This window comes from Hydra vulgaris, chromosome 07 (genome assembly GCF_038396675.1).
Source record: "Hydra vulgaris chromosome 07, alternate assembly HydraT2T_AEP".
NCBI classification, from domain to species: Eukaryota; Metazoa; Cnidaria; class Hydrozoa; order Anthoathecata; family Hydridae; genus Hydra; species Hydra vulgaris.
The window spans coordinates 1,707,816-1,779,904 of NC_088926.1; the positions used below are offsets into that span (position 1 = coordinate 1,707,816).

Genomic DNA, 72,089 nt, shown 5'->3' on the forward strand with positions numbered 1-72,089 from the left:
GGGAAATCAAAATCTTCTTGTTGCTTCAAAAATATGGATTTGCCAGTATATTACAAATCATCCAAAAATTATCACAAACATCTACTTCCATGTCTTGCAGCCTTAGGTGCAGAAGATGGAATAGTTTCAGCACTCAAAAATATAAATTTGAAAGATGTTGTTTATTTAGTGGTTCAGGCATGGAATGAAATTTGTGTGTCAGTTATACTTAATTTATTTAGACATCTTTTTTTGTCAAGTGATGAAATTCAATACAACAATCGTTTCAATCACTTTTCAGAAGAAGATAATATTCCCTTGGCAAGATTGTATAATTCAATATTTAATGATTGTAATTTAGCAGATACTGAAATTATGGAGCGTGCAAGTGGAACAAGCGAGGTAAATCGTCCATTTAACCTTGAAGAAAATCCTGAAGTAGAAAGTGAAACTACTCCTGTTGAAGAAAATGAAAAAATGTCAGATGACTCCAATAAAAACATTAATCATGTTATGAATTCTTTTGATTTGGTAATAGAATGGGCAAAAGAAAATAACTTACTCTGCAATTAGGTTCTTTTGTTACTAAAAATAAAAGATTTATTCTGTTTGTTTTGCTAATTAGTGCTGTACTAAACTAAAGATTAATTAAAATTTGCTTGTTTAATCAAAAAATTTATCTATTTATAAAGCTTTATAGAGCATTCATTGTATTAAGTAATACTATATTTACAAGTTTAAATGTATAAAATATTTTTTAACTTTAGATATATCAGTTATTGAAAAGGATGCCTATTGTAAAGATTTCAAAGAGGTTTGTGTTGTTGTTAAATCAAACAGCTCACCAGAGGATAAAGGTTTGATTCATTATTTTTTTTAAACGATTTCAATAATTTATGAATTAGCTTCTTTAGAGCCATTTCAATTTTTTTCAGGCTCCATCAGAATACTATTATATGCTGACAAATTTTATTCCTGAAGATGAAGCAATACGGGATGAGCTCACATTAGAGAAGTTGGTAATAAAGTTGTAAATAATTTCAGAGTCAGAGTTCAAGCATTTTTATTTTTTTACTTGAAATCTTAAATTTTATTAAAAGTTTGGAATTCTAGAGCTTGGTATATATATATATATATATTTATATATATATATATATATATATATATATATATATATACATACATACATACATACATACATACATACATACATACATACATACATACATACATACATACATACATACATACATACATACATACATACATACATACATTCATACAATACAGGTATTTCACCTAATAATTGCAACAGCATGAAACCTAAAGTTGTTAAAATCACGCAGTTTTATTTTCTACTATATATATATATCTACTATAGCATATTTATATAAGCATTTGCTCACTTTTTTTGCTTATCTAAATCTATACAGGTATATGCACCGCAAAAACTATTGCACCCCAAAAACCACACAGTTACTTATTGGAATGTAGCTAGTCCGATTTACACCTAAAAAGTATAAGGGTTTGATTTTTTTTTTCATTAAAATGTTCAAGCTAATGGAAAAATAAATCTTTTTTATTTTTATAGCTTTAAGTGATTATTTTGAGCCTTTTCTAAAAATTTCTCTGGTTTTTTGAATCAAATGTTTCAGTAAAAACACCATAAAACATGTAAATGTCAGATTAAGTTTGCAAAGTTGACTTTTTTATAAGCCCTTAAGTGCCCTTTTCAATAATAATCATAAAGTTAAATTATTTTGCACTATTATTTTTTACATTTTTGAGCCAAGTTCAACCTAATAGTGATGTGGTTTTTGGGGTGCATTTTGAAAATAAACTTAAAAGTCAAAAACCACAACAAAAGTAATGTTTAATAATAATTTGAAACCATAATAACTTAAAATCATACATTACATTTGAAAAGAATGTTTTAGTTATACATAAATTTTTTATAAAAAAACTATTCATCCCTTTCTGATGCATTACTATTTGAATTGAATGAACTTTTATTTGGATTTGTCCCTGTTTTTTGAAAAGCTGCAGCAGGAAAAATCATTGCAGGCTTGTTGCCCTCAACACGACACGCTAACTTGCTGCACTGAGATTTTAAAATATCTTGGCATTTTGGACATTCCCTAAACGTTGCTACTTTACAAATGTTTCCAGTACATACTCTTTACATTTAATAAAGATTTTCTTTCTTTTTTTTCTGTATTTTGCAATTGTGTTTGAACCTTTTGTTCTTTCTTTTCATTAATGCTTGCATCTAAACTCAAAATTTAGCTTTTATGGGTCCATAAACTTGAGTTGTTTGTGTTGAACTGGTAGATAGATTTGGTTTTACTTTTCTAATAATCATAAATCCTGGTATCTCCTTAAATTGGATGCTCTTCTCGTGCAGCCTGTTAATAAAAGATTGAGAACTTTCAAACTTTTCTTTCCAATGCAATGCTGATCCTCTTCTTCTATCAGGAGAGACAACAAATGATGAATCAGGGGAAGTCAATGTTGATTGCATGGATGAAACTGATGCCTCTTCAGGAGGCATCAGTTTCATCTCTATGCAATTATCTGCTCTATAAAACTTGTCCTGCTGCATAAATTCAATGCTCAAGGCTTCATTGATTACACCAACTTGCTTTGCAGCTTTTAGGAGAGTGGGTTTTGTTGCCCTTTTATCCACATATTTGCTAGAGTATATATGAATGCTTTTTTGTTTAGAGAATTTGCCTCAGTAAACATTTCACCTTTTTCTTTTCTACATTCATGATGAATATTTTTATTTAACTGGTCTAATAGTTGTGTAATCCCTGTTGTATCTGGTGGGGTAAGAAACATCCATATGTCTGTTGATTGAAGGAATGACATAGCATAATAATCAAATCTCGAATTATGTCCATCTGATAATAGGACCACTGATCTTTTAATATTTTTCTCTTTTAAATACTCATCAAATTCCTTAAAAGCGGCCAAAAGTGTATAGCCATCTGATAAGCTATGGTCTGAAGTGGTTACCATTAGATGTTTTATTTTAGCTGCTGCTTCATTAGGTGCCATCAGGCTTGTTATACCGACATTGCCAAATATTACTTGACACATACAGACCTCTCCTGAAATTATAAGTTGTAGTTTTTTTATTAATATGATCTCAGTTCAAGTTAGTTTAAAAAGTTACTGAACAGCACAGTTTTATTACTTTACGTTTAATGTAGTTAAATGTATAGTAAGACTAAATTAAACCAGTAAGTCTTGATAATTATAGATTTGTTAAAAAATATAGTTTAAATAAGAAAATTGGTTTTGCATTTCAAAATATTGGTCAAAATTCAATTATTTTAAGAAAATATAAGAAAAACTAAAATAAAAACAAACCTGAGAACGAAATGAAGGGATGGATGGTAACACATTCTCTATTTTCTTTCTGCAGTTTTGGATTGATCTCCTTTCACTGCATAGACCAAACCAGAAGAAGTTCCATCAACACCATAATGAATGAATTGTGGAGTTTCATTATTAATAACTCTTGTGGTGTCGATATTTCCTTTCCAAATACCTTCCTCAATGTGCTCGGCTTCTGTCATAATTCCAGCAGCAATAAGTTCCTCTGCAAGTGCATCTACAATATGATTGGTTAAATTGGCTATACTTATTTGCAATAATAAGACTTTAAAAAGAAAGGAATTAAACAGTAAACATATTTTTAACACAACTGATTAGGTAATGATTTATTCTCTAGAAACATGTCATCAATTTTCAATAACAAAAAAACCTATGTGATTGTGAGCTATTTTTTTGATACAATTTAAACCTCTGTTGATTGACACTTGTCTTTGACATTTGACAGTTAAACTGTTATGTTTTGCATGAAATCTTAGCCAAAATGAACAACCAAATCAAAATGAACAACAAAAATAAAATAAAAAAATTTTTTATAAAGTTTCTTTATAGTTTGTGAAAAATACAATTTAGCTTAACAAGTACTAAAGATTCTGAAAATAAAAGCAAATTTTAGAAATACCGTTGATTCTTTAATGCCAATTTAGCTGCAGATGGCAATGAATGATACTTTCGTCCTCCTTCTAATCTCTTGTTTGTGTAATCTCTTATTTTCACTGTATCTAACATTAGGTTAGTCAGTTGTGCTTTATTGATACCTTGCAAAGATCTTTTTTTTATTTTTCACAAATCATACAATTGAATTCTCTTCCTCTTCTAATAATATAGAGCAGTATTGATGTTCTTTTCCTGTTTCTATTTTACCATCCAAACATCGATTTATTGTCTTTCGATCTTTAATCAACGAGAAAAGTCTTGATTTCAGGGCACAATGTCCTCTTACATTGTTATCTTTGCACCATGCTACAGCTTCTGCCAACTGTTTATTTTATGCCTTTGTGTGCTTTCTTGCAACAACTGCTTCTGATTTACTACTTGGGTTTATTGACCTTGTTCCAAAACATAAAGTAAACTTTGTTGTCATTTTAAAAATATTTTAATTTTTTATTTCTGTATAGCAAACAAAATATATAAATATATAAGTTGCTTTGACAGTAATTTAAAGCAAATACAAGTAAATCTAATAAAACTGCTACATGCGGGAGAGTTATATATGTATAACAAGAATAAATAATAGTTATATGCAATTTTAAGCATAATTATTGGATAAAAAAGAAAAACTAATGTGGTTTTTGGGGTGCGTATGATGTTGGGTTTTGTAGTGAATAACATGCTAAATAAAAAAATAAGTTTGCAATCACATATATTATCAACTCAGAATTTAATATTAACCACAAAACAAGTCCTGAAGCTTAAACTTGTTTTGAAGAGTTTATTTTGCATTTTTGTTGCTTTAGTTTTTGAGGTGCGCATTGAAAAAACAATGACTTTTTGACATGGCAAAAAATTGTAACCAATTATAAGTAAATTCCAGCAGCCCTCTGGAAGGAGTTATTTACAGTAGTTGTAAATAAAAAATATTTTTAAATTTGTAAATAAATTGTCCATAAGAAAATATGAGTATGCCATCATTCGCGCGTTTTTTGCGGTGCACCTACTTGTACGGCCTTTTTAGAAAGAAAAAAAACAAAGAACAATGAATGAAAAAGTTGCATATAAAGTTTTAAACCCCCTCAATTTGAGGGGCATGTAAACTTTGCAGGGTCATAAAAACTGAACACTAAGAGATTATTGCATGAAACTTGAAATATGTTGATAAATATAAATTTAGATAAAAATAGTAAAGAAAATATTTTATAAACTCTTTGCTCCCACATTAAGAGCTGGATGGGACCAAAAATGCTGGATGGGACCAAAAAAAAAAAAGGGTTTTTCCCAAGCTCCAATCACTAATTTTTTGCAAAACATTCTTATTTGACATGAGCATGAACATACAAAAGTTTGGAGTTTGCACAATGCCTGTAAGTGTCAAAACTCAAACATCTTAAAATACAGTGTGTACCTCTGATATATATATATATTTTTTTTGTAATTCACCTCCCCAAGGCCAAGAAGGCCACTACATATGAGGAGGCTACTTGTGGTTATAACCCTCTCTCAACTCTATAACTCCGAACCACGAACCTTGACGAACAAGGCTGCTGCGCGGAGGAACAAGTTGAGCGCAGTACTACCAGTTGATGTGGTGGGAATCGAACTCAGAACCTCTCGCTTATGAAGTAAGCGCTATACCACTACACCACTACCGCATATATATATATATATATATATATATATATATATATATATATATATATATATATATACATATATACAGGGTTCCCACTCCTCTTTAAAAACTTTAAGTTCCCTTAAAAAATAAAAACCTCCTTAAATGTCCTTAAATAACCTTAAAAAAGTTAAAGTTTGACTGCTCTCCTTAATTTCTCCTTATTGTTTTTTTTTTAATCATCTAGGAAATTTTATTAAAATGAATGGATTACACAGGTCAACAACAAAAAAAATTTTCTGATGCCGAGCAAACAATTTGTTTTTTGTATAGCATTTCTCATTTTGATTTCAAATATACAACTCATTTTTCACCATCACATCAAGTTGTTAAGATATTTGGGTTCAAATCTTTAGTATTTGAACCCAAAGGGTGTAATCCCTAATATTGTCAACAAAACAAATTATTCAAAAGTATGTCAAACTGGGTCTCAAAAGAAGTATATTTTCATTGAGATTTTAGAAAACGTAAATTGTTGACCTTTGTTTTACTTATTAATAAAAAAGAAAATATATAGTTCTTCGATAGTTTGCAAACCTATATTTTATATATATATATATATATATATATATATATATATATATATATATATATATATATATATATATATATATAAAGTAATATTTTTATTTATATATAAAGTAATATATTTATTTATAATAATTTCTCTGTTTATATTTAAAATTTATTGAAAAAAATTAGATTATTTTTAGTGTAATTGTTTTCTCCTTAATTCTCCTTAATTCTCCTTACTTTTTTTTTTCAAAATGTTGTTGTTTGCGACCAAATCTTCTTAAATTTTTAGAAAAATATCTCCTTAAATCTTCTTAAATCCTTATTTTAAGTCTCAGTTTTAATTGTGGGAACCCTGATATATATATATTTTTTTTTGTTAAGTCACCTGCCCGAGGCCAAGAAGGCCACTACAGACGAGGAGGCTGCGTAATTGTGGTTATAACCCTCTCTCAACTCTATAACTCTGAAACACGAACCTTGATGAACAAGGCCGTGGCGCAGACAAACAAATTGAGCGTGGTACTACCAGGGATGTGGTGGGGATTGAACTCGGAACATCTTGCTTATGAAGCGAGCGCTCTACCACTACACCACTACCACATTGATATATATATATATATTTAGGTTTAGCCAGGAAGGCGTGCGATTTTAAGTCTTTATATGACCACACAAATAATATTTTGTTTGACGATTTAACCTCGCTCTTAACCAAATGCGCTAAAAAATTAGTTTTTAATTATGTTGAAAATAAATAACTTTTACACATTTTATATTAGCAAAACCCTTTTAAAAAAATTAGTTATTGATTTTAATTAAAAGTTTCATTGAAAGTTGTATAAATTTGAATTTATTTTATTTTAGTATTAATTGTATAAGATTTTTTTATAAGTAAAATTAAAAAAAAAAAAGCAATAAAAAAAAATTTAATTTCATAATGATGACTTTAAACAGATGACTTTAAACAGCGATGACTTTAAACAGCGATAACTTTAAAGCAACGACTTTAAACAGCGATCTTTTTAATACACTTTATATAAGAATTGTTAAAGTTCATTCGAAAAGTAGAAAAATTTTGTTGAGAAAAAAAGAAAAAAAAACTTTTTTGAAAGGTGTTTGAATTAAATAACTATGATTTTTACTTATATTTTTATATTATTGAAACACATTTAAATAAAGTAACAAATCACTGCTTATGATTTTTTATAAAATTATTAATGAATAATATAAAATATATAATATTTATATTTATATCAGCATGTATTTTTTATTTTAAATGTCTTTAAATAAATAAAAATAAACGATTTTTAAATAAACAATTTAATTATTTTTTCTTTTGTTTATGTTACTGCAAAGAACTGTTAAGAATCTTTTTTAACTTTTAAATGCATTAATTAAACAATTTTAAGCACATTTATTAAACAATTAGATGTAAGTTAGATGTAAGTTGTTACTTTATTTAAAAAGGGTTTCGCATAATATTATAAAAACATTAGTAAAGATTAATGATTCAAAGTTATTTATTCCAAATATAATTTAGATAATCTTAGAATTATAGTTTATTATTTATTTTAGTTAAGTTTTAATCTTTTTTTTTTTTTAAGTTTTAGTTATTTTTATTTTGTGTTATTTTTTTATGCGAAGATTTATGCGTTTTTAAAATGCATACAAATTTTCAAAACATTAATAGCTGTATACTAAGAGTTTTATATTTTTTAGAAAAAAGAATTTCCACTTGCATAATTAATTGCGTTCTAATAGTGATTTTTAACATGCATCTTAATAGTGTTTTTTATTTTGTTAATTTTGTTTGACAAAAGTTAAAATAAAAGTTTATTTTGCTAATGAAAAACAAAAGAGATTCAGTATTATTAATGATTCAACTGCCTGTTTATGTGATTCAAAATGCGACTATAAGGTTTAAATAATGATACAATAGCATTTGGAAATGAAAGAAAATGTAATTTTAAAACTCATTTTAAATTGAGAAGAAGCGTGCTTCAAAATGCAACTACAATGTTTAAAAAACCAGTACAGTTGCACTTCGAAATATTGAATTGCGTGTCAGTTTCTTTTTATAAGGTTTGGTAAAATTTTATAATGCACCGTAGTGTATTAATTGTTAATTAAGTGTATACTACTTTAAATGCTTAATGTTAAATGCTACTTTATAAAGTTTTTTTTAAAAATAATCGAAAAGAATAAAATCTTTATAGATCAAAATCAAATTTTCATAATAAGCACACTTTTGTAAGTAACAAACTGTCTGGTCATCCTGCCAAGCTACTGACAGGTCTTTTTTCAAAAACTTCAGTTGCCCTTGGAGAAAATGAGTTGTCTCATCCCAACAGATAACCATGAGAGTACACCCCTACATATGTGTGTGTGTGTGTGTATATATATATATATATATATATATATATATATATATATATATATATATATATATATATATATATATATATATATATATATATATATATATATATATATATATATATATATATATATATATATATATCAGGCCTTGTTATAAGATTTTGTTGCATAACAGAAAAATGTAAGGCAAGGAAATGTAACTTTACTCAATATCTATATTTACATCACTAAAAGGTAAAATAGGTCAATTACATTTTTTTTAAAGTTTTAATTTTAATTTAATTGCATTGCAATTAAAATTAAAATTAAATAAAATTTAAATATGTTGTTTAAAAAAAAAAAAAATTTAAATCTTATACTTATTTCTTTCTTTCTTAAAACACAACTTTATAAGTGTGGTAAATGCAGATTAGAGTCAGACCTTTCAACCTCAGTATTTGATATGTTACTGTTACTGGTTATAATATGTAAATATTTGTAACATTTTTATAAACTGTAAATGTGTGACTAGTCTTTTTGTAAATTTATTAAATTTGGAGGTTACCTTCCAAATTCAATAAATTTACAAAATATACAATAAAAAAGCATTTGGCTTAGTTGAGGTAAGTTGATTCCAATCAGTTAACTTTGGCTTTAATTTTTTTTTATTCGACTTATTTTCGAATTTTTTTTTTAAATAAAAAAATGCTTTTGTAATTAAAATGTAACAAGTTTATATATATTTATTTATTTTTTTCTTTAGACAATCAGGGTAATGTAACAAAGTAAAATCAAAAATTATTTATAAAAATACGGGACAGGAAAATTTATGGTAAGATTTAACAATTTTTTTTTTAGATATGAATATTTATTGATTACACACATGTTTGGTCAGCAGTAGACTCAATATATACTAAAGTTTCTATTAATAATAACAATTTAGCCACTTAATGTCTTAAAATAATGTGTTTTAGCAATTTTTTTTATCAATCATGAATATAGTTTTAAAAAATAAACAAAAAAATAGTTGTCACTTCCAAATTGTTTCACCTTTTAATGGTAGTTTTCAATGTATCTTTTATTTATTATGTATTATTTATTATGTATTATTGATTATGTATTATTTATTATGTATTATTTATTATGTATTATTTATTATGTATTATTGAGCCGCAATATCTTTATTATGCAAGATGTCACATGGGTTTGACTTATTACTTTATAAATATAATTTCAGAACATAAAGATTACAGACTTAAACATGCATTGGATAATTACATAAAATGTTTGATCTCTTATTATTTAAAAAAATAAAAAAAGTCATTTAAAAAAAAATGGCGTGGCACAAATTTTTTTTCACTAATTTATTTAGTCAATTAGCAAGAAATTTATTTTAGAAAAAAATGCTAGAAATTTTTTGACATTTCAGTTCTTTTTTTTGGTTTGAAAGCATAAAATATTTCATATAGAAGAAAAGCAAATAAAGTGTAAAAAAATAGAACTAATGTTCAACAAAATTTCATAAAAAAACGAAAATCAAAATTTGATAACAACAAAGCTCCATTTCAATTTCCTTGCAATAAACATTTCTTTAAAGAAAAAAACAAAGGAGAAATTAAACATTATAATTTGTAAATATTCGTAACATTTATTAATGTCATTAAATATACCGTTATCTTTAAGCAATGTTGATAATTAAATAGATAAATGTTTTTCACGCTCTCCACAATTTTTTTTTTTTTAATTTTTATAATAATAAACAAGGTGAAAAAAACTTTGTTTATTATTATGATAAAAACATCCATCATTATTTTTTTTTTTCAAATAACTAAAAAGTTTGTCTGAAATCAATCAAATCTGTAGTTATTGTGATTTTACCCCCAAGAAATTTATGCAACTTACCCCATCACGATCGCTTTAATTAAGTTAATTAATAGATTAATTACCTTAAATCTTTTTCTTTTTGTTTTTGATGATTTTTTACTTCCTATTTATTTTATCTCCTAGTTATTTTAATTTGTTCATATACCTCTTAGTTTAAAGTAAAACCAAAAAAAAAACTTTAAAAACAAATGTTTTATGTTTAAAAAAAAACTATAAGAATAACTTTTGCAACTTTTTATTTTTTCTACAGTATTATCATAATTTTTTTTTATAGCCAGTAGCCATTAGAAAATAATTTTATTTTTTAGTATATTGAAAAAACATTAAGTTTTGTTTGTTGTTATGATAATTATGATAACACTGTAAAAACAATAAAAATATAAAAATTTGAAGAACGGCAATGAAACACTAAAATGTTAGAGTGATTTTTAAAACTTTAATTCAGAATACGTTTTTTCTTGTTGTGTTATTTTAATCTGAGGTGTAATTGATTTTAATTGATTTTCCATTCTTGATTTTCTAATTGCAAAAATCTTTTGATGTCTAATATAATATGCCATCACATTATTGATAGTGTTCATTTGTCTTGGATGCGTCCTGATTATCTTTTATACTACTTAATACACATGTAACACATCTTATATGAGTCCACTTTTTGTCTTTCTAATGTAAATACCACCACATATACACCTCTTGAGTGTGAGTTGCTAGGCGCTAGGATTACTATTGACTATTTATTTTAAGATGGAAGGGATGGTCTTTTAAAAAGATGGGGTGGTTAAACTTGTGTTTTTTAAATTAAACTAAAAATAAATGAAATTGAAAATAAATAAAGTTTTTTGTGTTATTCTGTGATGCTCTTTAACTATTGTTTTGTTAATAAAACAACTTGTTGTTTTATTATTTTTACAGTCCACTGCAGAGTAGCATAAGGAAGTGTCCTGTTGCCACCAATGTCATTTTATAGTCAGGGCAAGCATGATTCTTTGTAGTTATATTGGAACCATAGACCACAGATCTTTGTAGTTATATTGGAACCATAGACCACAGATCTTTGTAGTTTTTAAAAAGGTAGAATCAAAATAAAAAAATAAAAAATTTTTGGTTATAATTGTTAGTGTATCAGTTAGTGTATAAAATTGAAAAGAAGAAAATTAGTATTAAAATATTCAAACAAATAAAATCCCTTCCTCTTACCTGGAAAATGTATTAATACAAATTCAATAACTTAATTTTTTTTTCTACTGATTTGCATCTAGAATATTTTTATTTTTTAAAACAGATTTACAATTCTTATGGCAGATTAGCAATCTTCCAGATACAATCAATAATTTAAAAAAAGTTGAAGTGGATCCTTATGAAATTTAGATTCAGATATTAATTCAATTCATGTTTTATTTAAGTTAAATAAAAAACTAACACTTAACTAGTTTGCGGAAGTTTATAATTTTCTGTTGGTTAATATAGAATTGTAATAAAGACCTATTGTAAGTTTTAATTCTTTTCCCTTTTTTTTTATCTTTCGTTTTTTTAAATAATTGTTTAAACCTTTAAATATTAATGTTTTAAAGTTCCAAACCATCTCAATCATATTTCCGAATGTTTCCAGACCATTACAATTTTTGTTCTCAAATGTTTTCAAACTGTCGCACTCATATTTTTAAATGCTTCCAAACCATCTCAATTATGTTCTCAAATTTTACATGTGTTAGGCTGCTCCACTGTTTTTTTTAACTTATGAGCATAAGTCAATACTTATGCATTAGTCATTTAAATATATCAATAATTATGAATGCAGTTATTATATAGCTTTTGTATACATTTGTATATATTACAGTTACAAAGGTATTTTATCCAATTGTAAATGTATATGTTATTGTAATGTAGGCATTACATGTAGATGTATATATAAATGGCTCTTAATTACTCAATATTTCAAAAAAATTGTCATAATAAAATACACTTTCTTTTTTTTATAGTGACAAAGAAACTATACAAACTTAGCAATTTCAATCATAAAGACAAAGAAATTTCGACAAGATAGATTCATACCAGGTTATATCTTGTATAAGAGTTGCATTGATAATTCATTTATATCAGGGCTCGAAGTAAAGGCCGGACATTGGACATTGTCCGGTTAAAAATGATATCTGTTGGTCATTTTGTCCAACCATTATTTTATGTGCATTTATTTTCTAATCATTTTAGTTCCAAAATTATTATTAAATTTAGTATTGTATATAAACTTTAATTTTTGAACTTTTTATTCTTTATACAAAACAAAAGTTGAAGTTGAAGACACGGCTACAATAATAAAATATGTCACATATTTAAGTTAATTCATTTTTTAAAAGACACCAAAGTATTACATTTTTTGAATTAAGTAGCCCGGTTTTTATCATTTATATTAAAACGTTGAAATTAGTTATAAATTTAAATTTATGGTTTAGTATATATTTTATTTTTTGTCTGATGGTTTTTATAAATTTCAAACAAATATTTTCGCTTTAAAAATCCCTTTTAAATTTATTTTATAGAAATTTTAACGTAATAGTTATTTAAATGCTTATAGAAATCAGTACTTTTTATTACACTATTAAATTTGAGTTGTTATGTAATGTTTGTTTTCGCGCTAAAAATTTTTGCTATTAAAAGTGTTTGTAAAATTAATCCTAGAAAAAGTTTGGAAAGATATACAAAAATATAAGATTTATAAAAAAATACATATTTATATAAATGTAATTACGTATAATATTCTTTAATAATTTAAATAAAATGGGTTTATTGTAAACATTATAATTAATTTGTTACTTTATTTAATAAAGTAATAAGTTAACTTAATAATTTATGTATTTAACATATTAACATTGTAATTTATGTATTTAATAATTTTGTATTTTTATTATCCATTTTTATTATATATTTAATTATGTATTTAATAGTTACATAATTTATGCTTTTAATACATTCACATAATAATTTATGTATTTAATAATTTACAAAGCATTTTGCATAGTATAGTAAAAACATTTACATAATAATTTATGTATTTAATAATTTACTAAGCATTTCGCATAGTATAGTAAAAAAGCATAGTATTTAAAAAAACTTTTCACATGGTATTTAAAAAACTAAATATATTTTTTTTCTTTTTCTTTAAAATTTTCTTTCTGTTTGATAACACTGATAAACAAATAAAATTTTATTGTGCATATCTTGTTAACTAGGTGGTTTTTTAAAACAAATTAAATATGCTGATTTCAAATATGCAAACCATCTTTCACCATCACGTCAATTTGTAAAGATATTTGGGTTCAAATCTTTAGTATTTAAGGTAAAGTCCCTAATATTGTCGGAAAAAAAGTTATTCAAAAGTATGTCAACCTGGGTCTCAAAAGAAGCGTATTTTCATAGAGAAAAGATAAATATTTTTACTTAAAATTTAATATTTTTAATTATTAAATTTTAATAGATAAATATTTTTACAAAAAAAATTATGTGAAAAAATGCTAAAGACTTTTAAAAAAATTTTAACAAAATGTTTCTCAGCAATAATACAAAAAGTACTTATTTTTATTACAAACAAATACTATTTTTAAAATCTCTATGAAAATACGCTTCTTTTGAGACCCAGGTTGACATACTTTTGAATAACTTTTTTTTCGGCAATATTAGGGACTTGACCTTAAATACTAAAGATTTGAACCCAAATATATTTACAACTTGACATGATGGTGAAAAATGGTTTGCATATTTGAAATCAGCATATTTAATTTGTTTTAAAAAACCACCTAGTTAACAAGATATGCACAATAAAATTTTATTTGTTTATCAGTGTAATTTATCTTATAAATTTTCTCTTTATTTTCACGGCATTTTGAAATGCCTAGAGTTGTCAAAACAAATTGCGTGGTCAAAAATGGCGTTTGATCGCACTTTTTAAATTTTTATCGTACATGTCTGTCAAACTTAAGTATTTACTGGACAAATTGTCAGGAACTAAAAAGTTCGTTATTTCGAGCCCTGATTTATATCATACAATACAGTTTGGTAATATATTTAAATATCTATTTTGATAAAGTTTTCATGTATTCTTATTCTTTTCCTGCTAAGTGTTACCAGTTAGTTACCAGTTTTTATACCAAACTTTGATGGTGCACTGATTATGTTTATTAGCTTTTTATGTATGGAGCTTTTATTTAAGTTCATTAAAAATATTTTTCTGTTCACAAATCCTAGAAAACTATAAAAAATTTTAAATTGATTTTTTATGCTCAATAGTATAAAAATACCATAAAAATAATGATTCCTGAGACTTGTTTAAGTGTTTATGTATATAAATCATACATCGATCAGTTGGTGAAATACTTTCAAACTATTAGTCTTCTCTTACATCTTTTTTGATGAACAAAACATTTGTTGCAATTTAAAAAAATACTTGTAAAAAAAATAAAAAATATTGTTTTTAACAAGCATTTAAAAAATAAAAAATATTTGCATGCAGGCGAGATAAAATAGTATCACGATTACATGACCTATGGTATCATGATTACACAAATCATGGTAATAAGTCAACCAATGGCCTGTGGCTCACCATCTCTGATTTTTACATATTGTTATGTGCATCATCAGGGCTTGTGATGAAGAAAATCGTCAAGCGTGTTAAATCGCGCTCGTAAAATTAGAAAATGTTTTCATCGAGCGTGATTATGTGCGCTCGAAATAACGTCGGCGAGCGCGATCATGAAAATTGCTGAAGGTGATGCTCATAAAAAGCTTTTTATTTTTTTATATCTTTTTTTATTTGTTACATAATTCTTTCGTCAAAAAATGTTTGAATTAGTATCACACTCATGAAACTACTTCAACGAAGTAGATTTTTATACTTCCAAACTTCTTGTATATTGTCAGATCGCGATTTTATTTTTAACTATTTATATTAATAAAAAAATAATATCAAACAAAAACGCAACTTCTTATTGATTTAGTATTGAAGTATAATTTAGTGTTTTGATTCGTTGTTTTGATATATGCATTTTAAAATGTTACGCGGTAAACTTAATTAACGGTTAGTGGTTTTTATATTTTTTGATATTTTTTATTCAAATTAATTGTTTAATTTTTTTCTAAAATTTCTTTTTTAAATTACGTTTTTTTAACTTTAAAAAAATAACACAAGAATAATTTGAAATAATAATAAATTAGAATAATAACTTTCCATTTAATAAATGTTGACGTTATTACTTTGTTTCCTTTTCGAATGCGATTGCGAGCATTCTAAACAACAGAATCGTTTTAAATTTGAGTTAAAATAAATAATAGTTAATAAAAAGACCTATACTATAAACAAAAACTAATTTTAAAAATTACTCTATTATTAATATTTATTTTTATATAAACGATGTATGGAATATTACAAACAATAAATCAAATAAATCTTACTTGATATTTTCACAAGATTAAAAATACTCTAAATAGATTAAAAATAAAGTTTTAATTTTCTTATAGTGGTTTTCTAATTTTCTATTCTTATTTTATTTGCGCATTTTTGTATTCACATTGTGTTTCCACGTGCACATTCCATAATAGAAATTAGTGAGTATTAACGACTTCAAACTGCTCATTCATTACGTTAGTGCAAAAGAGAACGACGTAGTTTTATATTTTATATTAGTGCTTTGATAATAGTATATCTTTAATAAAAAATCTTTTTTAAATATTTTATGAAAATAAAAAAATAATCCCGAACTATTGGATGAGCGTTATTTTATACACTCGTTATAAGCTGAACGAGCGTTGTTTATCGCGCCTAGAACGTTTGAAAATACCGTTTACGAGCGCGTTTTACGAGCGGAGCGCAATCGCGCTCGCTTCATCACAAGCCCTGCATCATGTAGATAGGTTAAATTTGAAATTTCAGACTTTCAAGTACAACGGTTCAGAAATTATACCCTTAGAAACATGACACAGTGGCCCCCCTTGATTTACACATGGTCAAAACAGACTACTTTAGAGCTGTATAGCTTTTTCTCACCTTCAACAAGTGTCTCATTTTTTCTAGAACTATTTTCTGGATAGTTCTCTCTTTAAAAAAGTGGTTTTTTTAACTTGTGTTAAATTAGAAATCAATCATGACCTCCTCAACTTTGGAAAAAATCATAAAATTGCTAAAGTATGCCAAATTGAAACTAACTGTAGCATTATTCTATTTATCCACATGTTTTTACAGATAGGTTTTCTGATTAGCTACTACTGTCTGTAATAAACAGGCGAAATATAGGCAGCTTGTTGCAGTTTAGAACTTAAATATATCTAAAAGCAAAATGTCCACTCGCCTATAAAATCCAATTTTCAGCCGTTTTGAGATGCTTGTAAATTTTTCTAACACTTTGTTTTGATCTAAGATTAACAGCATATAAGACCATTAGACCTAACTATCTGAAAATGCAAACATTATAAACTTGTCAAATCCACACCAAAAAGGCCAGCATTTTTAAATTACCCTATTTTTCAATCACCCTATTTTTCAATCACCCTATTTTTCAATCATCAACGGTTGTATGTGTTACTAGAAACCAGTGCCCCTCTAATCTGCCAACTGGCCTATGTAAAGGGTGCAACTTATTATAAGTCATTTCTTAATAATAGGAAAGATATGGTTGGTTGTCCTCTCCTTGATCTGGTCTTTATAAAAGATAGGGGCACAAATAAAGGGGGCAGTAACTTTTTAGAGACCTTCATTATGGTTCAAATAAAGGTCTCAAAATCAATTTAGATTTTTAGGTACTTAATATCTAAATATCTAAATTAATTTCAAAACGAAACCATTATTTCTATAAATTCTATTTTATTATAGGTAATCAGTGGTGTTTATGTGGTCTCGACCCCCCCCCCCCTCACTAACTAAGGTGAGGGGGGAGGGGTGGCACCAATCAAATTCAACGAACTTTTAGTAATTTAATTAACTTTTTTAAATTCCCTTTTAAGACCATTACATTGTATATTTGCTGGAAAATCTCGCACACATTTTTGATAGTTACTATCAAAGTTTGAATCTTATGGTAAAAGCATGAAAAAATGCAATAAAGATCTAATGGCCTTAACTGTATATTCATTAGAAAATGAATTATGTATGTTTCATGCTAGAAAATGAATGCTTATATCTTTGTAAGTTGGTTGCCCCTCTTCTGCCTTTGATTGGAGCCACCCCAAACCCCCTCCTTGTAGATGAATAGAATAATGCTACAGTTAGTTTAATTTTGGCATATTTAAGCAATTTTATGATTTTTTCCAAAGTTTAGGAGGTCATAATTTTTTTTCTAATTTAACACAAGTTAAAAAAAAAACACTTTCTTAAAGAGAGAGCTATCCAGAAAATAGTTCTAGAAAAAATGAGACACTTGAAAGTGAGAAAAAAGTTATACAGCTCTAAAGTAGTCTGTTTTGACCATTTGTAAATTGAGGGGGACCATTGTGTCATGTTTCTAAGGGTATAATTTCTGAACCGTTGTACTTGCAAATCTGAAATTTCAAATTTAACCTATCTAAATAATGCACATAACAATATGTAAAAATCAGGAAAATCAGAGATGGTGCACCACAGAGTTTTCTTTAAATTGGTTGAAATATAATGATTTGACCCAAATATATTTTCCAGATATTTCTGGAACCCCGGATATTTCTATAAAATTTCATTTTTTCTGGATATTCAAATAGTTTTCTGAAAATACAAGTTACAAATTTTTTTTTTGTCATCAAATAATTAAAACAGTAAATGCAATAATTTTTTTATATAAATTATATTAATTTAGAGACTCTATTTAAATAAGTATTGAAATACTTTTTTGTTATATGAATGAAAAGAATGCCTGCTAAAACATTTCTTTTCAAACACATGAGTTACACAAAATGCATTTTTATTACCAGATTTTTCCGGATATTTCTTAAAAATATTTTCTGGATTTTTTCCTGATAATTAAATTTTAATTAAGTTATACATTTTATATGATGCAAAAAAAAAAAAAAAAAGTTAGGTCAAAATATCCATGTAGTATTAATGTTTTTTTAGAGAGAAAAAAATATGTTGTCAAATCATGGGTATAGTTCGCCTTACAAACAAAAACAAATTGAAAAGATGAATGGAGATCAACATGTTGTATCTTCGCCTGGCATTCACAATAGAAAAAGAGAAAAAGGTGTTGTTGAGAAACTGTTAAATTCATATGGTTTTTTGGAATGTTCATCAACCAATTATCGTGTTTTTTTCCATTACAGTGAATATGATGGCGATATTAACAAACTTGTTGTAGGAGGTTTTATTTTATATTTTAAAATATTTGTTTTCAATATAAATAGTTTTTAGTTGTTACATTTTAATTTAAATTTAAATTTTACACAACGATATTTATAAGTTTCATAAATTTTAGTATTAATGTTTTTAACTATCATTGTTACTCTAAAATTATTTTATGCTGAAATAATTGTTTGTAGAGAAGAAACAAGCACTCTGGTTTTTGCTAAATTTAATTCACAATTTTAATTCTAGTGGTCTACACAGTATTTCTGTCATAGTCTTACAAAAGTGTTGTATAGAACTCTTTTCAATTCTTTCTAAACTGTTTAATAAGTGCTTGACTGAATCTTATTTTCCTGCTTGCTGGAAAATGGCATCTGTGATTTCTATTTTTTTAGCTGATTATTTTAAATTAGTAAGCTTGCTGTATCTTGGAAAATTTTTGAGATTGTCAAATCATTTCTTTCCAACTGCAATATTTGAGTTATCGTTGAACACTTTTCTTCATTTTAACTTCTGGGGTACCTACCTAAAGTTCTATCCTTGGGCCTGTTTTGTTTCTTTTCTAAATTAATCTTCCTGACAACCATATATCTAAAGTGACTCTATTTGCCTATGACTTAACTTTATACTCCTATCTAGACAAAAAGTATTCCCTTTTTGATTGCTTTGAATAGCAGCCGATCTTGATTCTGATCTCACTTCTGTAATTGCTTAGGCTTGCAATTGGTTGTTAATTTTAATTCCAGCAAAGCTTAGTATTTACTGGAAACTAATATCACAATATTGTTGATGTTCCTATATTAATAAATGGTAACACTCTCACTGAGTCTTTATGTCTTCTTGGATTATTATTCTCTATTGACCTCTAATGGAGACCATGTAACAATCAGTTGCAAAGTTTCATCTGCTAAGTTTGCTTCTCTTTATCGTACTTGCCATTATCTTACTAGACAAGATCTAAAAATAATTTGTATTCTTAGTTAGACCTGCTTTATTTTCCAAGCTTGAGCCTCTCCCCCATGGTCGTAAGGTTGCATCCCTTGTTCTTTTCTACAAATACTATCATGGTCACTGCTCAAAGCAGCTAATATCTCCATCAACCAAAGTTCTCCATTAAGTTTCATCAACCAAAACTCAATCTTGTTTTACTAGTCATTCAGCAAATTCACATCCTTTTACTGTATTTTTTTATATTTGTCAAATTTTTTTCCCCCTTCTTAATTCCTTTGGAACTCTCATCTTCATGTTTTCCTGACTCATACAACCTACAAGTTTTCTTTCAACTGTTTCCTTGCTCTTTAACTCTGTTCTTTTTTTCTAGTAACTCTCAAATTATTAGTAGTGTTGTTACGACTTTTAAATAGTTTAACTTTTGAGTAAACCGACTATGATATTTTCTAAACTTGACTAAAATCCAGTTATACATTTTTGAAATAGACTATGTTGATTTAGTCAAAATATGGGAATAAGTTTTTTTATCGAAGTAAATTGAACTAAATAATTTTTATTCACTTTTTATTTTTAACATCATATTTAAACAATAATGGAACAAGACAATATAAGAGCAGGGCTGGTCTGACAATGGGATAATTTATTTCCAAGCCTCAATGATTTAGGGTCCATCTTAAATACTTGCTAAATATCAAAATGGTTTTTACAATCATATATGCTATGGGATTGCATATATGAAATTTAGCTTTTAGAGCTTCACAATTTAATTTTGACTAGTTGACTTTTAGTTGATTTAGTTGAAGTCAATAACAACACAATTTATTTGTGATTGCTCTCAGCTTTTTTTTGAGAGTAAATTAGATTTGAAAGAAGAAAAAAAAAACAAAGCTAAAAAATTAAATAAGAATAGAAAATTAAAACTTTCTTAGAAAAGAAACTTTTATTCATAACTATTCATATTTTCTTTGGTTTTAACTTGTCTTTATATTTGCTTTAAGCAAGTTTGGTTCTTGCTAGCCAAACTTGATTTTGTGGTTCTTTTGAAGTCAAACTTGGTCTGTCTGAATTGTTTTTGGTAAATCAAAACATGTTACTTACAAATATATCCATTTTTAGAGCATTATATTAACTGGTGATATTTCATTGTTTCAAAATAAATTAGTACTGATGGAAGTAGAACAACGATACAACATGTCATTTGTTAATAATTCTTACTAGCGCTATATATTAAAATGCTAGTAGGAATGCAATAACACAAAAATACTGATTGCAGTTCTACCTATTTATATTAGTATGAAATTATAAATTATACTATTAAAATGATGAATAAAATTTAAAAACTTGTTTTATTAAAATACTAGTAATACTGTTCTAATGTTAGTAATGTTCTATTTCTAATGTTCATAATGTAAATCTACTGTTTGTTTTAATGTTCTGTTTTTAATGTTCGTAATGTAAATCTACCGTTTTAATATTCTAATGTTCTATGTTTTAATGTTCTATGTTCTAATGTTCTATGTTCTACAGTTTTAATGTTTTGATGTTCTATTTCCAATAAAATAAATATCATTAATAATAAAAAAATTTGATACGTAGATATAATGTAAGTTTAATGTTATCTTTGTAAAGATTTACGATAATAAAAATCATATGTTTATAAAATAAGTTCATCAATAAAATAATTTAATAAAAATACATAGCATTAATATTAAAATTTGTTTAACTTGATTTTTTTGTTTTCTTTTTAGATTGCATAGAATTTTCACTCACTACCGACCATCGTAATAATAAACCATTAGCAGTTAATTTATCTAAACTACCTTCAGGTTCAGTTGTTATCGAGACACTTAGTGAGGAAATGTGCACTGGTAGAGTTGAAGTTGAGCCTAAAGTTTCAAAAAATGCTGATTCTGCAGATATATCTACTTTAGGACGTGTTAGTTACGACAAAAGTGGAGTAAGTTTTTATTTTTTGCTTCTTTCAACTGCCTAATACTTTAGTGTATGTTTTAGCTTACTTTAGCTTAGTGTATGTTTGTCCAACTACTTTCACCACCACCTATCAAAGCACCTCCATGAGCCTATCAACTTTTCTATATAAATTAAAGTTTAATGCACAAAACACATTTATGGGGAGCCAGCGAAAATTTTTCAAATTTATTTGAAAAATATCTGGGTATTTGTTTTTTGAACCCCCAATTTTATATATATATATATATATATATATATATATATATATATATATATATATATATATATATATATATATATATATATATATATATATATATATATCTATATATATATGTATGTATATATATATATATATATATATATATATATATATATATATATATATATATATATATATATATATATATATATTAAGGTTGGTTTTTTTTATATGGAAAAAATTTTTTTTTAATTTTAAATCACACAACCTCTTATTTGGTGAGGTCTGATATAAAAAGTATATAGTTAAAATTTTTTTGCAAACTGAAAATGGGAAGTGGTCCCCCAAACCCAATTTCGGAACCCTAAATTGACCAAAATTTGTCTAATACCTTAATCTTGTAATTCTATTTTTATTTCATACACAATACTGCTATAAATTGATCTAAGAAAAATAATATAAAGTATTAGAATGTTACAACATCGATAGTTTACAGAAGACTGGAAAGTACAACCAAATTTAGATTTACCCCCTCAGCATTATTTACCAAAAATTGCTCCTAAATGCATGTTTTGATTTCATTATTGAAAAATGTAGGGAAAATAGGGGGGGGGGGAGTGTATCATATTTTTTTTTTTTTTTTTTTTTTTTTTTGTTATTCACCTCCTCAAGGCCAAGAAGGCCACTACAGATGAGGAGGCTACTTAATAGTTATAGCCCTCTCTCAACTCTATAACTCCGAAACACGAACCTCGTTGAACAAGGCCGCTGCGCGGAGAAACAAGTTGAGCGCGGTACTACCAGGGACGTGGTGGGGATCGAACTCGGAACCTCTCGCTTATGAAGCGAGCGCTTTACCACTACACCACTACCGCATTTAATATATATATATATTAAATTTCTATTATATTCTTTCTATTATAGTAGAAAAGTATAAAAAAATTACTTAAGAAGATGGCTACTTCAAAAAAGAAAAGCAAACACGCTCAACTACAAATGTTTGGCTAGTTGGACATATTCTCTCAACAATAGATGGGCCGAGTCAGTTGCCAACAAGTGGTGTTGCCCTATTTAGAGTTTTTTATGAAATGATAATCAAAAAGTCAACTCTTTAAATATCCTGCAACACAGTTGCAGATGAAGTTATGATTTTCTGGTTTACACTTTTTGATATTGCCCATGGTGAATGGGATTGTCTCATCAAGATAAATGAAGATAAACAATTTCTGATAGACCAGAGAGGTCCCCGAAAGATGTTAATGACATCAGAAGACTTAATGTATAAGAAAGCAGTTGTAAAATACAGAAAACGCAAGCTTGAAGAAAAAAGGCGCTTTGAACAACATAAAGAAAGTAAGATTATATCTATAGATACATTAATGGATTGCAATTCAGATTACTCTTTTAATGAAAATTCTAACTGTGATATGTCAATTCAAACACAAAAAGCTTTTAATCGTCCAAATAATTCAAAACATTCTACTATGGGCATTAGTCATCTCTTGATTACAATATCCAAACGTTGTATTCTCGACAATCAACTCATTCATGCAGCATTAGACCGAACAAAAATAACACCACGACAAGCAATGATGGTTGTCACACCAGCCCTAGCTGCAATCGGTGTTGATGTAAATAAACTAACATTTTAACGTTCCACTCTAATGAAAGCTCGAACTACATCACATGAATCTCTTGCAATAGCAGTAAGAAAAATTTTCAACCCTTGGTTCCACTAGTTGCTTATTTTGATGGTAAAATGTTGTCAAATGTTGTTAGAACCAGACGTGAATGTCTGCCAATTGTTGTATCTGGGTTGGATATTGAGAAATTATTAGGGATCCCTGAAATACCTGCTGGTACTGGCGCTCTAATGGGACAAAAGGTAGTTGAGTTCATTCATGAATGGCCTGGCGTTGAGGAGCATCTTGCAGGTCTTTGCTTTGACAGAACTGCAAGTAATACAGGAAGTCATAATGGGGCAATAACCCTCATACAGAGGTCAATGAATTGAAAAGTTTTGTTTTTAGCCTGTCAACATCATATTCTTGAAATCTGTGCAAATGCAGTGTTTGATGCGTTTTTTGTTTCAAAAGGACCAAACATTGAACTTTTTGGTAGAGTGAAGTTCCAGTGGGAGCTAATAGAAAAAGCAAAGTTTGAACCACTTGAAAGTGATAAAAGCGGAGCTGGATGCCTTACAAAGTTTGAAAAAGAGTGGCTTGCATCGCGAAAATCCAATGTGGTGGAAAATTTGAAAAAATACTTAAAGGAAACGCAACCACGTGATGATTATAAAGAATTCGGAAGACTAGCTCTTCTCCTTTTAGGATAAAATAATGATACAACAACTATTTGCATTCCTGGGGCTTACCATCGTGCAAGATGGATGGCTAAAGGTATATACTGTTGAAATACTTTTGGTTTTCGTCATCAGTTAAATATCACAGAGAAAGAAATTGAGATTTTAAGAAGAATGTCTCTTCATAACCACAATATATGCATGTTTCTGGTTTTCAGCACCTCTCACAACAGAAGCACCAATAAATGATCTCCTTCTTTTAAAAGTAATTGAGAACTATTGTCAAGTTGACAGCAAAGTTGCAAATGTTGCAAAAAATAGAATTAAACTTCAGTTATGGTATTAAAGTGAAGATCTAGCTGCTCTCCCATTATTCAATGATAAAATTTCTGTTGAAGAGAAAATGGATATTGTAAATGCCTTACAAAAAGAACCATTACCAGGTGACAATAGAAGACTTGCTTCAAACAAGATTTATACATTCTCTAAACTTTCTGTAACTAACTTTGTTACTCCTAAAACTTGGGCTAATTGTGATGACTACAAGTCTGCTTGTAAGATAATTCATGCCATGAAAGTGGTTAATGACTGTGCAGAACGGGCAGTTAAATTAGCCAATGACTTTAATGAAGTTTTGACAAAAAATGACAATCAACGTCAGCTTCTCTACCAAGTAGTTGAGTATCATAGAAAACAATTTTCAACTAAAGCTACAAAGAAACAATTAAGCCATAATCATTCCAAATAACAAAAATTTAACCCATTCAAATATGCATATATATATATATATATATATATATATATATATATATATATATATATATATATATATATATATATATATATATATATATATATATATAAAATATGAACTAAATATATAGTTAAATACATTATAATAATAATATTAATATATGGCTATTGTTTTTCTGTTATATTTTAATTTAGTTATATGTCAAAGTTTGATTAAAATATGTATGTTATTTTATCCAAATAATTTTAAAATTTGTTATTTGTAATATGTTTTCTTGAACACATAAGAAAAATTTTAATTCTTTTAAAAGTTTCTTCACAATATTTTTTGTTATTTTTAAATTTATAAATTTCAATTATGGCTGAGGTAGAAATGGCTGGTAGAGGGACACCATTTGGTGCATATGGGCCACTGGTACTCACAATTAAAAAAACTGAAGAAATGTTAAAAAAAGGACCTTTTTTTAAGTACTTATAACAGTTTTATCCCCATCTTTACCCCCTTCCCTTTGCCCTAAGTTACCCCACTATATATATTCATACACTTTTTGTCACCCTAAAAGTAAAACTGGTGCACATAACACTGGCAATAGTTCGTTTTAATACATTTCAGAAATTTATCATTTTCGAAAAAAACGGGTCTCAAAAGGGCTTAAGAAACAGGTTCGGGTCCTGGCGCCCTGAGGGTGCGATGTGGAAATAGGTCACACACTAAAAATTAAAGGTAGAAATTTTTAGTTAAGGTAGGATATGTGATATACCCTTAGTAAGGTATAATTTTCTACCTTATAAGGTAGAAAATTATACCTTTAAGTTAGAAAATTGTATGGCAAATAATTGTTTTTAATATAATTTTCTACCTTAAAAGGTAGAAAATTATACCTTACTAAGGGTATATCACATATCCTACCCTAAGATAGAAATTTCTACCTTTTTTTTTTAGTGTGCACTGCTATATACATCTGTTTTATTGTTATCACCCTAATAAGTAAAACTGATGCATGTAACAGTGGCACAAGCTGATTTTAATACATTTTAGAAATATGTCATTTTAGACAAAAACGGGGTTCTGAAGAGGTTACAAAGCAGGTGTGGGGGACCACTTCCCATCATCAGTTTGCTAAAAAAAATTATCTGTGAACTTTTTTTATTGAACTTCACCAAATAAAAGGCTGTGTGATATCAAATTCAAAAAAAAAAAAAAACTACCCTAATATATATATATATATATATATATATATATATATATATATATATATATATATATATATATATATATGTATATGTATATATATATATATATATATATATATATATATATATATTTATATATATATTTATACATATATAAATTTATATTTATATATTATATTTTATTTATATTGTTCCTTTTATTGTTTCCTTCCCTTATATATTTTCTCTCTTTTTATAAATTTTTTTCTTATAAATTTTATTACCTTTTATAGATCCCTTTTTTTCTGGAAGTTTAACATTTAAAATATTTAATAAATAACTTCATTATAGTTTTCTTTTGTCTTGCTATCAATTTCATGCTTGGTAGTTCATGCTTAACTTGTTGTTTTTTTCTCCCTGTCTTGCTTGTTTTGGGGTGATTTAGAGTTAAGAAATTAGTAAATTCCTTCATAGCTGTTACCCTCTCCCATCCTTTTGATGGTGAACTTAAATAGCATGCAATTAAATTTAAATGTTTGTTAATTATCGAGTTTTAGTTTTTAAATGAGTTTTTTTTGTTGTAACCATGAATTGTAAGAACTTTTATTTTATATTTTATATTGTTTTTGGTAGTTCATGCTTAACTTGTTTGTTTTTTCTCCCTGTCTTGCTTGTTTTGGATTGATTTAGAGTTAAGAAATTAGTAAATTCGTTCATAGCTGTTGTATATTATTTATTTTTTAGGAATTTTTTTTTCTTCCTTTTTCTATATCAGATATAGAGAAAGGAGAAAAAATCAACAAAGGAGATTATGTTTCATTTCATGTTGCAACAAACAAGCGTACAGGTTCAATGAAAGCTCGTAAATTAAGACTTAGTAGTACCCAACCACTTTTAAAAATCGGACAGGGTATTGTGAGCTCATTAAAAGAAAATTTTGGGTTTATAGAGCGAGCTGACACAGTAGCAGAGATTTTTTTCCATTACAGTGAGTTTAAAGATGACATCAATGAACTTCTAATTGGTGATGATGTTGAATATGAACTTCAAGAACGAGCAGTATTGTTTTTTATTGTTTTTTTTTGTTCAATGTAATTTTTTTGGTACACACTAAAAAGAAAGGTAGAAATTTCTACTTTATGGTAGAATATGTGAATTTTCTACTTTCTAAGATATAATTTTCTACCTTCTAAGGGTAGAAAATTTCATATTCCACGTAGAATAATTTTAACCTTAAGGGATCCTGAACCTCTGAGACATGTTGTGTTCATATTAAAGAGGATGATAATAAAAAAATCATACAAATTCCTATCTCTCTTTTTTTTTAGAGTGTACTCATTTTTGTAGTTAAGGTTTTATATCTGCCTCTCTTTTAAGAACATTATTAAAAACAAACAATAAAAACAAAATATAAGTAAAATAAATAAAATGTTAAAAAATATTCTCAATTTTGCAGCTCTCTTAGAGCTTTAAATTTTTTTTAATAAAATTTTAATTTTGTTAAATATTTGACAGGCATCTAAAGTTTAACTTGTAACAAGTAGTGCTTATGGCCATTCTCTTCCTTCCATTCCATTTAGAAAGGTTAACCCATTGTTAGATATTTAAATCATTCCAACTTCCGTTGCTAAAGTCATGTCTCAATTAAACTCTTCTACCACTTGTGGTTCAGACAACATTCCTGTCTTAGTCTTACAAAAGTGTTCTCCAGAACTGTCTTAAATTATCCCTAAACTATTTAATAAATGCTTGACTGAGTCTTGTTTTCCTGCCTGCTGGAAAATGGTATCTGTTGTTCCAATTTTCAAAAACTCAGGTGAACATTCTGACCCGTCCAATTATTGTCCGATCAGTCTTCTTTCTGTTATTAACAAGGTCTTTGAGTCTTTGATCAACAAACACATCTTCACATCCCATCTTGAGTCAAATAACTTACTGTCAGACAATCAATACGATTTTTGATCCTCTTGCTCTATGGTTGACTTGCTAACTGGTGTGACTGAAAGATTTTATTGTGCATTAGATGGAGGCAGAGAGGCTAGAGCTATCGCTCTTGACATATTAAAGGTTTTCGACAAAGTTTGGCATGCTGGTTTTCTCCATAAGCTTGTTTCATATGGTGTATCTGGGAAAATTTTTGAAATTATGAAGTTGTTTCTTTTTAACTGCTTTATTAAAGTCATCCATCAAGGCAACGCTCTTCTTTTCCAGAAACTTAGATAAGATCAGGGAAAATCAGGGAAAAAGAAAAATATAGTTAAAAGTCAAGAAAAATCAGTGAATTTTTTAATTTTTTACTATTTTATTTTAAAACATCAACACAGTAAATAATATTCCTTTTTTTTATAAAGAATGTTTAAATATATTTCTCTAAAGAATGTTTAAATATATTTCTCTAAAGAATGTTTAAATATATTTCTCTAAAGAATGTTTAAATAATTTTTCTAAAGAATGTTTAAATATATTTCTCTAAAGAATGTTTAAATATATTTCTCAAAAGAATGTTTAAATTTATTTCTCTAAAGAATGTCTGAATATATTTCTCAAAAGAATGTTTAAATTTATTTCTCTAAAGAATGTCTAAATATATTTCTCTAAAGAATGTTTAAATATATTTTTCTAAAGAATATTTAAATATATTTCTTTAAATAATGTTAAAATATATTTTTAGTTTTGATACTTGATGATTATAAAAAAAAACTTTTATTCTGGTCATTAATTTACAGTATAAACCGAACAAAAAGTTTATATAAAACATTTTGCATAGATTTGAGTAGAACCATTATTAATATTTTAAATGATTTTATTAAGTGCTTTTTTATACTGTTTTGTTTGATGAAAGCCTGAATGATTAGGTGCTTCTGATCACAGTTTGATCCCTCTAAAACTATTATCTCATCCTTCTTCATCATCTGAATCCCCCTATCATCTTACCTCTTACAACTACTTTAAAGCTGACTGGGACTCTTTCCATAATTTTCTTCGTGATGTCCCTTGGGTAGAAATAGTTTGTCTTCCTACTGGCAAATGTGCTTCTTACATAACTTTGTGGATTCAGCTGGCATGGAATCTTTTATTCCCTCTCGATGATTCCAGGTCAAGCCTCACTTTTCTCCATGGTTTTCCTTGCATTGCATGGTTTTCCTCGCATTCTTCCTGCTGCAATTACCAATCGAAACCGTTACTTCTATATCTATCAGCAAAACAATTCTCCACAACACTGTTTATTACTGTTAGGAACCATTGTAAAAAGGTTTTATCTAATGCTAAAGCCTGCTATTCTCAGGTCATGAAATCTCTTATTTCATCACAAAAATTAGGCTCTTGCAAGTTCTGGAGAATCTTTAATAGTATCAATAATAAGACCAAATCTGTTATTCCACCTCTCTTGTATGGTTCAGACTTTGTCATCTCACCTAAAGACAAAGCTGAATTGTCTGCTAAAAACTTTTCATCAATATCATCTCTTGACTCCACTAGTTGCGTTCTACCTGAGTTAGTTGTCAAACAGGTTGATCCATTGCTTTACATTTGTATCGATCCAGCTTCTGTATCTAAAGTGATTTCCTGTTTAGACTCTTCTACAGCTTGTGGTCCAGACAACATACCTGTTATAATCTTGCAGAAGTGTTCTCCGGAGCTGTCGTCTATACTTTCAAAACTATTCAACAAGTGTTTATCAGAGTCTTGTTTTCCAGCCTGCTGGAAAGCGGCATCTGTTATTCCTATTTTCAAAAATTCTGGAGAGCAATCTGGTTCATCTAACTACTGTCCCATTAGTCTTCTTCCTATAATAAGCATGGTTTTTCTTCTTGAATCTTATAACTTACTTTCTGATTATCAATATGGATTTCGATCTTTTTGTTCTACAGCTGATTTGCTAACAGTAGTAACCCATAGGTTTTATTGTGTAATAGAGAAAGGTGGAGAGGTTAAGGCCATCGCTCTTGACATTTCTAAAGCTTTTGAGAAAGTTTGGCATGCTGGTCTTCTCCATAAGTTTTCTTCTTTTTTTTTTCTTTTCTTTTTCTTTTGTTATTCACCTCCTCAAGGCCGAGAAGGCTACTACAGATGAGGAGGCTACTTAATAGTGGTTATAACCCTCTCTCAACTCTCTAACTCCGAAACACGAACCTTGACGAACAAGGCCACTGCGCGGAGAAACAAGTTGAGCGTGGTACTTCCAGGGATGTGGTGGGGATTGAACTTAGAACCTCTCGCTTATGAAGCAAGCGCTTTACCACTACCGCATCTTACAGTGTATCTGGTAACATCTTTAAGAATATTGAATCCTCCCTTTCCAATCGTAGTATAAAAGTTGTCCTCGATGGACAGCACTCTTCTTCTTATTCTGTAATTTCAGGGGTTCCTCAAGGTTCAATACTCTTGACCCTATACTCTTTTTAATTTACATTAATGATATTCCAGATATTCTGACACCTAAGGTGGCATTGTTTGCTGATGATACTACAACTTGTTCTTTTCATGATAAGAAGCCAGCACTCTCTGATTGCTTGGAGGGGACATTTGAGCTTGAAAAGGATCTCTTTTCTGCTCTTGCATGGGGCTCACAGTGGTGAACTTTAATTCAAATAAAACTCAATTTTTTTCATCCAATCGTTATTGCAATAATTTAAGTCTTCCGATATTTATGAACAGTAATGTACTCGATGAGTCATCTACCTTTCATCTTCTAGGATTAAGTCATACTTCCGATCTTTCTTGGAAACCGTAAATCAAATCCATTGCAAAATTAACATCTGCTAAGGTTGCATCTCTTTATTGTGCTCGCCATTTTCTTACTCCTGGTTCCATCTTCTGCAAATTTCTTATTTATCCCTGTATGGAATAATGTTGTCATATTTGGGCTGGTTCTTCTAATGATAATCACTCTCTGCCCCCCAAAATGCATTGTAAACATAGTTAGACCTGCTCTATCTGCTAAGCTTAAGCCTCATTCCTATTGTTGTAAAGTTGCATCTCTTTCTCTTTTCTGCAAATACTAATATGGATGCTGCTCAAAGGAGCTATAATCTCTAATTCCATTAACTAAAAGTCATTCTCGTTTGACTTATCATTCAGCAAAGTCTCATTTGTTTACTGTATCTGTCCCTGCATGCTCTAAAAACTTTCAATAGTCTAGTTTTTTTCCTCATTCTTTAACTCTTTGGAGCTCTCTCTCATTTTCAGGTTTTCCTGACTCATACAACCTTTAACTTTTCATGTCTTCTGTCAACCATTTCCTTGCTCTATAACTATATTATTTTTTTCTAGTAACTCCCAAGTTTATAGTGGTTGGTTGCAGCCTTGTTAGAAGTGAATCAGAACAAAAAGATAATAATAATAAAAAAGAACTGAAATCTTGTTGTTTTTTTTCTTATATTGTTAAATAAATCTTAAGAAAATTTTTGAATGCATTTAAATCCTTAATTGGGATCTGACAGATAACTAAGAGGCAATTATAAAAACATGAGATAATGTGTTATAATTTTGCACGTTCTACGATTCTTTAAAAAGTGTTAGATCTTTGTGTTTTTTTGTGTTTTCATACTTTTTACATATATATACATGTATATGTATATATATATGATAAATATACATTTAATATGTATATATATATGTGTGTGTATATATATGTGTGTGTATATATATATATATATATATATATATATATATATATATATATATATATATATATATATATATATATATATATATATATATATATATATATATAATATATATATATAAAATATATATATATATAATATATATATAAAAAATGTATATATATATATATATATGATATATTATATATATATATATATATATATATATATATATATATATATATATATATATATATATATATATATATATATATATATATATATATATATATATATATATACTTTTATACGTATTAATAGGGAAAAGAAACAGCTGTTAACATAAAAAAGCTACCAACTGGAACTGTTGTTTTTGAAGATATTTCTCCAACACGTTATAAAGGTCATGTAATAAAAGCAATATCTTCTTCACCAGGAACAAATGTGGATGGTCATTTAACAGGGATGATTGAGTATCAGGGGAAAAATGATACTCATGAAATCCTTTTTGGAGATAGAGATACTGAAGATGATATTATGTTGCAGAAAGGAGACATAGTAGAGTTTAATGTATCAACTGGTATTGAAATGTTTTTAAAAATGTTTTTGTAAAAATAACATTCGCTCACAAAAAGTTAGATTTATTTTTTAATTTAAGAAATCTTTTTTTATTTTTTTTTTTGAAGGAAATTATTTAGCAATTATTTAAAAATTATTGCATCTTGAGAATACTAAAATAAGAATATTATTTTTTTTTGGTACTGAAAACCTAGTGCTGGGTCTGCCAAAATCCTAGGCTCCTCTGTGCTCATGATAATGATACTATCTTTGTACGAATGACGAGTTATGCATTGAGGTTGCTTTTAATGTTGAATTAATAGTATACTCTGCACTGCTATTTCAAGATGTGGTCTAATGTAGGTCAAATAATGTGTTATCCAGAGGACAAGACTGCAGCTTTAAAATATATTTTTTAATTTCCAAGAATTCTGTTTACTGATGAAGTTGTGGTCTAGTTTTATGGTCATGCGAGACAATGGCTCCAAGATCTCGTTCGGATTTTGTTACAATAAGATGGTTTCGATTACCATCATAAACTGACATTTTATTAACTTGTGTAGATCTAGTTTGATTATTTTTGCCAACATTTATAACCTCATATTTTTCAATGTTAGAGGGCACGATTCAAAGTTGTGACTATTTGACAACGTTATCAATGATATCTAATATAGTTGCATAATCATCTGGTGATTTAATAAATGCAATGATCTTGCGATCATAAGCATAAAGTTTTATTAGATGGATAGTAATGTCAGACAGATCGTTGATGATTTATGAAATTAAAATTAAAAAAACATTGCAAAAGTAATTAAAAGTCAGAAATACAAACAAGCAGTTTTTAAAACCGCTTGTTTCAAAAATAAACATTAAAATAATATGTACACACTAAAAAAAAAAGGTAGAAATTTCTACCTTAGGGTAGGATATGTGATATACCCTTAGTAAGGTATAATTTTCTACCTTATAAGGTAGAAAATTATACCTTACTAAGGGTATATCACATATCCTACCTTAACTAAAAATTTCTACCTTTAATTTTTAGTGTGTATAATATATATAAAAATATATATAAGAGATAAAAATTTTTTATGCAAAAACATGATAAAAAAAAATTCTATCTGATTTTCTTTTTCTCACAATAAAATTAAAGATAACTTCTAATATAAAAACAGCTGATTGTTTGGCATACTATCTTCTTCATAGTTTTTTTTACTTATTTATATATTATAGTTATCATATATTTTATAAATGCTGTATAAATACTCTAATATTAATTGTTAAAAATATACAAAATATTAATCTTATTATTATTTAATGGTTACATTTATGTTTTTGCATTCTTTATTGGAAATTTAAATAAAGGCTATTAAATAATTTTTTTTGTTTAAACTATTTAATATTTATTAAGGTATACTATTTATATTTATTAAGGTATAAATTTAAGCTCTTTGTAGTTTATAATTATTATAAATATTATACAAAATATTTTATTTCTCATAACGTTTTTGCAATCGAGTTCCTTATAAAATTAATTATTATCTTTTTGAATAGATTTTTGTGATAAATTTTTTGTTATCTTCTTAAATAGATCGTCGAGATAAATTACAACGTGCTGTCAACATTAAACTAATATCTGTTTGCGTACCAAATGGACACACCCGTGATATAGGAATTATCTCAAGTCTAAAAGATGGCTTTGGATTTATAAAATGTGCTGAACAAGAGCTCAGTATTTTCTTCCATTTTAGTGAAGTTCTTGAACAGGTAGATATATACATCAAAATGGCTACCTACCAATTATAATTTTTTACATATTTTTACTTATTTAAATATTTACATGTTTAAAATTTTTTCAATATAGAAAATCGTTTTTGAAAATTGAAAAATTAATTTTTTAACACTTTTAATGATTTAAATGATAAAAAATGATTAGTGAATGAGTAAAATGATGAGTGAATGAATGATAAAAAATGATAAGTGAATGAATAAAATGATGAGCGAATGAATGATAAAAAATAATAAGTGAATGAATAAAATGATGAGCGAATGAATGATAAAAAATGATAAGTGAATGAATTTAATCTAATTAATAAACAAATTAAAACTTTTAAACTTAAAGTCAAAGTCTTATGCACACAGGGTTGAGCTTTTACCATAAGTTTACCTGTAAATCGGTAAAATTGTTTTACCGATTTACCGGTAAAATTAAGTTTGAAATTAGCTATGAAATTAATTTTCTTTTTTTTTACTTTTGTGAATATTATTTTGCTGTAAAAAGAAAAAAGATTTTCAGCCACACCTAATAAAGTATTATTTTTTTTATCTCTTAAAATTTTGTTACGATTTTTTTTATCACTGTCAGAAACGCACATATCAAAAAGTACACATGCATTTTGTTCATGTGAATTTTTTGCAATCAGGCGCATACACATAGGAATGGTATGTGCTTGATTGCAAAATGATTTCCAATTACACCGGATGAATACACTTCTTTAGATAGTTGTGGGAACATAAATAATTATATTCATCAAAAATGCACATACTAGAATTTGGCCTTGACTCAAATTTCTAGATTTCTTCCAGCTGAAAAAAGCTGCAGCAATTGTCACAGATATAGTGGCAGAATTTGGATGCAACATTGATGACAGCATTATTTGCTCAGTTACAGATGGAGCTTTCATTATAGATAAGTTTGAAAAACTTGTCCCAACCGAGCATCAAACATGTTACACCCATGAAATGCATATGGCAGTTTAAGAAGTTCTGTACAAGAAGCCTTGAAAAATCAATAACAACACATTGCAAGCAAAACAAAGGCGTAGTTAACAGTAACTGAATCTGACACCAAAGTCAGTTTTCTTGATGCTACCATTGGGGAAAATATTCTCATTTTAAGCATGAAAGTGCACTTACAACCTGTCATAACAAAATTTAGAAAATTTGTCAAGTTATTTCAAAAATCTCCAGTAAAAAGTGATGTCCTCCAAGAATAAATCAAGAAACAGCAGGGGAAAAAGGTTTCGCTTATCTTTGACTGCAGAACAAGAGAGATGAGTCTACTCTTAATAATTCAACAGCTTCTTAAAGTTAAAGATTCGATCAGAAAAGTATTAAAAAACATTTTTCCACATTTAATCTGCATTGATACAACATTTGATCTGCATTGATATGACTTGTTACTGTTCTTAAACCAGTCAAATTAGCAGCATAAGCCCTTTGCTGATAAGATGCAACTCTTATTACATCTGGGGAATTTTCAAGTTTCTTGTAAACAGACTTAAACAACAAGACTCAATACTTTGTATTGCAATTAGGAGTACAATTTTGAGACATTTGAAAGAAGCAATTTTGTAAGCTTGTAAAGATATTTTTTAAATGTATAATGTTTATCTAACATTAAAGAGCATGAAGTTTTATATAGAAGCAAAAAAATTTAATGAGTTTCTATGATTTTGAAGATTTTTTTTTTAGTCTTACCAATATATTTATGGTATGTTATGCTTTTTTTTTACCGATTTACCGGTCAATTTAAAAGTTGATAAAAGCTCAATCCTCGCTGCACAGTAAACAATTTTTACTAATATTAGGAGATTAGTTCCTAATTTAATTTTGTTTAAGTTTAAAACAGTTGTACTTTTTGATCTACAACTTTTTCTTTACCTTTTTGATCCAACTCTTTTTTTAAACTTGGGTTATCAAGATTAAACGTGACTTGTTCCACTACACCTACACCTCTAAAATTAAATAAAACTTTCCTTCTTTTAGTCCTTTGTCTTTGCAACTGCACTTAGTACAATTTTCAATGATGTCAGAAGATTATCAAGAAAGATAATTTTAACAACTTTGACTGTTTTCTATGTTCAGTTTTGTAAATTAAAATGTATTTGGTACTAAAAAGCTCTGCGCTTATATATGTGTGCTTGTATATGTGTGTGCTGCTTAATCTTGTGTTTACGTGTGTTGCATTAATCTTGTGTATATATGTGTGTGTTAATTTAACCAAGAAAAACATTTTAAAATTCTTTTCAGTTACTTAGAGTATCCGATTTTTAGAAAGATTTTTGGGGTATACAAGAGGGTGTACATGTACACACTAGAGTTATGCATTTACCTGGCAAACTGAAAAGTATTGAATATTTATTAATACTTTTCCATTTTTGGTAAAAATAGGTATTAATTTTCGAAAATGTTTCAAAATGTTGAGAAGTTTTTAATTAAATTATTTACAAATGTTTTGAATTCTTTTTTTTTTTAATATTAATAATTTCGATTTACTAAAAGTTACTTCAAATGAACATCATACACACCAGGGATGCGGAGTCCCAAAAAAGACTCCGGATTTGAAAGTTACAAAAAGATTACTTTATCCTAGTTTTTGGTATCTAGGTGCTCTAAAAATGTAAATAAGTTTATGGACTACTAATAGGAAAAAAATTAAGACGTTTAGGTTAGAGGAACAATCGTTTTTTGAGCCCGGAGTCCTTAGGTATAATGGTGGCAAGGACTCTGGGACTCCAGGACTCCGGGCTTACAAACAATAAGTTTCAAGTCATTAAATCTCATGAATTTTTATAGCACATAATAAGTCAACAAACATGTTTAGAGCTTCTGGACACTACAGACCTGGAAAAAGTAGAGACTTGAAAAAAGTATAAAGCCGGAGTCCTTTTGGGACTCTGCATCCCTGATACACACATATATTTATGTTGTTTATTTTAATTTTTCCCTAAATATAAATATTTAAACAAGCATGTCTCAACACTGAACTCCATTATCTTCATTTGTCTTTCAACTAAACTACCCATGCAAGCAAGATTAGCTTTTTTTTTTTTTTATCTGGGATTAATTTTAGGGTAAATGTCTAGGTAAATATTTTTTGAGTATTAAACACAATAAAATGATGAGTTCTCTCAAAGTTCTTTTTGAGTATTTAATATATATTTCTCCAAAATCACAAACTTCATTCTTAACAATACACAGTTGCCATCTTTGGTTCTACTTTACTTTCCTCTTACATAATTGTTAAGAGTTAAGTAAACATGTAAACTTATATTTATTCTTGAGGGTTTTAAGTCCTCATTTCTACCCCATTGTTTTCTGACCCTATTGTTTTCTTACCCCATTGTTTTCTTACCCCATTGTTTTCTCCTCATACAGCTGCTATTTGACAATGACTGAATATGAATCTTGTTTTCCTTCCTAGGAAATTGGCATTTCCTTCCTAGAAAATGGCATTTGTGGTTCCAATTTTTAAAAAAAATCTTGAGGTTGCTGTGATCTCTAACAATCATCTAATCAACTTTTTTTACTACAATTAGCAAGTTCTTTAATTAAAATCTCGAGCCTAATAATTCTTTGCTATCAAACTTTATTTATCAAACTTTAATCCACTTATTTTACTGCTGACTTGCTAGTTTGTTCCTAACCAAATCCACCATCATGTTTCGGATGAATTTTATTTACGTTTATTTTTTCCCTGATAAATTTTAGTCTTTTTTTTTTCTACCATTCAACTTAGTTATTGGTTGCTTGTAGCCTTGGTTACTTAGATCGCTTGTAGCCTTGCTAAAAGTGAATTTATGAAGATAATTAAAAGTGAATGTTAAAAAAAAAACATTTTAAATATTCATAAAGTTTTTACATTAATCAAAGTTTTTATAATTTTGTGATTCATAAGAACTGAATCTGATTTGAAAAACATTTGCAGCATTGATGACAAACATTAATGTCAGTTATGCATATTTCAGAATGGTTGCAGTGGCCTAGGTCTTAAGTGGCTTTAAATGTTGTAATCTTAATTAAAAGAATGGTTGCAGTGGTCTAAAGTGGCTTTAAATGTTGTAATCTTAATTAAAAGAAAGAAGAAAAAAACGACCAAAATACGCATAACTCGTATTATATCTAAACTGACAATCAAAAAAAAAAATTTTTTAAAGAACTTTACAAATAATAAATATACTTTTTATTCTAATTGAGTTGTTCATCACTGTCATTAGCTGCTCTTTTTACGTAACACATAAGTTAAAAGCAACATAAAAAAAAAGTTAAAAGCAACAAAAAAGTTTGAAATAACTAGTTTAAAATTAAAAATATTATACAACAATTAAAAATATTATACAACATTAAATATTTTTGATGAAAGAAACCTTTTAACGTTTTTTTACTATTTTTACCCAGCTGATTGTAATTTCTACATATAGTTGAATAAATATTTATGTAAATGGTTTCTTCACTTAAAATTTGTTTTAAATTTTATTTCAGTCTCGAGTGATGAATATTGGTGATGAAGTTGAGTTCACTATTCAAAATGTAAGTATATTTTATTCAAAGTTTTGAAAAGTTGTAAATTTGTAATTGCTGTATATATAATTTTTATATATGTTTATATATATATATATATATATATATATATATATATATATATATATATATATATATATATATATATATTAGGGTGCATCCAACGCCCCATACATTCAAAAATTGATCTGTCCCTATTCTTAAAACTTTCTATTGGTTCTCACAAGACACCCTGTTGCATTTTTTCAAAATTGAATGAGATTTAGGGGGGCCACCTCAAATCTGAAACTTGCAACAAGACCCTAAACAGAAGGAAAAAAAGTTTTTCAAAAGTATGTCATGTTGGGTCTCAAAAGAAGCGAAACTTTATAAAAATTTCAAAAATAACAAAATTTTACACAAGAATTATTATTCTAAGTTTTATTGCATAAAAATTATTATTTTTTAACAAAAAATTAAAAAAAACCTTTTTTTTCATGTTTTTGTCAAAAAAAATTTTAAAGGTATTTTTAACAAAAAAATGATAACTATTTTTGAAATTTTTATAAAGTTTCGCTTCTTTTGAGACCCAACATGACATACTTTTGAAAAACTTTTTTTCCTTCTGTTGAGGGTCTTGTTGCAAGTTTCAGACTTGAGGTGGCCCCCATAAATCTCATTCAATTTTAAAAAAATTTAACAGGGTGTCTTGTGAGAACCAATAGAAAGTTTTAAGAATAGGGACAGATCAATTTTTGAATGTATGGGGCGTTGGATGCACCCTAATATATATATATATATATATATATATATATATATATATATACACACAACCCTCGGAATTAAGAAAAATGAGGTCGGCAAAAATTATTTGATACAAAGGTCTGACCATAAAACATAGAAATGAGGTCGGTAATTTTTTGCCGACCTCAACACTTCCAGGTCGGCAGTAGGGTCGGCATTGCCGAATGCCGACGCTAATTCCGAGGGTTGTATATATATATATATATATATATATATATATATATATATATATATATATATATTTATATATATATATATATATATATTTATATATATATATATATATATATATATATATATATATATATATATATATATATATATATATATATATATATATATATATATATATATATATATATATATATATATATATATATATATATATATAGCAAAACTCTGTGATATATTCTATATATCACAGAGTTTTGCTATGCTTTGCTGTCATGGATGTTTTATTTCATAGGGTTTTCCTATGCTGTCGTGGGTGTTTTAATAAAGTTTGAATATACCAAAAATAAGATAATTATACAAAATGTGTAAAAATCTTAATTTAAAAATTAAGCAAAAGTAACTTACTTATTGCATTACCTAGGATATTATAAATGAAAATAGGAATGCTGGTCTACTGGCATTCTGCTCTACTTCATAAGATGCTTCTTATAGTGCATTTGGGCGTATTTTTTTAAATTATTTAATCACTCCTTTCTAACCTTTCTGTAGTATTAAAGTTTTGATTGATAGACTCTCTATTATTTCCTGTAATTTCTGGGATAAATAAAGTTCTATCTCTGGTACTGCGTTGTTCCTCATGATCTTTCTTATAGTCCTACTTCTAAGTTGTATTTTTGTTTATTCTATATAATTTCTATATTCTATATAATTTCTATATTCTATATAATTTCTATATTCTATATAATTTTGGTGCTAAGATAATCTTTAACTTTTTGTTTTTCAAATGTATTTAATTATAAAAGTTTAACTTTGCTTTCTTGCTGATCAGATGTATATATTAAATTTAAATTTCTATAGAGATGTCGCTATAGTTACTTAGAATAAGTAATTACAGGTTATAAAAAGCATAAATATAAAGAGGTGTAAAACTTTATATATGTTAAAGGTAGATAAAGAGAAAAAAATATATATATTCAAGTAAAAAGCAGCAATTATCATTTAATGGTCATGGTATAGTTTTTTTACCTGTATGCTGAGTAAAACTTGTATGTTGATGAAGATTTTTCAAGTTCAATATAAATACTCTATTTAATTCAAGTTCATATCTAAAAAACTCTCTGTTAAAAATAGAGAATAAGTAAATGCTTATAGAATTTTTATATTTAGGAGCTTGTGAGAGATGTTTGTTAATACATGAGGTTTTATCAAAGTTGAGATATTCCAAAATCCTTTTTGTATAGTGTCTGGTAACTTCAAGACATTATACAACAAGGATTTTTGAACATGCATATCAAATAGAAAATTGATACAGATTTCATGATTTTTTAAATAAATAACTTTTGTTAATAAAATAAAAGAATAAACTATCAGTTGTTGCTCTTCTAATTTGCTTGACACCATGCTATGTTTTTGGTTAAATGTTTTTTTCTTTTTCTTATTTTGGATATTAGGATGTGGTTTCCAAAAGACAACATGCAACTCGAGTTCATTTTTTACCTAAAGGTTCTGTTACATTTGAAACTGTTTCAAGTAAACGGTATGTTGGTATCATAGAACAAGAGGCTCCTCTTATTAGGAACATGAAAAGTCCCAACAAAGTCAAGTATGTCTACCATTTTCATAAACTTTTTAGATTTAAATTTTAAAGTATTTTTAAAATATTTTTTGAGTTTTATGATATAAAATTCTTTGACAATGACTTATTAAATATAGAGATGTTTATATCTTTTTCTTTTTTTTTTTATATATATATTCATATCTTATCTATATATGCAGTTAATTCTCAATAACACTTTAACCTCCAAAGAACCAAAGAAAATGGTTAAGTTGAACTTAGGTTGATATGAGGTATTAATTTGAGTTGAGGCAATTTTTCTTTTGATCTTTTCAAGTGGTTAAGAGTCAACGACCGTCTGAAATGATCAAGATTGCTGCTTTGACCTCCCAAATGACTTCTTGCAGGTCAAGGTTGACTGGTTAAGAAAATCTTAGTTGTAAAAAATAAGCATTAACAAACCTGGATGTATTTTAAAAATAAAGTACTCATAATTTATAAAATATTTTAGACTGAAATGTTTTGAAAAATCGTTCAAAATTTTTTTATTGTTAGTGATAAGCTATTTTTTAATTCACTTCATTGACACATTTTTTATATAATGTAAACTATATCTTCATTTTTTACTTATCTTTATTTTCATTTCATGATAAAATCAATGGTAGCCTTTTATATACTTCAGGCTTGGTAGGGAAGCGGGTGCGATTGCACTCTATTCCTGACCATGCAAATTATATTTAGTTGCGACAACTTGGTCATGGCTTTTTAGATATTTTGAGAACAATCAAGTTTATGTATGTTTCCATGTATGTCCGAAACGTTGTGACACACTAAAGCAATTAAACTTGTAAATAATCTTTTGTAATCTAATGTTTATATATTAGCAAATCGCTTTTAAATTAAGCGACAATTTACTTTTATCGACTGTTATTAATAAGAAGTTTAATTAAAAATAATATAAATAGTTATATATATAAAAGTATAGATTAATTTTTTAATCTTTAAATATAAATCTTTTTAAAATATTTGTACAATTGATTTTATAAAAACTAGACTTCCAAGAAGAACTGCGTTTTCAATAAAATTTAAAAAATAATAATAATCAAAGTTAATAATTAACTATCAAATAAACATACAGGAACTTACCTAAACTTAACTAAACATACTTACCTAAACTTAACTAAACATACATTTATGCATAGTGAATTACAAGTAGATGAACACCGCGCCAAAGGGTCCACATACGTAACGGGTTAAGCAGCAGTGCGCCAAAGGTCCAGACAGAACACAAACATACAAGTATATTAAAAATCTCACTCACTAAACATCAGTGGTATTGTGAAATAGTTCTGCTTCCTCTTCATAAATATTTTTTACCTTTTTAGTTTAACCATGAAAGTTTGCTTTTTAATAATTTGATGCAATAAAAACGTGCTTTTAGTTTGCAAAAGACAAAGTAATATCATATTTTACTTAAAATGTAATATGCCCTTTTTATATTAATTTATAGTATATATTATAGTATAATAAACCAATGGACTTAAGTAAAATATAAAGTTATTAAATGTTTAGCCTGTAGTTTGGATACTGATCATTATAGACTGTTTTAGGGGTCTGGCGCATTGCGGAATTTTTTTAAACATTTCAAAGACAGAAAGTAAGATGTTTTTATAGCAACTCAACGATTTTTATTTCGATATTTCTTTTACTTACTTACTTTGTATATTTTCGTTCATATTAGTGTTTATAAAACACTATTAGTGTTAAAAAAAAACTATTAGTGTTTATAAAACAATTTATTGTTGATTATTGTAGTTAGTACTGTGTAGGTGCATTGTCTGTCTTATTCATTTTTAAATATTCCTCTACTAATCTTTAATTTTGTCTTGACAACTGTCAAAATATGCTTTGTTCGAAAAATAATTCTCCTTTATGTACCTTATCATAAAGGAGAATTATTTTTATCATTTTAATATACTTTATCATTTCTCCCCTCAGGCGTTCACTGCTCGTGTGTGACCGTGTGTAGAGAACCGTTTTAAATATTTTCAACTTTGCAAACCACACAAAGCATGAAATGGTTATAAAAAAATATTTGTTATATAATTCAATTACCGTTAGTTTTATTAGAATCTTGTTGAAATAAAACATAAAATTTGTTATTTTTAATAAAAGTGTTGCTAAATTTTATAAAAAGATTATAAAAAAGAGAAGTTAAGAAATAATTTATTCTTAACAAAATTGCACTCACTTACCGACCAAGCTTGTACTTGATTAAAGTTTTTATTTTATTCCTATTTTCTGTTGTTAATTAAAAAGATTCTTTTTTGAACTGTTTTTTTTGTTGTTGTTTTTTAATTCAATTTTTTTATGGAACTTTTTTTTATTTAATCTTTTAAAAAAATTTTGCCACAATTTGTGAATATATTCCATAAATTACACAACACTGAATTTATATTCAATAAATTACACAATGCTAAATTTATTGAAAAACCAGAAGTTAAGTATCTTAATCTCTTTTGCAGAGCGATTTTTATTTAACTTAATGCGCTATTTTTATTTTTCATTTAACTGAAGGCTTTTCGAAAGAAAGCTTTTGATCTTTTTTGTTTTGTTTATCAGTGAAATTTAAACGCTGTTAAATTTCACTATTAAACAAAACAATTTTATACACGTTTATAATGTTGTGTAATTTATGGACAATCCCTTAGCGCATTTTGTTTATTGAGCTATCAAGAAAATGACTAGCTCAATAAATTTTTTTAAATGCCTTCGTGCGTTGGGAGTAATAATTTACAAAAATCTTTTTAAAATTAAATTTTTTTATGTTTAATTAATGATTTTATAAAAATTTAGTTAAATAAAAAAATTAGTAAAATAAAAAATTGTATTATATTCATGGAAAAGTCAGGGAATTCTGATTGAGAAGTTACTCGTTTTACAATTAAGCTGTTATGTTAAATTAATGTTTTATATCGAATGACTTTTTTAAAAAAAAGGTATTTTAAGTTCAAGTTATTTTGGTTTCCTTTTTTTCCATACAAAAAGTTCGAGTTATCAGAAGAAATTTGCTGAAAGGGTACAAAAAAAAATGGTTTAACATAACAAAGTTTGAGTTATCCATGGTTTGACTTAACTAGAGAATTTTAATAGTAATCAATAAGATGATTCCAAGGGACCAAGTTAAACATTTCAAGATAACAAGAGTTATTTTTACCAGGAGTTAACTGTATTATTATTTATTATTTATACATTTTAAATGTTTATTTAGATTTGCTATTATATATATTTATTGTATTATATTTATTCTTTTTATTCTTTATTTTGTTTGCTAGAGAACAAGAAAATGGCTTTATTCAAACTCAGATAGGCGGTGTTCAAACTAGAGTTGCATACTATTTACGTGACTGTAAACTTAGGGAAACACCACAATATCAAGATAAGGTTGATTTTATTCTAGTAACAAAAAAAGCAAGCGGCCATCATTTTGCTCGTGATGTAAATGTATTAGAAAAAGCTGTTCATCTTCTGCAACAAGGTTATGTCTGTGCTCTTAAGGAATCATTTGGATTTATTGAAGTAAGTTCTCATGAGCGAGAACTATTTTTTCACTTTAGCGCTGTTACTGATGGTACTCCACTTGAGCTAGGTGACTTAGTGCAATTTACTGAAGTTAAATCAGGGGAGAAAATAAGCGCAGACAATGTTACAAAGCTGCCACTAAGTAGCTTTACAGAAGATGATGTTACATCTAATGTTTATGAAGGAACCGTAATTAGACCAATGAGAACGGTTGATCCTGATGTGAGTTATACATTAAAAAAGAGTAAAGTCATTGTTTAGGTGCTTCATTTAAAATACATTTTTTTAATAACCTATTTTTAGCAAAGCGAATATGAGGGCTTGATACAGGTATCTTCAACTGAACATGAAAATGATGAAAAAGAAGAAGTTTATCGCTTCGGTATAACTAGCTTAGTTGATAAAAAAGAACAACTGCAAGTTGGGAACAAGGTTTTTTATTTTTTTTAATTTTTTTTATTCTATTTAATTTTTAATATAAATATATTTTCTAACAAACTTGCTGATTAATTTTTTACATTAATTTTAGGTGTCATTCCAAACATACATTGATTCTGTCACTAAAACTATTCGAGCAACTCGTGTTGCTTGCAAGCGAAATATATTAAGAGGAAGAGTTGAATCATTGAAAGGGCAGGTTTGTTTCTTGATTCATACATAGTTGCATTAATATGCATATTTAATGACCATTGCAAAAATTAGTCACAATGAAGATTATGACTATTGGTCTCATTAAATGGTTGGTCTCAATGGCCATTGTGACAATTGATCACAATGACCATTGCGACAATTGGTATGATTGATAAATTGTCATAATAAACATTGTGACAATTGGTTGACAAATTTTTAAAATGTCAAATTTATATACAATATAGAGTCATAATTGTAAATATCAAGAGAAGTTAGTTTGTATATAATTTATGTTGAATTGCATTAAGATACATGAGGTGTTTTACGCTTAACTTATAAAGTTTTAATATGCTCTAAAAAGTTTTCTTTCAGATATGATTTCTATTGCAATTACATAACACGCCCTAGAGATTACAAAAAAATTATTAAGTTTATTGACAGGGGTAGATTTGAACCCATTAAACTGTTATAATGTTTACACTGAGAATAGTGCACTTAACAACTTAGCTATCAAAGGTATAAGACTTAATGAAAAACAAACCATTTTCTTAACTTTTTATACCTATTGCAATTAATCAACACTTTTCAAGCACAATATTTTTAAATTACTGAAAAAATGTAAAATTAAAATGTTTATGTTTAATGTAAAAATATAACAAAAGTATAATTTTTTTAATTGCTTGTTTTAAAAGTTTATAATTATATTAATTATTTTAAGTAATGTAAAATGATTTCGCACACTATTTATATCACAAATAGTTGTCTAGAAAAATTACTGACAAAAGTATTGAGAAAAATAAAAACAAATATTTTCAGAAACAACCATGACAAGTATGTTTAAAATGTGTGTTTATTATATATATATATATATATATATATATGCATACACACACACACACACACACACACACATATATATATATATATATATATATATATATATATATATATATATATATATATATATATATATATATATATATATATATATATATAACCCCACACAGAGATTAAAGTAGGGGGGAAGGCAAGGGAATGCCATTCCTCCTTAGCCAAAAAATCAAGAAATTGTTCCAACGCTCATAAAGTAGTAGATCATTTTCACTTTGCGCGCTGATTTTTATTGAAGTTAAACATCTATTTTAATTTTTGCTAAAATTTATGACTCTGCGAGGAAAAACTTTTTATTTTTTTCTTACAATTAAACTTTAATTGGCGTAATTTATGAATGATCTACAATTAAACTTTAATTGGCGTAATTTATGAATGATCTACAATTAAACTTTAATTGGCGTAATTTATGAATGATCTACAATTAAACTTTAATTGGCGTAATTTATGAATGATCTACAATTAAACTTTAATTGACGTAATTTATGAATGATCTAAAAGAACTTATAATAGAATAAAACAATTCGTTGAGATTTTATTTTTTAAAATTTGCATTTTTTTATGTTTGATATAGCTAACTAGACATGGAGAAAACTTCAAACTTTTGTATTTTATACTTATGTCAAATAAAGATGCTTTTCAAAAAATTGTGATGAATAAAGCCTGGGTACAAAAAAAGCCCTAAAATTTGAAACCCCTCTGCCCCAAATGTGAGAGCAACAAGTTGATAAAATATTTTTTTAACTTTTTTTAACTAAACTGTTATTCATTAATAAGTTGTAAATTTACTAAAATAGTTTCATAAACATAACTATTTTTTGTTTATGTTATTACGTTTTTGTTTGGACACCAGAAATTAGCTCATTTTAAAATTTTTTCCCTAATATAATCATTTAATTGAAACATTTGACATAAGCAAACAATTGTGGACAGAAGTAGTATTGATCATCACGCAAGATCTCAAAATACAGCAAAAATGCACCAACAGCAAAAATACACCAACAGCAAAAATTTGTAGGACTGATTCCCCACCAGAATGGCTATTCAGATACTTTCAAAAATAAATATGACTCATGTATATTCATGCATGCTCATATTGTTATTAGTTATTATTTTAATTTATACTGTGTTATCATTTTAAGGTATTGTTTTATTTAAATTACTTAGGTTCATTAATAAATGAAGTATTTTATTTATATATCATTATATTAATTATTTTTAAGTGTTTGATACCTTAAACCATGCGTGAGAGCAAATAATATTTTTTTAAATTTCATTAATAAATACGAGTAGGGATGGTAAAAATCGCAGGCATTTTCAATTCCGGGATTTCGGGATTGAGAAACTTTTTTGTAGCAATATTAGATTATATTATAAATAAATATTAGATTGAGAAACTAATAAAACATTAATGTCTTTTTTGTAAACTTTTTTTTTCTATTATTTAATTGTAATAGAGCATCATCAAACATCTTCCCATTTTAATGGAAGCAAACAAAAAAAGACAAACAACACTTTCATTTTTCAGTAGCATTTTATAAAACAATTTATTTTAGTATTAAGTATTTAGTTTAAATTTTTTAATATTTTATAAATTTTGTTTTAATATTAAAAAAAAATTGACATTAATTAATGAAAATTTTTTTAATTTTTTATGGAAAAAAAAGGAATTGTAAAATATTATATAAAATATTTCCTTTTGATGAAAGTTTGAATTCATAAATTAATATAACTATTTTCATTAAAAATATATATATTTTGTAATTCTCATTCGGAAATCATAATGGCAGCAGAAAAATCAAATCTAGTCTAATTAGTCAGAACTTAATAAATTAAAAACCTAAACTGTAATAAAACACTGTTTTTTTTAATATAAATACCACTTTTTGTAACAAATTTAGTTAATATAAATTTAATTTAAAAAAAAAATTCAACTGAAACTTTTCATCTTATAAACTTATGTAAATCTTATGAAAATATGTTGTTTTTTTTTAAACAAAAAAAAAAAAAGATAATTTCAAAGTGCTAAAAGCCACTAGCTACATAAAGTTCTTGTTCCTTATCCTGCTCAATATCATTGATAGAATATCATTTTATTTGATCTTGAGCATTTTTTGTCTTTGTTTTTCATAAGATAATTTAAAGTTCATTTAAAAATGAACTTTAAATTATCTTATGAAAAACAAAGACAAAAAAATGTTAGATAACTTGTAAAATGTTAACCAAACATTGCCCGTTTAACACGGGCAACGTTTGGTTAACATTTTACAAGTTATCTAACGGTAATAATTTAGTACATTCAAATTATTGTAATACAGTACAGATTGTTTGAAAATATTCACTATCCAATAAATTTCATTGCCCCACAAAATCTATGATGTTTAATGGCATAATTGTGTTCTGCTTTTCAAGAATTAAATTTTAATGAGTGTTTCCTATTTTCTGTGTTTCATACTCTTTGCAGTTTTTTAAAAGGACTTCTATATTTATGCACTTACCATCTGATAAAGCAGTAACAACTCCATTCATTAATGTGTGTCCTAAGAACAATCAATTGAAATGTGTAAAGTTTTGATTGGTAAATTTAGTTCATTGGTATCTTTACTATTTTGGAGCTCGATAGCAGCTTGTTTCATACTTTAATTTGCAACTTCTTTGTATGCTATTATGATCATCTTTTATATGGTATGGTATATATATAAACATAATCAAGCCTTCCCGGAAAGCGCCTGCGCTTGCACGCCTTGTACATTCACGTTTAACGTAATTTTTTTAGACAACTTGACCAGGTTTTTGTATATTAAGCATTTTAAGAATTCGCCGCAAAATAAACCCATAAGAAACTAGAGAATAAATCAGCATTACTCGAAGAAAAGAACCAAAGACTATTCGAAATAGAAAACCTAAAAAAAATAAGCTAAAAAAAATTTATTAACGAAAAAAATAAAATTGTTGTCAAAAAAATAATATACCTAAATATTTACTGTTTTTGTTTTCTTATTTTTAGAGCGTTTGTTATTTTCCAATATCAAAATTGACACGAGTCGAGGAAAAAGTAGAATAAGAATATAGCGAAAATAAGAATATTTTTTGATATTTTTTCGTGACTTTTTTCAGTCAGTTTTAAATTTTTATTTCGAATATCTTTGCTAAACTTTACTATTTTTATCAATGGACAGGAAAGTTAATTTACTGAACTTTCTTAACGAAATTTTTAGGAGCCTATTTAAAACTTTTGTTAAAGTTTTTAAATACATTTTTTTAAACAGAGCAATCATTATGTTCATTATTTCTAATAATTCGTATTAACATGGAAAATTGGGCAATATAAAAGAAACAATTTCATACATGCATCAAGTTGCGGCAAATACATTTATTAAAGAAACTATGTTATTCTTTTATTTAAGTTATTCTGTCATTAATAAAATAATATTTTTTACAAATAAATAACAATTTATTTTCTTATTTTTCTGTTATATAAGTATTGAGAAAAAACTTTTTTAAAAGCGAAAAGACGTATATAAAAAACGTAATAAGCGAATAAAGGTAAGAAAAAAAATTGACAATATTTCTTATAGTTCTAGCGTACATAGCAAATTAGTTTCTTAATTATATGGACTGATAAAAATCATGAATAAATTGCATATCAAAAATTTCAATCGTTATAAAAGATGATTTTTTCAACAACTCTAAAAAAAAAAAAAAAGTTTTTGTATAAAAAGTTTTTTTTTAAATTTACTTTTTTTAATTAATAAATTTTCTAGTTTATTTAATTAAACTTGATATTTCGTTACAATTTTGTTTCCTTATTTAAGAATTGTGGTCAGTTAGTCTAAAAAAGTTACTTGAAACGTGGGCGAACAAGCCGTGCAACCACATGTGCTTCCCGGGAAGGCTTGCATAATGTATAAAATTATATATATAAATACCATACACTGTTCCAAAAAAAGGCTTCCCACTCAAACCATCTAACCCAGAGAAACCCTCTTGAGGGATGATAGTATGTATCTAGAGGATCAAAAAAATATTAAACTCAAAATCACTGATTGGCGTCCAAGAGAGAAAACTGCATTTTAAATTTATGCCTAAAATTTAAAGGACCTATGAAAGGAATTTATTAATTTTTATTATTCAAAAATATATTTTCTAACATTAACTCATCAAACAATCAATCTTTGCCAATGAGGCTTAAACTCATGATGTAGTGCCTCTGTCCCTTGTTCACTGAAGGTGCCTAGAGAGCATTTCCTTCTGTTGATGAAATGTTGAATGTGGTGAAAGACTGTGTGAACTTTCTGTGTTACAGATGGCCCATTGAGAGCAATGTAGGATTCCTTTAAAGTTTGGATTTTTTCAGAATAGTCTTTGTCAAGTTTATTGCCAAAGTATGAATCTACAACAGCATTGAATTTTCGTATTATGTCAACGTAGCCAAAAACTTGAAATGCAGACTTTCAGCTAGCTGTTGAAATAAGTCAATGTTTTTTAGGATCTTTGTGCATTCTGGTCCAGCCAACTGACCACCATGGTATAGCTTAATTTGAATATGTAGTGCAGAAAGCCACTTGTCAACATTAGTTCAAGAGTCTTTGAGTGACTTAAGGAGATGGTTCACAACTCCTAAAAGCAGATGGAGCTCCATTGGATGGATAAGGTCAATAAGGAGAGAATCATCAGGAAGACTGATATTTGGAAAACGAATAGTGTTATTAAACCTTTTTGCTTTTTTGCTATCACCCCCAGAACCAAAGGTTCGAGGAGTTCCACAGACTGCAAGATTCTTTGCATCAATGTCACACCATGTACACAGGTGTGAACTAGCATGTGAATGAATTCCACAAATAATGTTTGCAAATTTCATGTCACAAGACAAGAAGAAACTGATTTGGTGCACTTGGACGAGTTCTAAGATGTTTTCACATTCTCATAGGTGTCTGGAAGTTCCTCACAAACACCAGGTAAAAGCTGCCTTTTAACACCAGAATCTTTTGCAATTTGATGAGTCAGAAGTCTTCTAGTGACATGTTGTGGGGTTTGTTGCAAATCAATAACACCCAAACTGACTTGAGAAAACCTCCTCCCCTATGTATACCCACTTTCACAAGGTGGTTTTGAGAAATGTTTCTTTTGAGTAGAGTTTTTTCTAGAAGAGACTTTGCACTAATGCAATGTGCAACTACTTTTGGTTCTGCTGATTTGCTTTCTGATGAAAACAGAGCCTCAGTGTGAGTAAATTCAGATGCAAGTTGTTGCCCAAAAGACTGAAAGTTAGTTGCAAAATTTTTTTCTACAATGCGGGTCTGTGACACATTGTTCAAGGTTGAAACCAGTTTCTGCACTCCAGAGTTAGAAAGACCAGTGTTCATTTGTACTTTTGCTAAGTCTTCAGCACCAAGGACTTCTTTTTCTGGAAAGAGACATCTGGGTCGTGATAAACCTGCAAATAAATTACAAATAGTTGGATGAGTTTTCAAGAAAAGTAGGCTTAGCCTTTCTAGATAGTCTTGCAGTTGAGCAAATCTTCCAATCACAGGTTGAAGTTCTGGTCAGTGTTTTTAGACTGATTGAATTAAAGTTGCGAAGTTCTGGCAAAGTGACCTGACCTTCATCACATCCTCTAAGTTATGATCTACAGGCCTCACATACACCAAGAAGGACTCTTCGGTCTTGAAAATCAATCTGTTTCTGATAAATAACCTGTGATCTGTGTTTCATATCGTCAGTCAGTGCTCTAGAAGCCTTTTTGAAACATAGAAAGCAGATACATTTTTGGTTTTCTTCATGAGTCTTTGCCCTATTAGGCATTTTGTCATGAAAAACTATGTTTTTTGTTTTAAATAAACACAAATCTAAAAAACGCAAATGTAAACAAACATATACATGTCTTTTCCCAGAATTTTACGCGACTTTTAGGTTTGTGTTGCGCTACAAAACTCCGAAGGCTTTGTTCGCTTAATTCCAGAAAAAAAATTTAAAAAGATTTTTCGTTTTTTTTGTTGACAGTGAATTTAATTGCATTGTTTTTTATTTATGTAAAGTTACTTTGACTTAATACAGAAATTTTTTTTAATACGACTGATTTTATTTTCTTTGAACCTTTTCATTTATAGCATAAACTTTAAATGCAATTTTCTCTCTCGGATGTCAATCAGTGATTTTGAGTTTAATATTTTTTGATCCTCTAGGTACATACTATCATCTCTCAAGAGGGTTTCTCTGGGTCAGAAGGTTTGGGTGAGAAGCCCAGGCCTTGTTACGAGATTTCGCTGCGTAGCGAAAACGCGTAACGCATTTCTGAGTAACTCAAACTCAGCAAATATATTTTGCATCGTTAAAGTTATATTGCGTCACTAGCGTCTTTTCAAGTACCGCATTGTAATTAAAGTTATTTTATTAACGTGTTAAAAATCATACTAACAGTTTGTTTTTTTCTCACTACAACAAAAGTTACAAATAAAATCTAAGTTCTTATTTAAAAAATCATTTTTATTATTTTTTTCAAATATGAACTAAATTTGATTTTTAAAAAAAATATTTTTTTCATGAAACGTAAAATAATGTTTGTTTATTTTCTTATGATTTTACAGTTGGTTTTTGGTTATTTGTTTAACTGTTAATAAATTTTGCCTTATTTAATTTGTGAACTCTTTTTAATAACGTTTTTAAACAATAAAGAGTTTTTTTTTTGTTATTTATCAGTAACCGATATCATATTCGTGATCATAATTTATTTTCATAAATTAAACGAACGTCTTTAAAACTTTACGTTATCGAATTAACAATAAACAAAATATCTTATTAATAAAATATTTACATCAAAATAAATCGTGCATTTTTAAAACTCTTATGACTAAAAATAATTTTTATATTTAAAAGGAATTTATATATTTAATTCCTTAAGATAAAACTTAAAACACTTTATTTTTTTTAACTAATTTTTAACAACAACAACAAAAATTATGAAACAAACTGTTTCTTTAACAAAAAATCTATTGCGGTTAAATGCTCTTACTTCTGCGGTTAAATACTTTATTTCTTCTGAATAAACGTTACATTACGTCACCTTAACGACAATCGATAATTTACGACAAAACGATAATTTAAATATTCTAAAAGATATAAGTTTTTGCGTAGCGCAAAACTGCTGAACGCGTAGGCAAATCGCCTTTTCGCAAGCAAAATGCGAGCTGCGTAACGCTTCTTAACAAGGCCTGGAAGCCTTTTTTGGAACAGTGCATAATATATAAAATTCAATAGTTAGATTTAGGTGAGGTACTAAAAATTTGTTGACTATTGATTCAATGAGTGCAATTGAGATTATAAGGACATTACATGCATGAAATAAAGAAGATTGATCAGACTATTATTGGAGGGGTACCAGAAATATCTTTTACGCGCAAAAGAAGCCATAATTTTTTATGTGAGCATTTACCAAACTGCAACAGGAATATTGTTTAAACCATGAGCCTTTAAAGAGTATCCTAGTCAAGAAGTCCAATAGAATATAATATCCTATAAGAATTTAGAGAAAAAAAAGTCCTATAAGATATAAGAACAAAAAAATCCTATAAGAATCCTATAAAATTTTGAACCAAAAAAAATTTCAGTTTTGAACCTCGTTAAATTAAAACATATATGTTAAAAATAGTAATATAAAATGTTTATAGTTTTCAAAGTTTTGTCTTTTTTTGTTCCAAAATCCTATAGGTCCTAAAGGGTTCTTTGGCTAGTGTATGAAATAAAATTTAAGCTTCAGAAGAAATGATTAAGTGGATCAGTAAAACAAATAAAAAATCTGCAGGATTCAGAATGTTAGTAAATATGTGGTTATTACTATCGAAAGATGGGAAAAAATTTTCCTTGCTACCTAGGAAACCAGAGTGATTCGAATATTGAATTGACTTTATTGAAATTATTCTTTTTTTTTTAGAATTTCAGAAAAAGCGTGGTCGTGAGACATAAGTTAGGAGTAAAGTTCTTTGCAAATAACTCCCATATATCAGTGAACCTTATTTTTGGGGAGATAATAAAATCCAGTTTATGCGTGGCAGATAATATTAAATTTGGCTTTGTTACCTGTTATCTAAATGTCTAGAATTTCAAAATAATATATAGAAGTTTTTTGTAACTTGAGAATAACGAAAGTAGTTTATCATTAGACAATTCTTTTTTGCATCGATTTGTTGCTACTGTACAAAAAAGTTCTTGAGTATAATTGTTTGTTGGTAAAGGTAAAACAAATGGTGACTAACGGAATCCAGCTCTAAAAAATAAATAGAAAAACCATGGAAATAAGTAAGGTTTAGCATAGAATTAACAAGACGGAAATAATTATTTACAACTGAATCCAGGTTATTAGATAAATAAATTTGATGAAAGCTTAAATGTTGCGAACAACCCTAGTTCTATCAAGTTTGTGAAGAACCCCAGTTCTTTCAAGTTTATAAATAAATCTATTGATGGGTCTATTATTAAATCAAAAAAACTAAATCAATATTCGGTTAATAATTACCATTGATTTATTGATAATTCAAATTTAATTATTCATCATTTTTTGAATATGCTAATGTTAATGTACTATGAAAGTATTATTATAAAATTAGAAAATAAAATTATTTTAGTTTGGATTTATATCATACGATAATGATGAGGGTAAAAGAATATTTTTTCATATGAGTGAGTTAATCGATATTCATTCAAGTGATTTGAGAACTGGTGATGAAGTTTCCTTTTCTATTGTTAATAACCATAAAAATGGCAAAAAAAGTGCAATACGTGTACAAAAAATTATGTAAGTAAATCATTTAAATCTGCATATATATTTATATAGATATTTATATAAACATCTATATAGATATTTAAATAGATATTTATATAGATATTTATATATATATTTATATAGATGTAGATTTGTGTATGTATGTATAGTAGGGTGTTGACTTTTTTTGGTAAATTTTTGGTATTTAGGGTGTTGACATTTTTTGGTAAATTTTTGGTATCTCCAGTTTCCAATATAAAAAACAAATAAACTTTGATTTGAAAGTAACTGAAAAGTCATTGGTTTTATTTTTGAAAAAGATCACCCACCATGACCCTTGATTATACACTGGCTCCCATATATTAGTGAATTTTTTTTATTTTAAAGTATATCAACCTGTGTCTCAAAAGAACCAGAATTTTATAGTGATTTCAAAATTCATAATCTTTTCTGCTGAAACATTTTTTTTTTTTAAATATTGCAAACAAAATGTCATAAAAAACGACCTTTTCAATTTTTAGTTAAGAATTGTTTGTTTTTTTTAATAAAATTTAAGCAATTCGTTTTTTTTTTTTTTTAAAAAGTTAACTGATATATGGGAGCCAGCCTGTAATCAAAGGTCATGGTGAGTGACCTTTTTCGCAAATTAAATAAAACCAATTACTTTTCTGTTACTTTCAAACCAAAGTTCATCTGTTTTTTATACAGGAAACTGGTGATACCAAAAAGTCAACATCCTAATGTACAGTTAGATACATGTGTATATATATATATATATATATATATATAATATATATATATATATATATATATATATATATATATATATATATACACGTACAATTATTTTATTTAATATAGAGATGAGCGACCAGAACGTTTAGCACGCAGAAGAAGTGTTAGATTTTCGGAATGTGCTGCTAGTTCGTAAGTAAATTCATTGTAATAATAAACAATTTTTACGATTGAAAAATCCAAATATATTATAATATACTATAATGGTAATGAATTATAATACCGTAATGTTTATTTAATTTAAGTTTTGTAGTACTCCGTCATCCTACTGGTCCAGATGGAACGAGTGGTTTCAAACTTCTGCGTGGTGTTGATGTTATGAAAGAACAGCTCTCTGAGTTAGATCTAAGTTGTTCTTAGTGAATGGAATATTTCAGAATGATTTTATATTAATGCGCGTTATTCGAGCTTTAAAATTTCTGATGTCTTGATCAAATTAGACTTAACAATAAATTGTCTTGATGAAACCAGATTAAACATTATTTTCAAATGTTTGCAATAATAAAGATTTATTTATTTATGAATCATTTTAAACATTGATTACACTTTGTTGTGGATGTAACTAAATCTTTTTGCCTTCTATTCAGTTACTTCATGGTTTTACATGTTGTAGCGAAAATTCCGCGCGTGTATGCGGGGGTTAAATTATTGTAAAGTTTTGATTCAATAGCGTATGGTTTAAATTGACGAAAAAATAAATGCTTTTCATACAATTACAACAACAAAAAATTGTTCATAATTAAACGTGTTTTTTTGTATTGTAAACTAAAGAGAAATTTTATTTTATATTTTTATAGAATATGTCATTCTATAACATTAGGTTTAATTAAGAAGATTAACATTAAAATTCAAAAGTATTTAACGAAATGTTTTCGAAAAATAACTTAGGAAAACTGATTTAAGACTTTTTCTAAGTTATTTTTTAAGAATGTTAGCAATATTAATACCTAAATGGGTAGGATTGAAAAGTCTGTTTTTTCAAAAGGAATGACCTTTGTAAACTAAATTGGAAATTCAAAAAATGTTTAGAAGAGGCCAATAACACCTTACATACTACCTATAAATATCTATCTATCTAAGAATATCTATTTATTTTTGAGTTGATACATTGCTAGTAGAATTCCAAATTTTTAGTTGTTGGCATTCAAAATTTGTGTCACCAAAGGAACGATAGGTTCCTTCTGTGACACAAATTTCAATGGTTATAACAAAAAAATAATATTCCACATACAATAACTTTACCTGAAACTAAATGCTATTTATTGACAGTATGTAAGGTATTATAGCGGGATCTTAACGTTCTTATTTAATTTCAAATTTAGTTTGCTAAGGTCATTCCTTTTGAAAAAATAGGCCTCTCAATCCTGGTCTAATTAAATTTTCGGTTATGTATTTCATTTATCTTTTTTGTATGTTCGTTATCTCTTATCGTTTTCGGAGCGGCCTGCTTTCATTTTTTTGCTACAATATTATTTAAATAATATAATTTTAAAAAATTGAAAACGAATATATAACTTTCATAATTTTATTTCCATATTTCTACTAAATCAATTACAAAAATGTATTAGTCGACTTTAGAAAGTATATTTGTTAAATTAGTCGACAGTCGAATTATTTAAAATCCATCCCCTCTTAGAAAATTCTATATTTGCTCAAAAGTTTTATTAATGATATTGAAATAAAGAATGATATTTTTGTTTTCTTCGGTAAAAAGACCACTCAGAAACCACACTTTATATTTAGAGTTTCTAAAAGTATTTTTGTATAAAGTAAAAACATTTTTAAAAAGTTTAACTCAACTTTATCTTTATTTACTCATAGGATTACACTCGTAGGGTTGAATTGCCGTTGGAAGCATTCAATCCAGTCAATTTATTTAGCGGACCAATACACGTGTTCTAAATCATTTTTGTTGAAAGTAAATTCTCAATGTGTATATTTTTTTATCCAATTTTTAAAATCTTTTTTTTTGTGAAACAAACTAACAAATAAATAAATTTATCTTGGTGTCTTTTGCGACTCATTTGACGTCTGGTATCTGTAGCATATTTTTCTGAACCAACGTAGTTTTCTGGTATTTGTAGCATATTTTTCTGATCCAACGTAGTTTTTTTTTTCTTGCTCATAATGACCATAATTAGACCTTTTTTTTCATTTGTAAAGTTATATTAAAGGATCCGTATAGCTCTTCAACAAATCCCAGTTCAATGTTATGGCTTGACTTATTTTTTTATAGTTCCTGTACCACCAGGTTTTCTTTCAACCCTAGTCAACAATGGTTATAAACTTAAAGAGATTTTGATTAAAAGAAACTAATGTAAAAATTCACTATTAAAAATAAAAATGAATAAGGAAGTGTCCCACGTGACATTGTAAAAACCGTTGGAGCAAAAAAAATAAAAAGAACAAAAACGTACAGTGCATCAGGTTTTAAAAATCATTGACATTTAAAATTTTCGTAAATCTCGATTTCTTAAAATTAGGTTTTCGTATACTTTTCACCATAGCACAGTGAGCTAAAATTCACCTTTACTGAGCAAAACTAATAACTCATATAAAAACAAAATGTGAGGACCATTTTTATACTGTTCACTAATTTAGGGATTGCGGTTTCAAAGGTGACATCAGTTTTAATTTTGAGTTGTTATAGATGCCTAAATTGCTTAGTAACCACATTTTACTAACCATAACAAATATTAACTGGGCAAAAGTAATAACTTTATTGGATTACTCTCATAACTGCCACATTGAGTATTTTATACAACGAATTAGTGGTACTACGGATTTTTTATCTGGTTGAAAACATGAAACGCCTGGTAACGTTTCATTTTGCTTAGTTACAATAGTAACTTATGTTATAGCTTAAGTTTCTTAAAACATCAAAGTAATAAAATAAACTAATGTCGATGTGGCAGTTTGATTAAAAATTATTTTAAGAATTTAAATAATTAAACACGAACCGAATTATTATTTTTAGGTAATTTTATACAGTTCAAGGGCTCTATTTTATATTTCATGAAACTACTTTTTTCTTTTCTTTTTTTAAATTTAGGTGCCCCAAGAAGACCTAACGTTCTTGTCACAGAGCATCGCTAAAGTGCATTTAACCAGGAAGTTCACGCCACCTTCCTTATTGTGACGCGAAAATTCATGTAAAAAAGAATCCATATAAAAAAGAATCTAAAGCTTAAACCTTTTTGTGTATATAATAATAAAGAAATATTGGTTTAAATTATTTTTCAAACCAAAACTCATATTCTAATGATTCTAAAACAGGTTTGGCTTCTTTTTCTTGACCATCTTAATGCAAACTACAACGTAATGCAAACAATTGTTCTGAAAATGAAAAAAAATGCAACTAATGTAATTAACAAGCTTTTTCTGAATGCTGATAAAACTAAACTCATTTTGCTCCAAAAATTAAATAAAACTGATAACGTTCCATTAAAATGACCAGGAACTTAATGACCATTAAAATGAGACCAAAGAACGTTCCATTAAAATAACTAAACCTTATAAATAAAGCTATAACTAAAAGAAAATCATCGGTAAACCTTTTAGGCGTTGAATTGGACAAAAATTTAAGATGGAATTTTCACGTAAACAGTCTTGAAAAAAAATACTTTTCTTTTATCCAAACTTGTTTAACAATACCGCTTGGGCAAGTACCAATCATACAAAATAATAAGGCTTTATAGTAAACAAAAACAAGTTGAATTATATTAGGAGCAAATATAGCAGAGCCCTGTGAGCCTTTATTGTGTTTACTTGGAGCTTTAAATATTTATAAAATGAATTTACATGAAATTTTAGTTTTTATGTTCAGAACTAAGTTAGGAATGTCGCCAAAAATATTTGAATCCTATTTTAGTGAGATCTGCCATAAATATTCTCAAGGTTCTCAGTCTATGCACAAGATTCTCAGCCAACAACATTTTGTCCCAAGATATAGTTTAAAATTGAGTTCATACTCAATTAACTATCGTAAGCCATATTCATAAAATTTATTTTCAGATATTACAAAGAAAAAGAAAACCAATCTTGATTGATTTAAAAAAAATCTAAACAGCTGTTCTTATTTATGGATCTCACTATGCTAGATTTTAAATGATTCTTTTAAATAAAGTAAAGCTCTAATAAAAAATCAAAAAAAATTAAAAAAAAATTTTTAATTAAAGAATGTTATCACAATCCACAAAAACAAAGTTTGTTAATGATATTACTCTTTTGACATAATTATATGTATATATCTCTTTCTTTCATATTTTATTTTTTACTATTACAAGTTTTTTTTTTGCAACTTTAGTGCCTTTTTTTTTTTTTTTTGCAAATGCAGACAATGTAAGCATTTTAGCAGTTACTAATTACTAACTTGTATATTTACGCCAATATAAAATGATATTTATAAATTACGATTTTATAAAAATGAGGAAGGGGTGTGACCAGCCTCACACCCCTTCCTCATTTATTAGGCTGGTTCAGATGTATTTATAATACATTGGTATAAGTTTAGGCTGTGGAATGCTGGATCTTCTTGACTAAACGCATGGGTTTTGCTTGTGTCTCTGTTTTTATGACTAGACAACTCATTATATTATCTCCTAATGAGGGTACAGCTCTAAAACTAAGTTTTATGGTTCTGAGGCCGGCTGGTAGTCAGGTTTTCCGAACTCTGTGGTAGCTCTCAGAGAATCTGATTCCATCAACAGCTGAAAAATATCAAAGTATTAACAGTGCCATGTTGCGCATGGATGGTGTCCCTGTTTGTACTTTTGGTGTGCATTGCCGGGGCCACATTTGGAGCCCTTCGGTAACTTAAATGCTCATCACACTGAATCGCTTGGCTCTAGTGTCAGTAATAATGCAGGCATTAAAGCTCACAATGCATGCAGGCATTAAAGCTCACAACTTTTGCCTTTCTCAATCCCTAACTCAAATAGTCAACTTTCCAACTCGCTTTCCAGACAACTCGAATAATTTACCTTCTTTACTCGACTCATTTACCTTACCTCATTTACTCGACTTATGTCTTGTTTCTGATCGTAGTCAGTGCTCATTTTCTCCACATTCACCCTTAGATGCTTCTGATCACAGTTTGATCTCTCTAAAACTATTATCTCATTCTTCTTCGTCAGCTGAATCCCCCTATTATTGTATCTCTTACAACTACTTTACAGTTGGCTGGGACTCTTTCCGTAATTTTCTTCGTGATGGTCTTTGGGTAGAAATCTTTCGTCTTCCTGTCAACAAATGTTCTTTTTACATAACTTTGTGGATTCAGGCTGGCATGGAATCTTTTATTCCCTCTCGACAATTCCAGGTCAAGGCTCACTCTACTTTATCGTTTTCCTCACATTGTGCTGCTGCGATTGCCAATCGAAACCGTTACTTTCATATCTATCAGCAAAACAATTCTCCAGAAAACAGACGTCTCTTTATTACTGCTAGAAACCATTGTAAAAAGGTTTTGTCTAACGCCAAAGCCCGCTATTCTTAGGTCATGAAATCTCGTACCTTATCTCAAAAATTAGGCTCTCGTGATTTCTGGAGAATCTTTATTAATATTATTAATAAAGGCAAATCTTTAATTCCACCTCTCTTGTATGGTTCAGACTTAGTCTCCTCACCTAAAGACAACTGAATTGTTTGCTAAAAACTTTTCATCAATATTATCTTTTGATTCCACTAGTTGCGTTTTACTTGATATAGCTGTCAAACAGGTTGATCGATTGCTTGACATTCTTATCCCTCCAGTTTTTGTATCTAAAGTGATTTCCTGTTTAGTCTTGCAGAAGTGTTCTTCGGAGCTGTCGTCTATACTCTCAAAACTATTCAAAAAGTGCTTATTAGAGTCTTGTTTTCCAGCCTGCTAAAAGCGGCATCTGTTATCCCTATTTTCAAAAATTCTGTAGAGCGATCTGATTCGTCTAGCTACCGTCTTCTTCCTATCATAAGCAAGATTTTTGAATCTTTAATTAACAAACACTTAATCTCTTATCTTGAATCTAATAACTTACTTTCTGATCATCAATATGGATTTCAATCTTCTCGTTCTACAGCTGATTTGCTAACAGTAATAACCAATAGGTTTTATTGTACATTAGATAGAGGTGGAGAGGTTAAGGCCACCGCTCTTGACATTTCTAAAGCTTTTGATAAAGTTTGGCATGCTGGTCTTCTCCATAAGCTTTCTTCTTTCGGTGTATCTGGCAACATCTTTAAGATTATTGAATCCTCCCTTTCCAATCGTAGTATAAAAGTTGTCCTCGATGGACAGCACTCTTCTTCTTATTCTGTGACTTCAGGGGTTCCTCAAGGTTCTATTCTTAGCCCTATACTCTTTTTAATTTACATTAACGATCTTCCAGACATTCTCACTTTTAAGGTGGCATTGTTCGCTGATGATACTACCATTTGTTCTTATCACGATAAGAAGCCAACACTCTCTGATTGCTTGGAGGGGGCATTTGAGCTTGAAAAGGATCTCTTTTCTGCTACAGCATGGGGCTCGCAGTGGCTGGTGAACTTTTAGATAAAACTCAATTTTTTTCAGCCAATCGTTATCGCAATATATTTAGATCTTTCTATATTTATGAACGGTAATGTACTCGATGAGTCATCGACTCTTCATCTTCTAGGATTAACTCATACTTCCAATATAAAAAAAGGAGTTTCTTTAAAAAGTACAAACTTGTACACCTATATTTTTGTACACCGAATTTCAGATTCAGTTTTCTCATTAAAATGAAAAGTTTTCAAAAATCTTTTGAAAACTTAAAAAGTAGAAAAATCTATATCTTGGAAACGTAACCAAATTAAATTATATTTTTTTCGTGTGTGCACGAAAAAAATATAATTTTTTTTCTTTCTATCATATATTTACTTTAAGCTCTAAAGTTGCAAATAAAGTTAATTCGTTTTGTGATTCTGCCAATAGACTTAAAGTCTCATGAAGATTCATGTTTTGTCGCTACCTTGTCAGTAATTTAAATAAGCCTAGAAATGTGCCGTTATCTGAATTTTCTACTTTGTTAGACGCTCTTCTGCATGCTAGTCCTCTTTCACCTAGAAAAAACATTAAAATCAAAACACGTTTAAGGTTTTAATTAAAGATAAAAGTTTGTAAAAATAAAGTTTTTTGAAGTTGGTTAGTTATTATTTGGTTGCAGCTGAAACGTTGTTCTCAATTACGCGATTGAAGATGACACTGTTTGTGACCGTTACTTGCTAGGTGCTCTGGAAGTTTTTTTACAAATCTTCTACCATTTTTATGTCTGATTTTAATGGTCTGATATGATAATAAGTAACAAGGAAAGCAATACATTTTTCTAATACCTCGACGTACTGCATTTTTTTAATATTAAAATCATCCTTGAAAGCTAACTTTCTTTTATTTCCAGTAACTTATTGGGTACCACAGAGTTTTATTTGAGTCTTTTTACAGTCGCATTTATGCTCTAAAAACTTTTATTTAAAAATACTTTATTTTAAAAACTTTTCATTTAATTCTTCTTTCTCACACATTAATGCTTTGGAACTTGTTTATGCGTTCGTCTTCATGTCTTTTTTTACTCATACAGTTTTTTAGTCTTCTATTTTCTAGCTTTTTAACAATATCCATTGTTTTCTGGTAACTCTCAAATTAAATAGCGGTCGCTTGCAGCCTTTTTTGGGAGTAAACAAGTTAAAAAGCAACTTTAAACTTGTAAAAGTGCGTTTGCAAATTAAGGACCACATATTTCTAGTCAGTAAAATAACACATTTGAACAGTTTTTTTAAATCTAAAGCATTAACTTTAATCTGACTCATTTAACCTAGTTAAGAATATAAGACGTAATTTTTACTTAAAATTTGCTTACCAGTTTGAATAGCCTAATTTCATATAATGCTAGTTTGAATTTTTAGGTCGATCTAACGAATTATTACAAAGTGATTTATCTTTACGGCATTAAATAGATAAAATCTAAAGCGACATCCCCTAACTAGGAAGCTTTGAATTTAGATTTTACAAATTTACAGACTTTACAGATTTTACAAACTAAAACTATATCAACAATTTACTTAAAACCCTAACCCTGAAATTTCAACGATAAAAAGTTAATTCTGCTAAACTCAAAAAAACTACGCGGAAAAGGTGTGTTTATTAACGAAGACTTTGCAAAGGAAACAATGGAAAAGCGTAAAAACTCTGGGATGAAGTGATTAAATTGAGAAAAGAAGGTAAATACGCAATTCTCAAGTTCTATTCTATTTTTTGTAGAGATCATAAAAAATAACTTTTTTTTAATTTTTTTTACATACAGTGTTAAAAAAGTTCTTCTAATTTATAACGCTATCAAAATGTCTGTAACAAATGATTTTAAATCGTTTAGTTGTAATTTTTCAGAAATGAGACACATCGCATCTTATGAAAAATTTGATCCAGATATTAATTATTTCAATGACATTATTACGGATTGTTCTTATTACTATCCTATCAAATTAGAAGAATTTTTTTATAAATATTAGAGGTGGGCCGATTCTGAAAAATACCGATTCCGATTCTCTGTTGCGATTCCGATTCTTTACCGATTCCGATTCTTTTGCGATTTTTTTTATTATTTTATTTAAAACTGGTAGTTAAATTAATAATTTAACCGTTATATCATGTCAATTTAATACTTATGCAGATTTTAAAAGTGAAAACACCAAAATTAGTTATATTGGTACAGGTGAAACAGGATCAAAGACACCAAGACCCAGGGGCATGCCCCTATTTAAAAAAATTAACCTATAAATACTTTTTTTTCGAAATAAGGGAGTGTTCCTCCTCTATTTTAAAAACCGTGTCGTCGGCCCTGTGAAATAATAGCAACTAAGCAAGTAGCATAATATTAAACAATATACATGTTTGTATGGAACTTATTATTATTAAGAAACAAATAATATAGTCATAAGTAATGGTAAAAGTGATCAGATACACGGAATGTTGTCTTTTCAATCAGCTTTTACATATGATATTAGAACCGTTAGTACTGATAGTCAAAAACACAAGCATTTGCACTCGTTCCGGAGTTAACCGGCTTCTTTTCCGGTCGCAGATAAGACCCGCAGTACTAAACAACCGCTCCGAAAACACTGTACATAGAGGCGTCCCTAAATATTTCTGTGCTAGTTTTTTCATGTTAAGAAATTTGAATTTCCTCTAGTATTCAAAGACGTCCTCGTGACTTGCAAGTAGAGGTTCTTTCAAATACACTGCTACTTCGCCTGACATTGTGCAATGCGCAGTATAAATCTAAAACATTAAAACAATTTTTAGGCTTGCAATATTTAAAGTACAATACTAATATAGAAGCACAATACTTACTACAGAATTTGTGTTGATTAATTGATTATATAATGACCAGACAGCACCTGGAGCAGGTGTGGTAGGTTCTTGATTTTCAGCAGCTTTAATTTCATGACCCTTGTCTATGTCCAATGCATTTAACTCGCCAATTAATAAAGTAACAGCTTTCTCAGCCATCGTCCTGCTCCTAAAAATCTTGTTTTTAAATCTGGGATCTAGTATTGTTGCAAAAGCATATATAGGTTCGTTCTCGCAGTCTCCGTAACGTCGATGCAAAGATTGACACAGAGATTCTTTAAAATTTCCGTAGTCCTTGATGCAATCAATTGACATGTTAACTGCATTTATTATTGGGATAACTTCTGATGTGGTCACTTTTAATAAACTTGCAGTAAGCGTGACCTCTTCAAACACTTTTAAAGCAGCAACGAGAGGAACCAAACTATCTCATTCTCCGGTTGACAACTCCTTGTTTTGTCGAGTAGCTTTTGGGAAATGTGGCGTTACCAACAGAATCGCATCTTTTTGTTTAATTAAACGGTTCAGCATGTGGAAGGAGCTATTCCATCTAATTGGCTCATCTTGAATAATGCTGTGTTTAGGCAGTCCCAGAATCTCCTGAAATTGTGTTAAAAGTTTGTATGACTTAACCGAATGTTTAAAGTGTCCTACTATTCTTCTACAGGTAGCAGTTAGTAAAGATATGCGTTCATTGTCGAGGCAGCCGTCTTTCACAACCAACTGAAGTGTATGGGCAAGACAAGGAATATTTGTAAACTTCCCGACTTCCATAGCAGAAACAATATTTCTGGCATTATCTCTTGCTACTACATTGAGTTTTTCAAGTAGTCCCCAACGCTCAAGTGATTCATTCATAAAGTTAACAAGATTGGTTGTGGTGTGGGACTCTTAAGGAAAAGGTACCACGTCAAGACAAATGTGAATTTGTTTCATATCTTCTGTGAGGAAATGTGCTGTTAGGCTCATGTAATCAACATTGGCTGTTGAGCTCCACATGTCGGTAGTTATACTAACATGATTAGCTTTTTTTGCCAAGAACTGAACTTTACTTGATACCTTCTGATAAATGCTAGGAGTTTCAATAGTCGAGAAGTATTTTCTGCTTGGTATCGTATACCTTGGCTCCAAAAACTGTAGTAACCTCTTGAAACCGGAATTTTCTACTATACTAACAGGTTGGTTATCTGTGCATATCATTTCAGCAATAAGCCTTGTAATTTTTATTGCTTTCGGATCTGTAGATGTGTGAGGCCTGGTCTTTGCAAACACTTGGTGTATTGTTGGTTGTTTAGTAGATGAAGATCTAGGCTTCATTTATATAGAACTTATTTATATAGCAAAAGTTGCATATTGCAGAGTTAGTGTCATTTGAATTGATTACAAAATAGTCCCATACCTCGCTATTTTTACGTTTCGGCATGATAATGACACTATATATATATATGTTTATATTCTGAAATTAAAACAGCATTTATAATAATACAAAATAATAATACTAACAATAATAGTTATCATAATAAACAAGCAAATAATATTTTTATGATAATACTTACCGTCGGTAAATTGATTAAAATTGAAAAAAATAAATCAATTGAAATTTAGAGTATAAACTTTTACTTTTATTTTCAACGTTTACTGTTTTTAAGGTTTTCCTTCATAGTTACTTAACTTCAACGATGATATTAAATGCGAAAGTGAAGATTTTACCTTAATTAAACAAAAAAAATCTCAACGGCAAAGAGTGTATATATTAACTTAAATTATTAAGGGAGGAATAATAAAAGAAGTGAAAAGTCGTTAAAAAGTCTTTTAAAAAAGAATTGAAATCGTTAAAAAAAGTTGAGAATCGCGATTTTTACGATTCCTTGAGAATCGGTGGAATCGGGAGAATCGGAATCGGAATCGGCCCATCTCTTATAAATATACAAAAAGCAATAATTTTGATCAACTAAGAATTCTTCATATAAATATTAGAAGCCTAAACCGCAATTTTGAAAATCTTCTCAATTTGTTACAAGAAACCAACAATTTTTTTAATATAATTTGTTTAACCGAAAGTTGAATAACTGAAAAAGATTTAAATACTACTTCAAATTTTAATCTTCCTTACTTTGATTTAATTTCTCAAGAGAGAATTATCAATAAACGCCGTGGAGGAGTTCTTATTTATGTAAAGAAAAATATTGCGCATTATATTAGGAATGATTTAAGTATTTCCGACGGCGACAAAGAAATTTTAACTATTGAAATTCTAAACAATCAATCGCAAAACATTTTACTGAGCTGTTGCTATAGGCCCCCAAATGGTGTGGCCGAGAACATGAGCATGTATTTTGAAGTAAACCTTTTCAAAATAGGCGTTCTTGAAAAAAAAAAGAATTTTATTGTGGGGGATTTCAATATGAATTGCTTCCATTACTTTACGGACATAAAAGTTAAAAATTTTTATGATTCTATTTTTGAAATGGGAGCCATTCCTTTAATAAATCACCCTACCAGAGTAACTCCTTAATCGGCTACTCTAATTGATAACATTCTAACAACTGATATTTTTAACAGTGACTTAAATAAAGGTATCTTAAAAACAGACATATCTGACCATTTCCCTATCTTTTTTTATCACAAACTTCAACTCTAAAATTATGACCAAAACTAACATAAAAGTTAAATTACACAAGTATAACCAAAAAAATGTTGAGCAATTTAAAATACAATTATCATTACTTCATTGGAAGAACATCGACTTTATTGATAACGCAAACAAAATTTACGATGATTTTTTTAACATTTTACTCAGTTTATGATGCCAATTTTCCTTTACATGAAAAAACAATAAATCAAAAAAACATTAATTCTCCCTGGATTACCAAAGGTTTAAAAAAATCATCAAAAGTTAGGCAGAAATTATACATAAAATATCTAAAAAACAAATCATTCGCCAATGAGAAAATATACAAAGATTACAAAAATCTTTTCGAAAAAGTTCAAAAAAACTTAAAAAAACATTACTATTCTAAAATTCTCAATAAAGCCAAAAATACTTGTAAACGCTCCTGGGAAATAATAAAAGAAATTATCGGTAAATCAAAGCCATGCTCAGGTTCCCTGCCACACATGATCAAAGTAGATAACAATAATATAATTAATTCTCAAACAATAGCTCACGAATTTAACAAATTCTTTGTTGAAATTGGCCCTAAACTAAATTAATTCCTAACACTGAAGGATCATTTAAAGATTTTCTAGTACCGATGGATAATTGCATTCACTCGGATGAGTTATCTAAAGAGTTACTATTTGATGAGTTCGAAAAAGCCTTTAAAACACTAAAAAAAAATAAAGCAGTTGGAGCGGACGAAATCAATGGTAACATAATTTTAGATTGCTTTGAACAATTAAAATATATTCTTTTTAAAGTCTTTAAATCATCAATCGAACAAGGAGTCTTTCCTGGTCAATTGAAAATTGCTAAAGTTATTCCACTATTTAAAGGTGGTGACAAATCTGACATTAGTAATTACCGGCCTATCTCTATCTTATCTATATTTTCAAAAATACTAGAAAGAATCATGTTCAATAGAGTATTTAATTATTTTAGTTTAAATAACTTATTATACAACAATCAGTTTGGCTTTAAGAAGAATAACTCAACCGAGCATGCAGTTATTCAGTTGGTACGTGAGATTTCCAATTCTTTTGAAAAATCTCAATTTACATTAGGAATTTTTATTGATCTTTCAAAAGCATTTGATACTGTGGATCATGATATTTTGCTTTATAAACTTAATTATAATAATAAATGAATAAATGAAAGAGTTAGTAAATGGTTTCAAAGTTATTTATCCAACAGAAAACAATTTGTTTCTTGTAATGAACTTAATCATACACAGTTTTTAAATGTTTCCTGTGGTGTTCCGCAAGGTTCCATCTTAGGCCCTCTTTTGTTCTTAATATGTATCAACGACTTGCATAAAGCATCAAATCTTCTAAGTATTATGTTTGCTGATGACACAAACTTATTTCTCTCTAACAGTGACATCTACCTACTATTCTCCGTTATGAACAAAGAACTTCAAAACATATCTAAATGGTTTAAAAGTAACAAATTAACATTAAATGTAAACAAAACAAAATGGATTTTTTTCCACCCGCTCTCCAAAAAACGTTCTCTACCCCAAAATTTAACAAAAATTTTTATTGACCATATTGAAATAAAAAGAGATTCTGTAACTAAATACCTGGAATTTCATTGACGAGAACATCACATGGAAACATCATATTAACTATGTCTGCTCGAAAGTTTCAAAAAGTATTGGAATTCTATATAAGGCGCGTACTCATTTAGATAAAAATAATTTAACTAAACTTTATTCTTCTTTTATTCATAGTTATATAAGTTATGGAATTATTGCCTGGGGTAGTACTGATCAAAGCAAGTCTCCATCGCCGTCAGAAACATGCGATCCGTGTAATTAATTTTGCGGATCGGTTCTCAAATTCCTTAATATTTTTCAATCAAATGAAAATCCTCGATATTTATAAACTAAACGTATATAAAAATTTATCTAAGTGCTATTTTAACATTTTTATGTTAATTTTTTATGTTCTCTTATTGTAAAAAGGCGTTTTTATATTACTTTACGTACTCTGTTTTGTAAAAGGCTTCTGAAGATAAGATCATTTGATCTTTTTTTAGAAGCCTTGTTTGTATTTGAAAAAAAAAATGTAATTTATATATATTACGTCAAATGTAAACAAAAACTTACGAAAAAAAAAAAAAAAACTTAAAAAGTGTATCAACAAATCAATTTACATCTTAAAAAAAAACTTACAGGAGCTGACAGTCTGCTCTCACTAATTCGTTACTATGTTTCTTTATAAACTCTTCGAATGATTTATTATTCTTTATTCTCTTCTCACCTTTGCTAATGTTGTATTGTTTGGGCTCAAAAAAGTAACTTTTTACTTAGTAACATTGCTAAATTACAACGCGCTTCTATTAGAATAATGACTTTTGACCAATGAAATCTGATATCCAAAAAAAATTTCTGAACTAAAAGTCCTTAAACTCAATGATCTTGTAAAGTTTTACAATTGTCTTTTTGTATTTGATTTTTTCCAAAATAAACTACCTAATCTTTTTTTAAAATTTTTTATCAAAACAAGTGGTTTGATTTTTGCTTTATTTTTTACTTATTTATATTATGATTTATTTATTATTGTGTTTTTATTACTACATTTTATGTTAATATTATATTTAATTATTATCCATGATATGTACAATTTATATTGTATTATAACTATTCTTAATATCATTGATACTTCTATTATTATTGTTATTATTATTATATTATTATTATCATTTTATATTATTACTTTAATTATTACTAATATTATTATTATTTGTTTAACAATCTTTTTTTTTTTTCCGATGTTTTTTACATTCACTTCATTGACTAGTTTGTGACTATAAGAGTGACACCTGACCACCTGTTAATATACAATGATTATTTGTAAACTTTTATTGATATGGTTGAATTAAAAAAAAAAAAGTAGCGCTTCTTTCTAATTAGCCATTTCTCTCTCTTCACCGCATTAAAGGTAAATAACAAGATAAAGTCAATTTCTATTTACAAGGATCTAACACTATGTTTAATATTTCCAATCCAAGAGCACAAGATTACTTGCACAGTGCAAATTTAAGTCCGTTAGGATTTATATATATATATATATATATATATATATATATATATATATATATATATATATATATATATATATATATATATAGTTAGTTGTATATATATATATATAGTTAGTTGTATATATATATATATATATTTGCTCTCGCCCACACCCCACAAAAACTTTGGTGAGCGCATAAAAAAGCACTTGCCAAAAAACTAAAAGCGTTTTGTTTTTAAATTGTAAGAAAACTTTTTTGTTCATTTGTGCAACTTTTATGAAAAATGGCTTTTTTTACCAGTTTTTATTTTAAATTATTTTTTCTAGTATTTATTCAAAGCATCCTTTTCGCTATTTTGATTTTGATTTAAATAGCAGAAAAAAATGAATTTTTTAAATCGCACAGGCGAACTTAAAAATGAACATGTTGCCAGCACTTTTTTGCGCGCTGGCATTAAATTTCAAACGAAGAAGACTGCCTTGCCAACCTTAAACTGTCAGAGGTGGACATCAGGTCAGTAAGCACAAAGGTCTTACCATAAAACATAGGAACGAGGTCGGCAATTTTTTGCAGACCTTAAACACTTTTAGCTTGGCAGTTAGGTCAACATTGCCGAATGCGAACTCTAATTCCGAGGGCTGTAAATATATATATATATATTATTTAGATGAATAAAAATAACTGATAAGCGTGACTTAAAGTTTCATGCCCTGAAGGTAATCATCACCCATTAATACAAACAAAAAGCATAAACTAACCATTACAAAAATGTAAAAATTACTCTTGAATGATGTGATAAACAAATTTAAGTTAAAAACAAAACAAAAAACAAAAAGACATTATAGTTTACTAATCTCCTGTGTCAAATAAAGATAATAAGAAATTTTTTGAATGCAGATACTGAGATACAATTTCATTTTTTTTATTCAGCAGGTTTTCACCATTATGTGATAAGATAACATATTTGTAGGCAGTTTATTCATTAAATATGTATAGACTGTCCAAAGAGGATTACAATAATCTGTTAACAAATGCTATTACCACCACCTACAAAAATGCAAATCCAAATTGAAAAACCATACAAACAAAGAAGGAAAGCAAATTTTAACCAACCATGAAGTATATAAAAAAACTGAAATAAATGGATCTTCTAGCTGTTTTTTCACTTTATAAGACCACAATGAAAACTAGTTTAACAACCCATCTGTGCGCCTTTTGAACCCTTCAAAAAACTAGGTTGGACAAATTACTTAAGTAATTTTAACAAAAATCAATTGTGACCTTAAAAATAAACTTTTTTTGA

General features: G+C 27.8%; 1 protein-coding gene across 1 annotated transcript; it reads left to right on the top strand.

The window, feature by feature from the left end:
* The first annotated feature begins 9,285 nt into the window (after nucleotides 1-9,285).
* LOC100209179 (RNA-binding protein Unr) lies at nucleotides 9,286-56,307 on the top strand. The gene is made up of 15 exons (XM_065800776.1): nucleotides 9,286-9,410; nucleotides 12,442-12,517; nucleotides 18,531-18,774; nucleotides 21,458-21,666; nucleotides 26,855-27,169; nucleotides 32,041-32,299; nucleotides 33,869-34,044; nucleotides 38,542-38,589; nucleotides 40,989-41,140; nucleotides 44,428-44,896; nucleotides 44,978-45,106; nucleotides 45,204-45,311; nucleotides 54,817-54,986; nucleotides 55,815-55,880; nucleotides 55,994-56,307. Exons 3-15 carry the CDS (start codon nucleotides 18,543-18,545, stop codon nucleotides 56,106-56,108), a joined length of 2,448 nt encoding a protein of 815 aa, XP_065656848.1. The 5' UTR covers nucleotides 9,286-9,410; nucleotides 12,442-12,517; nucleotides 18,531-18,542; the 3' UTR covers nucleotides 56,109-56,307.
* The last annotated feature ends 15,782 nt before the right edge of the window (nucleotides 56,308-72,089 follow it).

Excerpts from the sequence above, each read along its gene's own strand:
- LOC100209179 (XM_065800776.1), top strand. The coding sequence starts at position 18,543 with ATGTTGTCAAATCATGGGTATAGTTCGCCTTACAAACAAAAACAAATT. Across the intron at positions 45,312-54,816 it reads TTGAATCATTGAAAGGGCAG|TTTGGATTTATATCATACGA; the intron begins GTTTGTTTCTTG and ends AAATTATTTTAG. Across the intron at positions 54,987-55,814 it reads ATACGTGTACAAAAAATTAT|AGATGAGCGACCAGAACGTT; the intron begins GTAAGTAAATCA and ends TATTTAATATAG.